The 72,089-nt window shown below is 29.9% G+C and overlaps 1 protein-coding gene across 1 annotated transcript; it reads right to left on the bottom strand.

The window, feature by feature from the left end:
- Nucleotides 1-16,083: 16,083 nt before the first annotated feature.
- Nucleotides 16,084-61,314, bottom strand: LOC107447088 (lysosomal alpha-glucosidase). The gene is made up of 19 exons (XM_016061902.4): nucleotides 60,589-61,314; nucleotides 59,479-59,621; nucleotides 57,004-57,169; nucleotides 50,798-50,894; nucleotides 48,201-48,439; nucleotides 45,879-46,010; nucleotides 44,152-44,262; nucleotides 40,712-40,828; nucleotides 38,565-38,764; nucleotides 36,747-36,880; nucleotides 34,080-34,231; nucleotides 32,601-32,749; nucleotides 31,670-31,754; nucleotides 30,437-30,621; nucleotides 24,611-24,699; nucleotides 22,736-22,785; nucleotides 20,669-20,797; nucleotides 17,744-17,851; nucleotides 16,084-16,493 (listed from the first exon to the last, which is right to left on the bottom strand). The coding sequence occupies exons 1-19, from the start codon at nucleotides 61,141-61,143 to the stop codon at nucleotides 16,425-16,427; spliced, it is 2,910 nt and encodes a 969-aa protein (XP_015917388.3). The 5' UTR covers nucleotides 61,144-61,314; the 3' UTR covers nucleotides 16,084-16,424.
- Nucleotides 61,315-72,089: the final 10,775 nt, after the last annotated feature.

Below are 72,089 nucleotides of genomic sequence, written 5' to 3'. Positions count from 1 at the left end.
TCCGATTAAAACGAAAATTAGTGGATAGGAAGACAATGTAGAGAATAGTAAATGATTAGAATTTCAGAACAATTGAATAATTTATTGCAGAGTTACAGTAACAAGTTCAATGAGGTGTTGACTCGCCTCTTGCCTGGATACAAGCTGCCACTCGTCGTGGCATAGACCGATAAAGTTCCCGGATGGTCTCTTGCGGTATTTCCTGCCAAATTCGATCCAATTGTCGAACGAGGTCATCAATTTCCTAGCCAGATGCAATCGCCCTCCCATCATATCCCAGACATGCTCGATGGGAGAGAGATCTGGTGATCTGGCAGGTCAAGGGAAAGTTTTACAAGCTTGCAGACAGTTCATAGCAGCACCTGCCGTATGTGGTCTGGCAATGTCCTGCTGAAAAACCAGACCAGGGTGCTGCAAAAGGAGCGGTAGCAAAACAGGTCTTAGGATGTCGTCGACTTACCGCTGTGCAGTAACTGTACCTCTAATCACGACCAAAGGGGTCCGGCTGTCAAAGGAAATGGCATCCCTGTCCGTAATGCCTTGTTGAGGGCCGGTGTTACGTGCAATAGTGAAGGCAGGATCCCCCTCTGCCCTGTGCGTCTCCAAACAAGTCTTCGATGATCGTCAGGACACAGTTGAAAGCGGGATTCGTCGCTTAAGACTATACTTCCCCAGTCGGCATCATTCCAGCCTGATCTGTTCAAAACATTCATGCATACGAAATTTCAAAGCAATCGGATGATTGCTTCTTGGTGCGTTTTTTTGTTATAGAGTGTAACTGGAAAGCAATGGAGAGGAACGCCTATAAGCGAAGTAGACAATAGTATACATTAAATGCAGGCTATACAGAATTTTTTAACCCGCCTCATGTCGTATTTTGCAACATCATCGATTTTAGCGACAGCTGTGTAACTATTATATATAGAGCAGGGGTTTCCAACTTTTGGCCCGATGACGGCATCCGGCCCTCGAAGCTTTTTTTATGGCCCGTGAACTAAAATACATTAATTGTCATTTTTTTCCGAACAATTTTCGTGCAAAATCTATATGTGTTTAAAATGCTTTTATTTCGTTAAAAAGCCTAATCTCTTTGTTTCTGTGATATTTAGCATACCAGCGGTGAAAAAAAAAATATTTCTCAGGTTTTGATTCAAAAAAAATATTTATTCAAATACAAAAATAATCATGTATGTTGCTCTTTTTTTTTTTTTTTTTTTTTTTTTTTTTTTTTTTTTTTTTTTTGTATTTTGTGAATATAATTTAGCATGTGCGTATCAGAAATCTTTAGAATAAATTCTCCGATTTATCTTTTAGAAACCACTAACTTTGGGCGAAATTATTTACATTTGTATATTTTAAAACGCATAAAGGAGGTAATGAATATTATATTTATTTAAATTAATTGAATCGAGTACTGCGTGAGCGGAAAAGAAAAAATATTAATTTCAGATTCTCGAGAAGCTTTTTTTTTTTCTGCTATAAATCCTAATAGGTCTGGAAAAAAATTTTAATTTATCGCAGAATTAAATTTAAAAGATGAAAAATCTTGTCATTAAGTTTCTGATTAAGAGAAGATTTAAAATGATAGGTAACAAAATTATTTGTAATGCTTGTTATTTTGCTTTTTAATATTAAAGAAACTTTATATTTAAAAGCAAAATATAATCCTTATTTTATTACGTTTCTATTCGAATGCAAGTACAGCAGACAACCCTCAATTCTCTCATTGAACATTTTGTGTACTACTATGTTAGTTTTAATACCAACCTTTTTAAAATTTTATATCTTAACAATTTGATATCTGTTGCACATTAATTGTTTAATACATAGGTACACATTAAAATTATTGTAACCAGAATTTTTTAATATGCAATTAAATACTTTTAAAAATATACTTGTTATTTTAATTTGTAATTCAATAATTTTGTTTTGTACAACTTGATAAAAATGTGACATTAATATTTAATGTTCCTTCTAACTTAAAAAGAGTCCCATATAAAATTTTCATAAAGTTGCGGCCCGCCATTTGACTGATGCTGTTAATTGTGACCCCCGGGGGTCACAATTAAAAAATGGAACTATTTAGGGAGGTTGCTGCCCCTGTTAGAGAAATGAGTTTCCTAGATAAGAGCTAAATCAAAACTATTATCCAGGATGTATTCCCAAAATTATGGGAATTTTGCGCTCAAGCCCGCTACGTTCTAGAACAAAATCGCAAGGGAACCAGTCATAAGGGTTAAGGAGTGGGGACGGCAGTGGCCGCTTTAATTATGAAGAAGTTGATGTATGTTAGATATGCTCTATCGGTATATGCATGTTGGGGGTGACAGAGAGGAAGCTGAGGAGGTTTTCATCATTCCCAAACTCTTTTCTAAGTTCCATGAGTACCCTGAACTCATTAATGTTGGAATTCGGATTGGTTTTATTAGTGGGAGAAGGGATCGGCTTAGTGCCCTTCAACATAGCTGATGTTGGGTTGAAAGCTTTGCGCACCCTGTGAAAAATTCTTTTGTTTCGCCCGGGGTTTAGTGGCATTTTTATTTTTGTTTTTATTGCTTTTACTTTTATTTTGAATAATATTTCCATTTTTTGGAATATTGGGTTTCCCGTTTTCGGGAAATGATATTGATATAACCGGAATGATATTGACATATAACTGACATTGACTTCAGTTACTGGCGTGTTCCCCGCCACAGTTAGCGCACAAAAGTCGTGCGCTTAAGGGATGTGTGCACACCTTAACTTGATGTGGCTGAGCAAAACGAAGGCGTTTAGTTGTCACATTTCCGAGGAATGGTTAAAGCCCTGGTAACGATGCTTTGGGGCTTTCCTTCCTCGAAATACTCCACCTAAATTTCAGTTCCTAGGAGTTCTGTCAATTCGAAGGTTTTCTCCGAATTTTCTGATGGGGCGATTTGGAGTTGAAATAGGGGCATGGGGGTTTTCTTAGCTCCCTGTCTGGTCAATTGAGTGAGCACCTCGAAGCCCTGAACTTCTACCTGGGATTTGATATCTTCGACGAGAGAGGGTAGTCCCCATATGTCGATTTTAACTAATCGCTCCTCCTGTAGGGCGAAACCGTTAAACTCCGGTGAATAAAAAATCGAAAACATTCCGATACTTATGAGGAGCCGATACGTTTAATTTAATGAATTGTCTAGAGAGGGGCTGGGGTAGCCTGGTTGGTAGGGCAATAGTCACATGTCTAAGAGTTCGTGGGTTCGACCCTCGCCGGTGACTGATGCACGTTAAACCTGTCGATTTACAGTCCATGTTCCCCTAACAAATCATACCTCTGGGGGTACTGATTCAGGAGCTTTCTTGTCTTCTGGATTGGATCAAAATTACAAGGCTACGGGGTTGTTGAATATTAAAAGTCGTAAAGCCAAAATTTTGTCGTCTATTCAACGACGGTTATAAAATATAAAATAAAATTGTCCGGCGAGTTTTTCTCGCACGGACGATGCTTCTCTCTTTTAGAGAGTAAAGGCCAATCCTGCCTCGGTTTGATCAAAAAGGGAGGTGGAACCCCTGACCGGGAGAATTTTCCCCATGAGATGTCTCCATCCTTTGATTTTCATTTTCCGACTACGGAGGGGAGAAGTTCGGGGTGGGGGGAATGCTTCACTAGCATAACTAACCGTAATAACGGTATTACGTTTTTTCTTTAGTTAAATTTTGAATCCATAGTCATCGGCCTCAGTTGAATTGTAAATAAAAGCTTTCGACCGATTGAGTAGGGTTCTTTTCCTTAAGTTGACTGGGATCATGAATAATTTTATGTAGTTTACGTTAGCGAAGGTGTTAAGGCTATCCCTCTCACTTAATTTGATAAAAGAGGGGCTCTCAAAGAATAAGTCGAAGGATGCCTTATACCTTTGAGTGTCTAAATTGGAGTACTATTTTTTTAAGGGAGTATAGAATTATATAAACCTCCCTTTGGTTATTAATTTCTTCTAATTCGAGGTAGACTGGGTTTTCAATGGAGTTAAAATTAATGGAGTGCGTATCCATATAGACACCCCCTGCATACCTGCCAAGTCTCCTGTTTTTTTAACGAAGACTCCTGCATTTTACGAATATCTCCTGTTTACGTATATTTTCTCAAATTTCTCTGTATTTGTTGAAGTAATTTTTTTTAAAAAGTTGGTGATAAAATAGCCACTGATGGCAAAAATATTTCTCTCATTCGTGATCTGATGGTGCTATTTGCCAGAACTGTAGTATGTTGAGTGTTAATTGAATAAGTGGTTCAGGGTGTTCGCCTTCCAATGAGGTGAAACCAGGTTTGAATCTCAGAAATGACTGGTCGATATGAATTCGGCACCTGTGTTGCACAGACCACGGTGCTGACGTGAAATATCCTCAATGGTAGGCGGAGCACGGGTTAGAGTCCCCTTATCGTCAGACTAACCGTGAGAGGTTTTCCTCTCCATGTAACTCAAATGCTATTTAGTTCCATAAAAATCCTCTACGAAGTAAATTTCTCCCAATGTCGGCAGGTATGCACACCCTGTTCCTGCTGTGGCTGTAAGGGCAAGAGGTGCTTAAGGTCCCCAGTTGCACCGCTGCCTACGTCTGATCTGCCCAGAGCCCCTGTAGATGCATCACACTCTAGAGCGAAGCACGGACGTTCTTAAAAGGACGCCACAGGTATTGGCTAGAGAAAAAAAAACAGTTCATCTTAATATTTTATTTTCATTAAACGCTGCAGTTGCCACATTAAATATGAAATCACTCGAAAACTTATTTTCTCTAGAGGAGGGGTTCCAATTTTTTCTCCTGGGATTTCAATTTTCCTCCTTTCTTCAAAGGAACTCCTGGATCAAGTATTGGGAGAAATTTGCCTTCGTGGAGGACTTTTTGATGGAACTAACCCACATTTGCGTTACATGGAGAGAGAAACCTCCCACGGTTTGCCTGGCAGGAGACTCTAACTTGTAATTCGCATACCACTGAGGATATGAGGATTACGTCAGCACTATGGTCGGTGCAAGCGGAATTCGTATCAACCAGCCATCGCTGGGATTCGAACCTGGTTCACCTCATAAAAGGCAAACGTTCTATTTCCTGAGCCACCATGGCTCTCACACATACATTTTATTTTATATCCGTCGTTGCACAGCCACCCAATTTCGGGTTTACGGCTACTAATGTTCATCTCCGTAGCCTTGTAATTTTGAACCAATCCAGAAGTTTTCATTTATTTTACTTTTTCTAAAAAAAAAATAATTTTAGGAATTTTTACTTGTCTCCACATACCCAGTTAAATCCGTGTGTATATATACCATTCCGTGATAAAAGGCCGAGTAAAAAATATTTTCTTATAATAATGACAGACCCTTAGCAATTATTTTCAGTTACGAAATTAGACGAGAAAATTCTCCGAGTAAGCAATACCACTTTTTTCGACGCATTCGGATTCCTGACACTCAAATATAGCTGCAATCTAATAAATTTAATTTAATTCCTCATTTCAAATAGTTTCAAAAGTGTCGTTTTACTACAAAGATATTTGCGGAAACAATAATTAGATATTTGAAGGACTCAAACAGGAGTTCATATTTTTGTTTAAATTGTGATAATTAAAATGTTAATACTCTATGGTTCGTCTTCACGATGAATTCCTTGTGCTTTCAGTTAAATGAGGAATTTTTGCCAGAGAACCGCTTTCAAGAAAATATTCAACCGATTTCTTTGTTTTGAGAGAATCTGTAAGACAGTTCTTTGTTTAACCCAATATTTGACTAGAAAGTTCGGAACTTTTAATTTATTTTTTATAATTCATAATTCTTCATGTGAACGACTGGTTTCGTATAAATTTTCTATTTCAATATTTGCTAACTTTTTATCATAATTTTCATTTATTTCCTTGTTAATACTCATTTTGGGCAATCGCCCCCCCACCCCCCAGTTTATGAAACACTGCCTCAACTTATGCACAGTGTTGCGCTGACCGTTACAAGGAGAATGAAAGCTATTGTTCGATTTACACTTGTCGGCTACAACCTACACTCCGTTGCATGCTAAACCGGGGGGAAGGGGGGTACAGACGTACTCTCTGAAATGTAAGTGAGCAGGAGAAGAATGTTTCGCCCCTCCTGAAATTTAAACATTCTCTAAAATAAAGTCAAGTAAAATTCGTAATTTTAGAAAATAAAAAGTTTCTATTTCAATTTTAAAGCTATTTTTCTAAAAACAAAAATTATTTATTTATTTTGAAACTCAATTAAAGGGCCAATAGTGCGTTTCGCCACTTCTGAAATTTAGAAATTCACAAAAATAAAATAAAGTTAAATTAGTAACGTTCTAACGTTACTAATAAGTAATAATAAAGTTATAGAGGAAAAAAAAAGGCTTTTTTCAACTTTAAAGCGATTTCTCAAGTACATAACTTTATTTTACCCCGAAATTGAAGTTAGGAAGAGAATAGCGCCCCTTTTGAAATTTAGACATTTATGAAAACAATGTCAAGTTAAATTGATCATTTTAAAAAAAAAATCAGCTTTGAAGTTAATTTCAAAACGTTATTTTACTGTGCATTTTAATTGAGAGGGTGAATAACGTGCTTCGCCCCTTCTCAAGCTATCATTTTTAGAAGTCATATCAATTTTATAAAACACTCAATGAATGCTTAAGAAAAGATTTGTTTGAAATAATCGATGTAGACATAGAAAAGGAAGTTTCAGTTATTCTTTCTGTAACTGTCAACCAAACAGGATCGTTTATTGGAATTACAAACATTTGCTGGCTCGTGTGCTCAATCTAGCCTTACAAAACTTTTTCAAATAGAAGAACAAATAGCACAGACAAAGAGAAAGACAGCGAGAAGATATATCGTGGGTAAAAGTGAGATTCGAACCTGCTACCTCCAAGCATTGCACAATGTTTGGTGAGCGATGCCGCTTGACCATGGACGCCCAACCCAAAAGGATAAACCTAAGACCTAGATACTTCAATTCAACAATAAATCTAGCTACTTCTGACTGAGTGGTATTGCCCGTAAACGCTGTGTGTTGCGTGGAGGTAGCGGGTTCGAATTCCGCTTGATGCATCTTCGTGTTGTTCCCTTCACAGTATTGTTCTATCTGTCCTTCAACTTGACAAAGGCTTATAAGACTTCATCGAGCAAACTAGTCAGCAAATGTATGTTGCCCTAATAAATAAATAAAATAAATAATCTAACAATCGTTCCGAAAGGAGTGGGCATGGAAGACTTTGTGACTCCACAGATTTAACGTGCACCAGTCACTATTTACTACACGGGGAATCTTCGGCCATCTGGATTCGAACCCATGACCTCTTGGACGTGGGCCCAGTTACCAACCAACCAGGCTATCTCGGCAGCTCAGACGCCTGAATGAAGAAAGGTCATTCTCCAGATGGGCATTGCAAAAAAAAGTTTTCCAAAATTTGGTTTAGGGCGCTGTTTTCACAATGCCCTAAACTTAATTTTGGAAAAAGAAGCTGAATTTACAACAAAAAAAATTTTTTTTTTCTTCTTTGAATTGTCTTACTTGTATTCACGATCTTAACGCTCGACAATGCTATCTGGGAAGAAGATCGGTTCCATGTATTGACCCTCCTCCTTTCTCTTTCTTCTAAGTTGTATAAGAATGAACAACAATACTTTTCTTAACATTTTTCGTATTTGATTGTCACAAATATTTTTCAAAATTTCCACGATGCTTTCTTTTAGAACAATGTTTAATTTAATTTTCATTTCCATATGGCATCCTAACATTTAAAGTTTCTAATTTATTCGAAAATCAAGGGAAAAACTGATGTACAGTACGCAAAAAAAAAAAAAAAAATTTCACCCTGAATAACTTTCGTTCTATGATAAATTTCTAAATAATATTATAAATTTCTAAATGATAAAGTTCTATGATAAATTCGTTCCTGAATAAATTTCTGCGAACTAAGTTAAGTGTCAATCTTAATGGTTCCTGGGGGTGACCTAAAATAGGCTAATTAATTAGTGCTAACTATTAATTAAGTTACGAAATCAAAGACAAAAACATACTTTCTCTGAATAAACATATATATTTTCTTTTACACATTTGGAATCTAGACACTTGAATTAAGGGGGGGGGGGGGGTAAACAAAATTTAAAAAAAATTGGGACGCAATAAAGGTTTATATATTTGACGATAGTCCAGAAAACCGCCAAAAAAATTCGCCTGAGCAAATGAATATTTTAAGATAACCCATTGACTAATTCAAAAGAGGAATACTTAATTTTACTAGGTTGCTAGGCAACCAAGCTCTGACTGCAGAAAATTGAAATAATGTTCTGTGATTGCTCGGAGAGGTTTAATAAATTGTTAATATAAAATAGCGCGAAATTTCTAGGCAATAGACAATTTTTTAGCCCATTTCTGTCCAAAAAGCAAAAAATGTTTTATTCTAATCTCCTTTGAAAAGAAAATTTGAATCGATTTATAAATTATTTATGATTTTCTAAGTTTTTAGAATTTAAATACCAGAACTTTTTATCTGATATTATTTAGATTATGCTGTTTTTGCTATATTTATTTAAGGATTTCACCCTAAAATCAAATTAACATAACTTTATTATAGCTATATACAAAATTTTAGGGATAATCATTTTTACAGCTTTAATCGAGTCTTCTAGGCAAGGAAGTTTGAAGGGAAAAAAAGTGCTTGAAAAATAAAATGTAGATTGTATAGTAATTCCAATGCACATTCACAAGGTTTTCTATAATTTACGATATTTCTTTTTTCTATAACTCAAGGAATTGTTGAATGTTTAGTGGCATTTTAAAAACATTGAAATATATCATGATTAAGAATAAGATATTGAAATAATATATTGCATATTGTATGATTCATTGTTTAAAAAATCGCTTCATTCAGCTAGATATTTAGGTTGGCGTACAGTATATTCTTCAATTACGATAAGCTACATTTACCACCAAATACTGCTACTATGATTATTTTTGTTTTCTTTTATATATGTGATTCTCTCTTTTTAAAATGGGCTCGTAAGATCCTTAATATACTGAAATGGGGGCACAAAAACTTAAAAGATAAAATATTTAATTTCATTAACTCAAAATATCTGGTCTCAAAATTTTAATTTTTAAATTAAATATAACTTTTACAATATTGATGTTCTTACGTTTTTAAAGAGCACATGAATCCTGTTAAAATATTAAAATGCATATGTTTACTTTACCGAGTGTAAAATCCTTATCAAAATAATGATCAAGACCCAAATGTAAAACAGTATAATTGACGATAAAAACTCACCTGGCTTCAAAACATATGAAGAGGGAAGTAAAGGTCGACATGTTTCGAGCGTTCAAATATAATCGCCCATTCTCAAGACTTGCCAGGCTTGAATAACTTGTGAATTTTATTATTGGACGCTCAAAGCATGTCTATTTTTACTATCATCTATTATTTTTTTTAAATCAATGAAGTTTTTATACTTTCAATTCAGTTTCTTGGGAGTTCATTTAGTTTCCATTTAGTTACACAACATATTAAATTATTTCACTCGATATTAAAATAAATTTTACATAGGTTATAGGCACAGGTTCTTAAATAGAAAAAAATAATAATTCACTACTTTGTAAGAAATCAATGCAGTAATTTTTTTTTTTTTTTTTTTTTTTTTTTTTTTTTTTTGCTGCAAGCCTTAACATTTTAATTTAAGGACATAAAAAAATTCTGCTTACAATTGAAATTTCAAAAGTCGAATGTGAAAATGGAATGTCCCCTAGCACCAAGAATCGAAATTAAATAGTTACAAGAACAATTATTTCAAACAAGTTAGCGCTTCCGTCCTACACGAAGTTGTTTGAAAAGGTATTTTTTATATATCGATTCCAAAGTTTATTCTACATATGTTTTAGGGCAGAGGTCGCCAAAGTGGTCTATATAGACCCCCAGGGGTCTATTTAACATAAGCGGGGGTCGATCTGAGCCAGGGGGTCGAATGGGGGTCGATCCGAACCGGAAGGGTCGATTGGTCGAAGGATAATCAGTATTTTTCAGATATGTGACAATAAGAAATAAAAGAAGACTTGGAAATGTATACAGGTAATCTTCAAAAATTGAGCGACAATTTTAAACTGCGTCTTGTTGATTTGGAAAACATTGACGTCCCTGATTGGATTATTGTGCCATTTTCTACTCAAATTGAAGACGTGCACATCAGCCTACAAGATGAGCTTGCTGAATTATTATGGGGATTTGAAGCAAAGACGCTTTTTAAAAAATTAACAATAAGCAAATTTTGGACAAATTTAAATATAATGCAAAAATATGTAAGACTTTACGAAATAGCTCAGCCATTTATGATAGCATTTCCAAGTTCCTATATGGTTGAAGTCGGTTTCAGTCACGTAAATTCAATCTTAATTAAGAACAGAAATAAATTAAATGTGGAGTTTCGAGGGCATTTAAGATTAAAATTGACCAATTTTGAACCCAATATAACGAACCTTGCTGAAAAAAACACCAGGCACACCCATGTCATTAATTAAGAAGCAATAAGTCCGTTGTTACTTTACTTTTTATTTCTGCTTACTTATAATTACTTATTATTTCATAAATATTAAGGTATTTATATTTCAACATTAATATATTTTTCATAAAACTATTGTTACACTATGTACTATTACTTTAATATATGTTCAAAATCATAAAATAAATATACAAACACAGTATCTAATAGAGTTTTATTTTAATTAACAGAAAATTACTTTTATGGGGGTCGATGGAGATTTCGAAAAATTATGTAGGGGTCGATGATCAAAAAAGTTTGGCAACCCCTGTTTTAGGGCATACTTTCGGAGTATTTCGATCGAGTTTATTTTTACACCCTTATTTGCTTAAAATTATTAAATAATTTGCTTAAAATCAATTATTCAAGCTACATAATTTAATGCATTTATAGTATAATAGTAAACGGGGCTTCCATCGCATATCCTTAACCTTAATACCGATATCATTAAATAAATGGAATAAGCTTAGATAAATAATAAAAGTCAATTTTTCCCCATTTTAATTTTCAAGGAATAATATGTTTCGATCAAACAGATTTCATAGCGAAATTATTCAGTAGGTCCCTTGGAGCAATATCATTCTTATCCTCTTTTGACGAAATATAGGAAAAATTTGTTTCATAGTTTCCGTAAAAAGCATGTTAGCCTTCTTGCCACGTTCTTTTAATTTTTTTTTTATTAAAACAAGTTTGGATATTGCGTATTTTTTATAGCATTTTTCTTTAAATCAGATGACTCTAAAATTGACACGGCTTCATTATCTTCTTACAAATTTTAATTTTTAGTATTTCCTGCTTAACAAAATAAGGCATTTTCCTGATAACAAATCATACTACAATATCTTGAGAATCGTGCTAAAGTAAAAAATTAAACAAAATAGTTTAGTTAATTATCAGGAAAAAAATCTACTTGGTATCATAAAGAAAGAGTAGAAGATATAATGAAATAATTAGTGAATCACACGAGGTCAGATAATTAAAAATTTAATTTCACAACTAAGATGTTAGGACGACATTTAAGATACTGAGATATTTTAAGACGCTTAAAAATTTTGGCTACGTATTCGACAGTTTTTTATGTTCGGTATCTTTAGACTCTTTGTAGTGACTTATAAAACATCAACACTATTTTAGATAATCTATGTTGAAGTCACAAGAAACAAAACAAAAAAAAAGACTATCAATAATTTATATTCTTTTTTCAAAAAAATAGTATGCTTATTAAATAATCAGCTGTTTTGCATTAAATAATTTTAAACAGCAGAATGTTTTTAATTTCTTAACAAGGTTTTATTCTTAGCTAGCAGACAATAATTCTTCTAAAAAAAACTTGACTATAATTTAAAAAGGAACTTTACTTTAAAGAAAACCTAAATTAAAGTACTAAAAAACTTGATTAGTATATTAATGAAGAAATAATAAACGTAAAAGGGTAAAGAATAAGATTTTTAAAAATGTTAAAATTTATTTAAATAGTTGGTAAAATAGTTCTGCGAAACACTATCGGAAATTTCTTTTAAGATTAAGACGGTATAGGGTAAACCAACCAGTGAAGAAACATTTCATAGATATTTATTAAAAATAAGATTTTGAAAGCTTTAATTTAGATTGATTGGTAACAGTAGCTTACTACCTAACAATAGGAAGTCATCTAACAATGCATTGAGTTACCTGGTCTTTGAGTCTTCTCTGGAAAAAGTTTTGAATTTGTTAGTATCTGTTCAACGCCTTGTTTCTTTGACAAAATTATAAGGTCAGTGTTTGTTGTTATCCGTTTAAAGTACAATTAATTGCATATAATAATGCTTTTTTTTTCTCATTGTGAAAAAAAGAATTCAAAATATGGCTATTGAAGTTACGTTTTATTTATTATAAGCATCATAACATAAGCAAGTACTGAGATTAGGGGGTGTTTATTAACTGGATAATCAAACGATGAAAAAACAAGTGTTCCTTTACTGGGATTTTTTCAAGTTATTGAAAATAAAATAAAAAATTTTATTTTCTTGTACCTTTTGTCATGTTATACATCAAAATTATGTTAAAAATACAAAAAACAACTTCTAACCAGTGAAGGAACAGGCATGTTCCTTCACTGGGAATAGATTTCTCAGTGAATTAACAGTATGTGTGAAATGTGATTTTACATGGATAATTAATAGTTCTGCGACATAGAGCACTCCTAAAATTGAATTCAGTTAAATGTTGTGTGAATAGTTTCTATAACAATTTCATTTCAAAATGCAAATTTAATTGCTAAATTTATTTAAAGAATTATACTAATAATTTAGTTATTATTTATCTTTATAAATGTAGTGATTTGTTATTACATCATTCCTTAGACAACTTAATAAACTATGTTTACTGACTAACTATAACAACTAAATATAATAATAAAAGCTTGAATGGAAAATTTCTTTGCAGGCTTTTGTGCCAATAATTAGCTAAATTATTATCTTATTGTGGTCTTAAATGTACTGACGGGAACTGATAGGTAAAATCCATTTAAAGACAATCATCCAGGTGAAAAATGGGTGAAATTTTTTTTAAGGCGACATCGACCGATAACTCAGTGCAATACGAAAATAATTTCAAAAGGCAAAACTTCCATTAGAGAATAATATTCGAAATGCTGGTTTTAAGAACTTTAGAAGAATCTTTAGGAGGGAAGTAGCCCTGGCATCCTTTCAGAAAGTGATTGCATTTACAATGCGAGCAAAACAAGAGTTGAATACTGCCCTTAAACGGGAAAAATCTTTGGCCCTAAAAATTATAAGGATTTATATTCTAAAGTACCTAGAAAAGAAAAAGTGCCTCCATTGGTAGTTTTTCCTTACTGAAGAATTCTTTGAGATATAACAGAATCAGTCCCTGCTATATATTTCATTGGAAAAAGCAATTCATGAAATGAAACAATGACCGCAGCAACATTTTACAAATATATTGCAAATGTTTCTAATAATGGCTAATTAAAAATGCTATCAAATTCCCCATTTTGCCTCTTCTGGATAGGTATAAATCTCATATCGATTTGAAGCTGAGCAGGTTTTGTTCATCAAAACAAATTTTCTGGTTTAGTTTTTTACCTAATTCATGGAAATCTCCCTTTAGATCCTGAAAATAAAAGAATTGTAAAACAATATGTCGAGAAAATTTTATATCCATTTTTAAATAAGATTTTGAGGCATCAACTGATGAAGTTAAAATGCTTTTGTAAAATGCGAAATTTTTCCATTCGATGTAGAAAACGTTGACTTTAACAAATGCATGCAAAACAGAAACCAAGAGTTAATGAGCAACAGCTTATCAACAAAACCCATGATTCGAAAGTAACGATGCACTATTTCTTCAGAAGCTTGAGAAGGAAATCTCACAAGTTATATTGCACATTTTTAAAAGAATATTGAAAGAAAAGTTTAATCTCCCAAATATCCAATAGCCTGTGCTTTTCTCAATATTGAAGAATTTATTTCAAGAAGAATATTTGGTTAATCAAATTTTGGCACTGAAGCTGATACAACTCACATTGATAATGAAAGTATCTTGAAAAATGATTTTGAGATAAGTCCTCTTAAAGCATTGTTAGTTGCAAAAACAATTGGTTCCATTAGTAAATGGTAAGTACTGCTGAAGACCCACTAGATATAAGTCAATGAGAGATGGATTTTACTCAAACTTCGAAACTCCTTTTTCTCATTTATTAGTGAAGAATTCTAGAAATGTTACTGCAAAATCAAAAGAAATTTCGAAGATACATTTACATTGGCCAAAAATTTGGAAAAAAGTGGAAGGTTAAATCAAAAGAAAAAGAAATAAATTACTTTTTTGCATTAACTTCAGAAAAAGAATGAAAATTTAAAGAGATTGAAAGAGCTGGAAAAAAAAGTTAAAGCTGAAAGTATGACGAAGAGAAAAAAAATACTTAAAAAGATTTAAAAAAAAGCTCCAAAAAATATAGGGAAAAGAGTAAAGAAAAAAGTGATCTAATTATAATAATAATAAAAATATCATCGGATTACACAATGATAAACATTCATAATTTAGAACAGATTATTAAACTGTGAGAAAAAAAATGAAAAACATTTTTTTAAAATTATGTATTCAAACATATTTTACTTTCCATTCCATGACTGGAAAAAAAAGTAACATTTTCCACGTTAACTGTGGTTATATGTTGTAATTCCAAGAAAAATCTTGTTTTTAGACATTTGTGTGGCCTATGGATTCCTAACGAGCATCAAACATTCTCAAAATCAAGTGTTCATTCACTGGAAAATTTTGTGTTTATTCACTGGAAAGAACTGTTCCTTCACTTGGTTATCTTACTACTTATTATTTAAACCACCAAAAGCTTAAAACAATATTATGCAAGTTATCTAAAGTTTTTTTACATAATTTGCATTTAATAACAAATATGTTGACACCATCATTTAACTAAAATTACAAATTTTGAAATTTTTATGATTTTTTTTAAGGGCAAGCTAAGCTTAAGTGTTCCTTCATCGGTTAGTTTAGCCTATAAGATGTTGAGAAATCACTTGAAAACAAATCGCAATGCTTGAATTTTAAATAACATGAATATGAATCACAATGTGAAATTTTTAAATTGAATCGAGTACAAATCTTAATGTTAAAATCGTGAGAATAAGAATCTCAATCCTTGATTTTTAAATCCTGTGAAAAAAAATAACAAAGTGTTTGAGCATAAAATGCAGTTGATATGAGGACTGGAAGATCACATGTGTGACTCGCAAATCGAAATTAAATTGCTATTGTAGTTTGCAAATCAGGTCAATATGAATAAAGCAAAATTAGATTAGAAAAACATAGAATGAGTAATAAATCACGCGAATATTAATCCTAAATCACTTTAATACAAATAGTGATTAGAAATTCGTAATTCAAGAAAAATATAAGTGAAACTAAAAGAATTGAATTTTGCCTGTTAGAGATATAATAACATAGAAAATCAAGCAGAAATTATAAAAAAAATTTAATTATTCCTATTAATATAATTAGAATAACAATTAATAAGAGATAACAAATTTAGAGCAGCAAACTAATTTCAAAGTCGAAGAAAACAAACAAAACTGTCAACAAAATCTATGAACAAAAATGAAGATTATTATGATGAAATTCTGACAGCAAAGATCATCATCATCAACTGAAAACTTTCCAAGAGGAAACAGATAGTATTTTATCAACCCTAAGGAGAAAAGTAACTCCCTTCTCCGTTGCCATTTTTTAAATCAATTAGGGCCATCTAGAAAATCCCTTTGCTGAAAAAGCGCAACTTTTTCCATGAAGCTAATTGAATTTTTCTTAAAAATGAACAAAAATTTCTGCAAATTTTAGGTATTGGAAAAGAAAAAATACTGGAATTTTGGTGTTATACCAGGACACAATCATTCCTGTTTTAAACATAAAATTATATTAAATGTAGTATTTTAAATTTTTGATAGGTGCATTGATTTATACTACTTTATTGCAACAATAAAATTAAAAATCACAGAAGTAATAAGGAGGAACAAAATATATCAAGTCTATTGAATATTCAACATAAATTTTATTCATTTATAATATTCATTAATAATGTTACACATAACACAGATTTACATGCTTTGGATAAAATTAGCATTGAATATATCAATAGTCCATGAGTTTCACACCATCGTTAAAAATACTATTTAGTGTGTGCTAAAACTAGAAAAATGAGATACTTATTAAAAACATTTAAAATAATAATCAATCACTTTTCATAATGGGTACAGAAATGTAGTTAATTAAAAAATTCATAAAACAAGTAGAATGGAAATGTAAAAAAAATTCTTTTTCTCTAGGCACTTCATTTTTCTCTTAAAAGATAACTACATGCACTGCAAGCTGTTTAATGCCACGTCAGGTTGAAAGGTTGTAAGAGATTAGCAACAGGATTTAAACCAACAGATATGCCATTCTGAAAATAATAAATTGAACAATAAGAACAAATATAGAAATTATTTTTAGATTTCTAAGAGTTTTAGATTTAAAAATGTCACTTAAAATAAGTCTTTTTACTATCTTAAAAAAACATAATATAGGCACACACTAAAAAAATAAATATGTTACCAGCAAAGTATAAAACACTAACATTCTATAGAATGCGTAGGCATTTTATATAATGCCGAATGTTTTTAGGCAAGGTATGAAATATGAGAAGTACCATACTTTCCCTAAATATTGTATATAATACCTAGGCATTCTATAGAATGACAAATTCTATTTAGGCAAAGTATGAAAAAAAACATCCTGATGAGGTTATTATGTAAATGATGTGCACTTCTCTAAAATAAAAATGTTATTCTGAAAAAATAATGAGAGTACCATTAAATTTTTTTTTATTCAAAATGGGTAAAGAAAAATGAAAGTTGTACAAAACATAATTTACGCCTTTCTTATTAAGGGAAACAAAATTTTCAAATAAGAGATTAACCAACTTGTTGGAACATGACAGGCTTGAATGACATTTTGAATTACATTTCATTACATTACGAAACAAATCAGAGATGTATCGTATACTTTGCCGGTTTCTCATTTGGCATTCTATAGAATGTCTAGGAAATGTGTGAAATATTAATCGTTTTATACATTGCCGGCCAGCTTTAGGCATTACATACAATGCCTAGTCATTATACAGAATGCCGGATTTCAAACTTTGCAGGTACCATATATATAAAATAAAAATATATAAATATTTAAACATTGCAATTCTACAGTACAGTTCTCAAAAATATCCCTGCATAGCTTTTTATGTATCAAACCTAATGATATATCAAACTTTTTAAATACTATCAAGGAAGTGTCAAAATAATCAAAAAAGGTAGTAAAATCAAGTGAAAGATAATTTTGATACCTAATCTGATTTTATTAAATCTGAAACATAATTCTGATGTCTAACAGAAAAGATAAAAGCATGACATGTTTTAATTTTTTTCTTTATCTGCCTCTTAGATAAAGCATAATTATGCTCCAAGCTTATCTGAATAAATACTATAAATTATTTTATTTCGTGAAAACAATTTGGACTCTCTTTTTAATTAATATTTTCACATCAATCTTTTGGACTATATGATAAAAAAATGAAAATCATTCATCCAGTTAAATTGTTTTTAAAATGCTGAATATTTAACAGAACCTACCAGAATGGTGCATTCCTAATATACTTACGGGAAACATAGGAGAATAGACACATTCTGCATCCTTTGGAAGAGAATGCTTAGTCAGCCAAAAAAGTTTTCTATGAGCAGACTCATTTGGTACATCTTCAGACAGGCTCTAATAAAATCAAGACTTCAATTCAATTAAATGTCAAAATCAAAGATAAATTCAATAATAAATTCAGAAATAACAAGATTTAGAAAGATTTTTAAAAAAAATGTTAAACTATTGTTAATAATTTTCAAATCAATGCATTTTTTCAAATGGTATATTTATGAAAATTGAATTTTATAACAATACAAATTAGTGGAGAATATTAGGAAGGCCTGTAAATACTATTCAAAAATAGAGGAAGCAAATTTTTAAAAAAACTTTTAAAATTTTACTAAAAACGTTATTTTAGCAACAAAAAAAAGTGAGTTTTTTAAAAATATTGTCAAACGTGTGCTTATTATGAGTGTTGTCAAAAGTTATAGCACACCTTAAAAAAACTTGATATTTTTGCCCATCCCCTATTTTGCCTGATTAACCACATCAAAGCATATTTTAAGATATTTTCAATAAATGGCCACTAAGGCCAAACCAGTTAAGACATGTATACATATTTTACTCTTCTCGCGTAAAACGCAATATCATTTCATTAGTTGTTTATCTAATCCAATCAATGCAGTAAAAAAGAAAGAATAATAATTGCATTTCATTTTGTAAGTAAATATAATATTAACAAAATACATAATGGAAGCTAGTTGACATGTGTAATGAGATTTAGTCCCCATCACACTCTCCTATTATATACTCATTGAAAGGCAACAAAACACAGTAATTAGTGAAATAGATGTAAAAACCATGTTGGAATAACATTGTCTCTAAATTTGACGTGAACATATCATTTTAAATAGTGATGTCCGAATTCAGGCGTGCCTAGTTGAGATGGTAGACAAAAATTAAGGTGGTGAGCAGGGCACGACTTAGCCTAATTGTAGCCAGGGGCAATAACTTCTTTGGGGATCCCCTCTGCTGCACTATTTCAGTAATAAAAAACCAAACTTTATGGAGGTATTTAAAATTTTACACCTCATTATAGATAACAGGAAAATTGATTAGAACCTAAAATAACTATAAATCCCCCCCTCCGATGGTCAAATAAAAAATCGCTCTGTCCAATTTATTGATTTTCTGACAATTCTTTGTCCATCATGCTGAATTTAGTTTACTGATTGTTAACTTCGTCATCTAGCCCCAAAAAAATCAGATCCTGGCTGACATTAGGGCGGAATTCAGCTAAATTTTTGCAATTACAATGGCTCCGTAAAGCCAATCAGAAGCCTGTACTTTTGTAAACATATCGCATTTTGCGATATGTAAAAATACAGACTGTTGATTGGCCAAATTTGTTCATCGTAATTGCAGAAATTTAGCTTAATTCCGCACAGGAAAGCCATGGTTTTACGAAATATAGATTTTTTGCGTCTATACGATAGATTAATGAAGAAGCTAACATAAAGCTGATGCATTTTACACACCACTGAAATTTTGCTTAAAAAAAGTTCTACTCGAAACTTTTTATTCGATTTGGGGGGCCCCTCTGTGGGGGAACGGGACAAATGCCCCATACGCCCCTGCCTTAGTCAGGCTCTGGTGGTGAGTGGAAAAAGACTCGCTTATCATTTTAATTTGGTGCGGTGATTTCATATTTGATGATACAAATTAGTTTGGTTTCCAAATAAGTAACTAAATATATTTTATAAGCCAAATATAAAACAAAATAGTAATTTATATTAAATATTCCTTTAATTTTTGGCAGCTGAGAAAGGTTTTATTTATTTAAAAAAAATTTCTCCCTAAAATAGGATATACAGTTGAAGATATAATACTTTAACACACTTAATGTAAAATATCTTTTAAGGTGAACTCAAATACTTACTTTCTATAAGGCATTTAACAAGAGAAAATAAAGGAAACCAACTTTAACAATGTTGACAAATTAGTTGTTCTTTTGGCTTAAATGCTAGGAAAATGACATTTTTCCATGCCGGGGATTTAGCATTTTTTAAAAATACTATTTCTGCCACAAAGTTCTAGAGACAGAATTAGGATTAAGAAATTTCCTTTATTAGAATCACACTATTCCACATAACAATAATTTTTTTAAAATAAAGATGCTTTTCTGTATAATAGAAATGTTGTACAGAAAAGTGACAGCAGAAACTGTTACACATCTCAGTTGAGAACTTCAAATCAATGATGTGAACGTTGGGTAAATCTGATGTTAAAAGCATTTTATATATGCAACAAAAAGAAAAAAATGCACATGGTTGCAATGTGCAAGATTGAAAAATTTTCTCTCCTCCCGTCAAATTATAGAAAATTTCCCGCGCCAAGAGAATGGACAAACTTCTGAATGATACAACTTGGTGAACTTAATAATTAAACAGTTTAAAAAAATATTATTTTATACTTTTATGTAAACGTAGTTTATACTTTAAATGTAGAAATGCTGGCATAAAAATTTTAAATAAATTAAATTAGTTTAAGAAAAAGTTTCTGACAAGCTATGAGAGTGACATTTAGGTAGTATTAAAATTTTTCTTAGAAATTGAAAACCCTTTTTATATGTATGGACATATATATATACACTACCCTTTTTATATATATGTACACTCGGAGGAAGAGAAATAGTAAATAAAAACTTTTAATTTCAAGCCAATTTTGCGATATTTTGTTTGTTTGTTTGTTATGTTTGTGGAGAATTACCCAGGTTCAAAACCGTCTCATACTTAACGAATTTCTACATGCTAATTTCCCTGAGATCCATGATACCAGTGAGAGGGATGCAATAAGTTTATGCAATAAGTTCAGTTTAATTTAGAGACGAGACTAGTGGTCAATATAACAACAATACAAGATAATTGCATCACAAATAAGATATATTACCCTCTTCATGCAGTCAGTACCATTGAAAGACACTTTTGTAGGCGGTGAGTTCATTCCCACTATTTGAATATTGTAAAGCATCATATTATCTTCATATTTGTCCCTAATTATTTCATTTCGTAGAACATTCTAAAGAAAGAACAATACTTAATAAAATATAAAAAAATTTAAAATAAGATTATAAAACCGTAAGAAGTTTAATAATAAAAATCAAACAAAATAAAAACAACAATCAGAACAGGCAAGTAGAATTTCAAATGATATTTTAATAGAGTAAAAGAAAGAAAATTCAATACCATCTTTGACAGTCTGCAAACAACAAGGGAAAGAAAATAATATTACAAACAATGTGCCATCATTGTCTTTACACCAGATCATATATATATATTTTTTTTAAATTTAAAATACTATGGTCAAAACTTTTAAATTAAGATGTTCATTTACACTGAGGCACTAAAATGATGGAAATTTCTGCCGAAATTTAAAATGATTGAAAAGTTTAATTTTTTCAAAAAAATGACATTTTCACTTTAACTAAAGCAATATTTCACAAACAGAAAAGTAAAAGAAAGAGACTGAAAGTAAGATAATATCACAAGATGTGTCCATTAATTTCAGGAAATTATTAGCAACAATAAAACTGCTGTTTTAACAAATAAAAACAAAACTTATACTTTTTAAATATTTGCCATGATAGAAAACAATTAAACAAAATTAATTTAAAAGTATTTTTCAAAAAGTTATATATTGCAAAAAAAAATAAAAATATTAATTGAAAATCGTTGAAAGAAATAAATTCTGACAAGAAAAATTCAAAAAATAGAAAGTCATAAAGTAATAACTCACTCTTGTATTACTTAAGCAAAAACTTAATTTGTCAGTATAACTTGTTTTATCTCTGAGTGCTCCAAATCTCTTTAAAAAGATAAATTAGTTTTGTTTTTGTGTTTACCTTAAAATTTTAATAAACTTAAACAAAAAATTGTGATTTAATGCCTGCACATTCATTTCAGTTCTTTTTAATTGTTTGATTAAGAATGAGATCATAGCTGTAATGCACAGAAAAATCTAAATCTGATCTCAATCATTGACTGCCTGCACATTCATTTCAGTTCTTTTTAATTGTTTGATTAAAAATGAGATCATAGAGGTAATGCACAGCAATCTAAATCATCTAAGCAATCATTTTATAAAATAGTTATAAGTATATGACAATAAAAATATATTTAAAATAAATTTTACACTTTACTTTTAAAAGCATTTTATCATTTTTAACATTAGAAAATATACATATAAAAAGAAATAGCTTGATAGAAAAAAATTCTTTGATTATCGAGTTAATCAATTTTGATGGTTATCACACGGTTAATCTTATAAATAAAATTTTTCCTTAATTCTCGACATGTTTCAAGAAAAATATAAAAATTCCAGATCACATCTTTTCTTATACATGACAATATTTTGAAAAAGGCAATGAAACATAGATTGATAAAAAATTTCACAATAAGTTACATTTTGTCAGAAACAAATTTCCACTAAGCGAAGACTTAAAATATAGATTCTACAATACATAAGTATATAAATAAATATAAAAGTGACATTTTCTTCAAGAATTGGTCGTACAGCCATCATACATATAACTTGCAAATTGAGAACCAAATTTAATGTATACAAAAAGCTTAATTTTTAAAACTAATTAGAACTATTTTAGTAAATAGTATTGATAAACTGCAAATATGTTGTGATTTAAAAATTTTAAACAAAAAACAATTAAAACGTATTTAATATTAATATTCTAATTTTAATAAATTATAGAAAATTCAACCTCACAGTAACAAAATTTTAACAAGAAGTAACGTGAATAAATGTTAGACTTATTTACTTCATCCTCACGAGTTACTTATTGTAGCTGAGAATTTTTATGATTGGTTGTTTTCCTGCAAAAATGCATCAGTTTTTTTTTTTTTTACTTTTTCACCAAAAAAAATTTTTTTGACAATTCAAGGTTGCCATGGAATACAATAAGCATTCTCTACAATCAATATTAAATGAAAAACTATTACTGACCTTGGAAGCTGAAAAATGGAGGAGATTGTATTCCCCATTCTCAAAAGTTTCTAAAATAGAAGGAAAATATAAGAGTTGATGCAAATAAAATATTGATAAATGCATAAAAATAAATATTCAAAATGTTACATATTTAGAATCCTCAAAAAGAAAAAAAAAACTATCAGGGGCAGAAAATTACTATTTACTATGTATATAGTGTAAAAATATTTCTGTTGAACATATTAAAAAATTTCAAAATATTCAACTCAAGCGCTTTTATAAAATATACAATTACAACTTATTATGTATCATCTGAAACCATTAAAAGTATAACATTATATTATTATTAGAATATATTATTATTAGAATCTATTATTATTAGAATATATTATTATTAGAATCTATTATTATTAGAATATATTATTATAAGAATATATTATTATTATATATATTATTAGTAGTATATTATAAGTATGCTGCCAGTATTCCAAAATGATTTTAATCAACTTTTAACTTTAATAATTTTGAGATTTATAAATTAGAATTTATTAAAAAACTTAGCCATCGTTTTAAAAATACTACACTTCAGTTATATTTAACCTACTCCCTCTGCTATTTTGCCTAAAGGGAAACACTCTCCGCTTTGAAGCTCTGACATGCATGAAACATTTTATGTACCTTAGATTATGGAAGGAATATTCTAGTCATGGGTTAACCTCGTGCCCCAGGTCCTTTTATTATGCCTAGGGATTATGTGTCACTAAGACATGCTTCTCATATGCCTTTTAAGATAAATTTTCCTTCTACAGATGAATGGCTAAAACCTCCTCGGTAGCTTGGGGGAAATCGTCTCGTATGGTAAACTGATGGATCAACAGTAAATCAGGTGCAGGTATTTACAGATTCTCGGAGGGTCAGAGACAAGCAATAAAATTAAATTGTAACTACCCCAGTGTGTGTCAAAAAGAGCTTCTCAAGTTCAAAAGGAATGGCTTGAGGAAGATTATTAGGGTTCTCTGTACCCTCAAATAACACCTCTACATTATGGGTATAGTTATATGGGTTTTATAGCTGTAACTTCGTTACAGCTATAAAACTTTTTTGCTCGTCATTATCTAAGGTTTGGGTACAATAGACGTCTGTTTGATGTGTCTTGCTCTCCAGAGCAGCCCAACCTCCAAGTCTAGGAGTCTGATTTGAATTTCCCATGTTACAATAATATCAGGATTTTAAAAAATCATGTGAAAATCAGCAGCAATAACTGCCAGAAAAAAAATTTGAAACACAGCATGAATTTAGCATAAATCAAGCAGGTCAAAGTGGATTTCAAACTTTGATTCTTAATTATATCATGTGAAAATATCAGGATTTAAAAATAACAGATATCAGGAACGATAACTATAAAAAAGTATATTGAAAAAAAAGTGGTATTGTTGCAACAAAAGCGACTAATAAATGCACAAATTAAATTTAGCTTGTCGGAATAATAATGTATAAAGGAATTCGTAGAGTAGGAATTTTAAAAAAAAATATTAGAGAATTCATAGTTATAAAAACTAATAAAACGATTGAAATGCTGCATGGATTTAAAATGGTATTGACTTAAATAGAGAGCATCAAATATGATTACTCAAATGCATGATATTGGAATAATAATAACTAATAATAAAAGAATTGTAAAAAATGTGAGCATATCAATAAATAGCATTAACTTCAAATTATGATTACCAACCAGGCTATCTCAGCGCCATTTAACATTAATTACACATTCGATAAGTCCAAAAAATGGGTAGGTTATTTGAAGCAAATAATAAATAAAACTTAGCAGAGAAATTTTTGTATGTATATCAATAGTAAAAGTGTTTAAATATATCTCAATAATATTTTGAATACCTAAAGAATCACCATCATCCCAGTATAGTTCTCCCTCAGATTCTCCATTTTGATTCAAAGCAACACATAAAACAAAGGGATTTTGACGACTGAAAATAACAATCAAAATTAGGAGAATTCATAATTTTTAGTAAAACATATTAAAAACAACCCTAGCAACAATTTTAAATTGGCCCCAGTTTAGCTTAAAATTGGCTCAATATAGCTTCTAAAAGAACATGCATCAAAGGACCAATAATGGGATGTCTAGATTTTATAATGGTGGTCCTAGAATGACCTATATAGGGCCAGTATAGGTTGAATAAGTAATATGAAATATCAGGTGAATCTGACAATTTTATATAGGGTCGATACTTGTTGTAAAGTGGCTGTAAAATATAGGGTGAATTGGACGATTCTACCTAGGGTCAATATTGGAAAAATAACAACCCTTTGAACTCTTATTGAGCCAAAATTCCTGAATATTGATCCAATGAGGGTTGAAGTTGCTAGGGAAACAATACAACATTAGATAATAAAAATTACTAAAATTTTTCAAAAAATAACCCATTTCAGAGATCACAGATTCATAATATATAATTTCACAGTTAAAATATTTTATTATCTTATGTTGTAAAATGATAAGAAAATGAAAAAAATATTTTAAAAAATGTAACAAAAAACAAATAGTTAAAGAGCATGTTTTAATACACATTTGAACTTTATAAAACCAAATATATAGACTATTTTATTTCAAAAGATGTTAATAATTCTCTAAAATCTCAGATGTTGAAAAAAAAAATAATATGCAGCTAGGAGAAAAAACAAATACATTTGAAGTTGTAATAACCTCGTAAGTATTTTTATTAATTTTTTTTTGGCCAGCACTGTTTATTTTTGAAAAAATTTTAAATAACATGTTCAAAATCCTACGTGAAATAAAATTTAATTTTTTTTTTAAAAAAAACTGTAGCATATACACAAGAATTACCGACTGAAGTCTGTAAAGCACTACTCCAAAACATTTCTTTTTACATACTCAATATAATAAAATTTGATTTGCGTTATAAACTAAGATAAATGAAAAAATAAAAAGGGCCAGTATGAAAAGGAAGATCACAGGGGTACTTTAGGATTACAGGGACTATATTGCTGTGCCAAAGGTGGTGGATACAGAGGAATAATGTGATTATAAAATGTTGAAAAGTTTAGCAAGTAGAGTGAAACCTCTCGGGGGGGCAACCACTCTCCGTTCCACATTAAAATAGTTGTTGATGGAGGTTGGTCGTTGTTAGAGGTTACCTCCACAGACTTCAAAATTTTTATTAAAGGTACACAATTTTTAGAAAACGCTTTTAATTTTAATCAGTGTTATTTTCTTGATCCAGAAAAGCCACTTCTGGCGGCGGCACGAAAAGACGTATCGAAGAACAAACTTTAACATCTATAGAAATGATCCCAACTGATATAATTATGTTTTAAAAACAAATTTATCAATTATGAATGATAAAGATATTTTAAATAAATAAACAATTATGTTTTTTGCTTAAAGTTTGCATTTAATTTTATATCATAAAAATAAGTTAGCTTTAAAAGATGAGAAGAGGTGCGTTTGATTTTTTGAAAATAACTTTCTTTTCTAATTTAACTTTCAACTCTATAAGTAAATCATTGATAGCCTCGTCTTTGGTGCAATCTGATTGAAACATGTGGTTTTATCATCCAAAAGAGCTCTCTAAATAAGAGCCTCACAGAAATATGTTGAATACTGTCACAGTGATGTGTGACGATTTTTTTAATTATATTAATTTAATCCTAAATCGAACTATTTTTACACGCCCATACAAATCCTCTAGAGGATTTGTATAGGCATGTAAAAATTGTTCGATGAAGGATTAAATTAATATAATTAAAAAAATCGTCGACCATATTTTATCTCTTGTATGAGAAATGAGTTATTGACCTTGGACCTTTAAATTGAGTAATTTGTTGGTCAGCACCAATGCTTTGTTCTGATACCACTTTTGATCCTTTGGCCATTAGAATGTTTTGTTTGATTACTCTAATTTAATTGGTGTTGTCAAGTTAACATTGCATTGACTAACTTCTCGACTGAACACCCCTGTCCTATATATATTTTTTTGTCTAGACACATATACGTACTTTTTCTATTGGATCGATAAAATTGAAGGAATGGTTTATGATTGAATGATTATGAAGGAATGGTTATGAAGGAATGGTTGGGGATTGTACCACTCTATCCTTTAAGTTATTCTCCATTGGCATATGAGTAAATCACTCATTGGTAATTTAATGTTTTTATCACCTTTAATACACACGAATGTCATAATAAGTAAAATCTCAACTTTCTCATTGGTAGAAATACTATTTAATATCTGTTTTGTTAAATTTGTTTTAAATATTTTTTTTTTGTGTTTCCTTATTTGACCTTTTCTGCATTTGGTGGAGATATTTTCTCGGTCGCTGGGAGAGGTTTTAATGGTTTCTTCTAGAGGTTTTTTCTTCAACACAAAGTCTACGAAAAAAATTCTGTGCCTCCTAAAAGTAGTTGTAATTACAGGTGGTCGTTACATAGAGCTGGTTTTTCTTGGAGGTTTCACTGTAATGTTTAATAAAATAACAATTGCGTTTATTTCCATCAGGTTTTTATACCATTAACAAAATAGTAGAAATCTTTCATATACTGTGATGAAGGTGTAGATAAAATATAACTTTAAGTTTAAGCACAAATTTAAATAAGGGGAAAAGTTGCACAGTTCTTGTTCTGGCTATTATAAATCTAAAAATATGTACACACTATTTTTTCTTTCACTATTGCTGTCAAACAACAAAATATTTATGACATAAAACATTGATGCTTAACATAATGTGATACTTTTTAAATATTGCTGATCACTACAGAAATTTCTTCTAGAACACAGGGTTAAAAAAATAACAGAATAAAAATAAATAAATACGAAAAATAGAACAGACTGGAGAAATAGAAAAAACTAAAAGTTATCAACGCAATTATTTAGCAATAAATATTATAAGAAGAGTGTTGATTTTAAATTGACAAAATTTAACGTAGTGTAAGAAATTTAACAGTTTTTCAACCTAAACTGGAAAAGTTTAAATATTAATAAAAAGTATTATCTTACTTTTTTAAGCTATATACAGAATCTATATAAGATGTTATAATGATTTATTTTTAATTTGAATTTATTTTATACTAATTTACCTAAAAAAAAATATCATAAATAGATTGAAATTGTGTGAACATATAATATTTTTAGTTCACTGAATATTTTGTCATTAGAAAGAATTTTATATTGAAAAAAAAATTACTACTTTGTTAAGAGTTTTCTCAACTGGTCATATTTTTTTAGCTTTTTTTAATCAAATTAAATTATTTTAAAATTAAGTTTGTTTCAAGCATCCTTCTATTATTATTATTATTATTATTTAATTTAGACGAATTAACGAACAAAATTTGATCTTTGCATTTCTTTTTGTCTTGAAAAGAAAAAAAAAACAGGCTTTTAAAGACAGAAATTACACTTATTAAGAAATTACACCAACTAGGATTGAATTCTTAAACTCGTAGCCTTTCAAAATTCATTCATAGTCAAATAATCCAAAATGTAATTTTTATTTTCTCTGGTAAACATTTTTTTTTTTTTTTGTGAAAAACGTTGAAGATGAACCTAGAAAAAATAACTTTTCTCTGCTATCATTTAAAATTTATACAGTTTTCTTCAATATTTTATTTATTCATTAAATTCAAAACATTAAAATATCTGATGATGATTTATTTAAAATTTAATAGTAAAAATTTTATTTGCTGCACCCTTTAACAATTTTTACGAGGTTAGTAAAACAGAATCCTGTAAAATTTAAAAGCAGCAGCACTATTGTGGGGAAAAAACATTCTACCGAATCTGTTACTTGATTACTAATGAAAAAGGTTGTATGTATACCCTAGAACTAAAACACATAATTTAAAGAAAAAGATGGATATCAAATTTTAAAAAATATGATTACCAGTTTTTTACCTACAAAATTCTTAAAATTAAGGCGTTTCTTAGTTTCCTGGGCATAAATGATTAAAGAACGGATAAATACTTTCATTTATACGCTAACTCATATGATGTAGAATATGAAGTACTGCAACTTGGCAACGCAATTTCAAAATAGGGTGTAATTTCAATACCATGGTAGTTTATCTTTTGAATTAGTTTTTAAGCACTTTTTTATCGATCAAATGACATGAAAATTTTACTTAGGCTTAAAAAATTCTAAATACTTAAAAAATTTTATACCTTACAATTCCCAGCTTTTTTCATCATTAACAAATTAATTAATAAAAATTATTTAATTAATTTAAATTCCCTATTATATTACATCTTTGAGTTGAGGACTTGTAATTTTCTGTGAAAGGATTATTGTAGTTTAGCAAATCATTTAAAACATATGATGAGAAATGTGACACATTAAAATAAAATTGAGTTTAGTAATTTAACATAACATAATTGGACATAATTTTGCATACTTTAACATAATTTTTGAACCATTATAGTGGTTAAACTATAAAAGCCAGCTTTTCAAGACTTTGTCTATTACCCCTATTTTAAGGGTGAATCTGAATTCAATGAAAAAAAAGGTATGTTTCTACAGAAGAGTATACTTTCTGTCAAAATACATATTCCGCTACAGTTACAGTTAACATATTTTAAGAGATTTCTTTGAGATATTAACAAAGCACTTTACAGAATGAAAATCCAACCAACCGTTCAAAAGTTATGTGTGTGATTAGCTTCTTTTGTACATATATATTTACATGCATATACATAGATATACATTTTACTTTTTACATTAGGTAGAAACTTTTTCTAAAAAAAGTTGGTCATTCGCAGTTTAATAATCATTGTGGGGGTTGTGAGATATAGACAATGTCAACCTTTATCTATGAAAAGGTACCCCACCATGGAATCGAGTTAACATGTCTTATATACTAGTGAATTGGAATTATAATTTTTGCAGAGGAATTATAGTTTTGCTAAGGTACTCTATCACCAGAATTATTTCTGTGATAGAATTTGATGAACGGATACCACTAGTTAATTCATTTCTGTTTTGTGAGAAACCAGGAGAGCTGTATTAAGATCACCTTACTTTTTGACTGCTGTTTGTGAGAGCTGTATTAAGTTCACAGTCGTGTCACTCCTGTGTTGCCTTTAGCAGTCGATTGTATAGGTTGTGTCTGATCGAGACCGAGAAGCAACAGCGTGAGGATAACCTCCTCACGCTGTCATATCATGTAGCAATCACAATAGTAATTCAACTGTTCAATAAGGACCATCCATCGAAGCACGCTTGTTCAAATCATAGTGAGCGTTTCTACCTAGGTAGGCGTGTTCACATCACATCCAAAGGTCACCAATGTGGGAAGTGGTGTTGTCGTGAATGTCAACCTTCATTTATGAAAAGGACCCCACTGCAGAATCAAGTTAACATGTCTTATATACTAGTGAATTGGAATTATATTTTTGTAGTAGAATTATAGTTTTGCTGCAATCAATATTACATTTTTTTCTTTAAAAATTCCTTCTCCTTTTTTCACTTGAGTTGAAACCTATTACTTATGAGTTAGTTTTCTCCATAGTTCATTGTGGAAGAGAGAAGGTCAAAGTGGTGGTTCATAGTGGAAAAAGTGGATAGTGGAATAGTTCATAGTGGAAAAGATAGTTCATTGTGGAATTGCGGCAACTTGGGTGTTAATGAGTAAAATGTTAGCTAAAAAAAAACATTTAAAATAGCAAAAAATCAAACTGTTCAAAAGGTTACCTTTTAGTAGTCGTAGAAGAATCAAACTGAGCAGGAAAAATGTAACCACCCCTCACACCCATTATAATAGTAACATTATCAATTCTGAAAGTGTGGTTTTCACCTTTACTCAGAATCATTTCAGGAGTTGGCCCACCTGTATACCACACACTTTCAGGTAAGTATGCTGTAACATTAGTAACCTCCTTAAAAAAAGAAAAAGTAGTTTAGTAAAGACTAGTAACTAGTCAAATTAACACATCACATATTTCAAGTCAATAATTTAACACAATCAATGCACACGTCATTATTAAAATCACTATTTGTCAAATGAGACATTTTGAATCAAATGAGACATTTGAGAAATCTAGTTAATCAGAAAGTAATCAGAATTTTGATTGACAATAAATTCTTCTTACAGAAGTCAGGAAACATTAGGAGCTTGTATTGCAATTAGGCATAGATTTTCAAAAGTAATTCAAATACTCCACTAAGAAAGAAAGAGTTAGGAATTTACGATGGCAGTAAACTCTACTTAGCAAAACATTTTGTTTGTAATGGTCAGAAAATTATTGAAATTTGCATAGTGATAAGGCACAGAGCTTTTGTAGAGATTTTTTAAGCGAGTTAAAAGGTCATCAAAATTTTGATTGCAAGATTACACGCTCATAGAAACAAAAATAAGTTAATAAAGATGTAGTAAAATGCATACCTCACATGTTTTTTTTTTAAATAGCCTTATGAAAAGAACTTAGCAGAATAAATTAATTCTCTAAATTATAACTTATCTTAAAATGTTCTTAATCCTAGAAAATTACGTAGAGGACGTCAGGCCCCGGAAGAAAAATTTCGTTGCAAATTCTTTTTTTTCATTATTACTAATTTAAAATAAAATAAAAATAAGTTCATGCAAATCTAGAGTAAGACATGAAGTTTAAATTGCTGAAAAAAATATTTTAAAATATTAAAATGCAAACAAATTATTAGAAGAGAGCTTCACCGTTGCGTAATCTGAAGTAATCATCTCATAATTTATTTTCATTTGTTTATTTTCAGATTTTCTTTTCAGTATTTGAACCTTCATAACTTATCTAGGTTTTTCTAAACTCACTTTTTCTTCACTTTACATTTTAAATTAGTAATGAAAGGAAAAGAGAATTTGAGAGGAAAATTTTCTTCCTTGACATGGCGTCCTTTTAAAATATCATTCAACAATTATATATATTAGAAACATATATAAAAAATACACATTACAGGATAAAGGGCTGGTATAATCATTAAACCTGGACCCCATAAAAACACTTCATCTTGATTGTAAGTATTTATATCATCAGGAAATCTAGAATAAAAATTCAATAATTATTTTATATAAGGTACACAAAATGAATAAAATACTTGTAAGCGTCAGGAATAGCACAACCAATTTTTGGAAGTTCTTATCCGTGAAACTATTTCCAGACTAATTTTATCGAATTTCCTTGATTTTTGCAACCTGTGGTGTAAATTTTGTTATTAATTCTTAAGTTATGTATATTACATAATAGTTACACTTGCTATTAGAGTTCAAACAGAAAGAAAAAAAACTTATAAAATGAATGCAAAACAATTATTTTAAGAAAGATATTGTATGTTTAGGTATCTTTAACTGAAACTAATTAATTTTCCCTGATTTTTTTTAGAACTTTAATTCCCTGCATTACCCTTATTTTTCTCAGATTGATAAAATTCCCTGACATTTATCATTTATCTCTGATTTTCTTGTTCTGTGGCTACACTGAATCAGTATTAGTTGTTAGCTAAGTCACAGAACAGATACAAAAATGAAATCTTGAATATATGCCATTATAATAGCTAAGTCAAAACAGAAACTTGACATTATAATAAGTTTTTGCCTTTTTCATCATCTCTGTTGAGCTGATTGAATTATTAAAACAAAATTAAAAATAAAAATGAGTGAATTACTCCTCTGTAAGTTACAACAGTTCATTATTTATAGAATTGTCAAATTGATTCAGTTTTTAACTAATTCATTAAATTATTAATTCTTTTCAGGGTGATCTAATCAAAGAGTTTGCCCCAAGCACACCCCTGACTTGCAGTCTACTAATCGGAAACTGCAAGAGAAATATTTAGTTAAATATGAATACATAAATTAATGGGTCATATATATAATTGAAAATATTACTCAAAAAAGGTGGGTCTCACAACAGTCTCTCCATAAGCATGGCTGCGGTAGAATAAAGTATACAAATAAGGCAATATAAAGTATCGCTGAGTTAATGCATTTCTTGTTGCTTCTATAACTGTGGGACCAAGTGCTGCCGGATCTTGTTCCTGCATAAATATGCATTTTCTTAAATACATTTTTTTTAAAAGGCATTTGTAATTCCTTTAAATTAACAAAAAAATTTTAAATATCTTAAGATTTTACTATATAAAACAGGTAGAGGGCAAAATAGGAGAAACAAAAATATTTTAAATTGTATTTTTTAACATTGTATTTTTTTTAATAGAAAAATATAATATTGCTAGAAAAAAAAAGATAAGAAAACACTTGTAAGATAAGAAGAACTAAACAAAATATTAATTAAGAAGATTATTTTGTGTACACCATAAAATATCATAGAATAAAAAATATCAAATTTAATAAAAATAATTTAATAAAAACAATAATTTACAATAATGATAATTTTTAATAAGAGGATTTGTACATAGCTAATAAATCAACAGGTCAGGAGACAGCAGTTAGGTCAAATTACCAACACCTAACCTTAATCTCTAATTAGTTGACGTTCTATTCAAATTAGTTTTTATATATTTTTAAAAACATATGACTGAAAATTTCCTTTGGCAAAGTTATTTCTTAGCAGTCTCAGATGAAATATAAAAAGTAAAACTTGTAGAATAAGTATAATTAGGCCCACTCTTTAAAAGAGTTACCACAAAAAAGCTGCAATAAAGTTGTACTTCATATAGTACTTTGAATTTTTTATTGTAGTGATAGAAAAATTACTTGAAATGAGAAATACTAAACTACAAATAGCTTAAAATTTGTTACCAGTAAAAAATATTGCTTTACAAAGCGGAGCAAGTTGGAAACTGCTACAATGCTATCAAAATCTTAAAATCTTGTAGAATTATGGGTTGTTTTGACAACATCTTAAAGTCTCCCCATTAAAGAACTAGAACATAGTGGTTTCTTACATGAACTTTTCAATCATTCATATATAGTGGTACAGAGGATAATTTACAATACACTTAAATAAAGTTACTAAACAAAGAATAATTCATCAAAAACTTTGCTACCACTAGAAGAATTGTTTCTACAAAATGTAGAAAGTTAGCAGTTAACTACCTTAGTCATATCTCACATGTTTGACCACTAAAATTCATTTTTTTAAAATTTAGGATACCGAATAATTATTAACTAGCAAGGCTTCAAAACTACTTTAAGATCTTTTGAAAAGCAAAATAAGGTAACAAATGAAAAAAATTTTTGGTGAGTTTTACAGAATCTAAAACTTTATTTTTGAACAAGACATACTGAATAATGTAACTTACTTTGTCACAAGAGGTATTTTTTTAATTTTTTTTTAGTGTTATAGCGTAATTTTAAAAACCATAATAAAAATAGAAACATTGTTAAAAAAGAGCAACTACTTACAATGGTCACCCTCTCATTGTGGTTTCTGGAGAATGGATAAAATGCACCCAAAGCTTGCCACCTAGCACACAATTCAGCGGTAGTGTTTCCATTGAATCCACAAATGTCAGAGCCAATCATTGACATTCCATAAAGATTGAAGTTTATAGTAGCTATAAAAATAATTAAAACACCTCATTTTAATTACAGAAACTTGCTAGTTAGAGTAAATAGGATTATTTTCAAAACATAAAAATAATTAAAAATTGAAAAAATAAAAGAATCATGATTTTAATTACTGAATTGAATATTACACAGAGAAACGAATTACATCATAAATTATATCTATCTTTAAAATTTAAGTAAAGAAGAAAATAATTTCAATATCAAATTAGCTACATAGTTGACATGATGTTCTCTCCAAGTATTTTTAGAAGGGCTGATCGTCCTACCTGCCCTTTGATCCCTATACATGCACTATCCATGCCCTTTTTGTAAAAATAAGCGACCATCCCTTAAAAATACTGTCTTTTTATTTTATTTCTTTTCAAGAAAAGGTTGTCTTCTTAACCTTCCCCTTTCACTTCACATGAAACCTAATCTGTGGTGTTCACCCATAAATCTTATCCAAGATAAGCAACCCCTTCTACTTCCTGGAAAAAGCAGTTTCAAACAGCTACTTTCTTTTTTGAGAATACCAATTGCTGCCTTTATGAAATTTCAAGCCTATTGATGCACAAAATTAAGGATTACACTAGGTGTTATACCATACTTGCTTCCATACAATCAAAATCATTTTTATAATAGAGAAGGTTCCTTGTTTTACTGTTCTAAATTTGAATATCGTTTCAAACCTTAGTTTTTTCTGTGCTTTATCGAGACCAAAATATTAATAATGATAAAAAATAATGAAGAAGGAAACAAAATCATAAAAAAGATGAATTAGAAAAAAGCAACTTAAGCTGTAATTTTAAAGTAAGGTAAGTGTCCAAGATAGAACATGCTTATTTTAATTATTACATGGAGAATTACTTTTGTCTTCAAAAGACAATTTTCAAGTTCACTGTTTTGCTCCTTTCTTTTTTTCCCTTTCAGTATACTCAAAATAAATTTAAATTGATTTCATTAATTAAGCATATTTTCATGTATTACAACTAAGATAATTATTCCCAACATAAATGTTTACAGTTTTCTTTTTTGCATAATTCTGAAATTAACTTAAATCTTTTGAGAAATTACCTGTTGGCAATTTAAAAGATAAAAGCATTTAATATTCGTTCTGATTAATACACATTGTTTATTTTAGCACTTCACTTTAAGTGAAATATTTTTTCTTTATTTAACAGCTCTAGTTATCAAAGATTTTATATTTATTAATATATTTTATTTATTTTTTCAAGACTATGTTTAAAAATTTTTCTTTGAGAGGTGCAGTTTTGCAATTAATTGGCAATTCAACTTTTTTTTTTTGATTTTTACATTATACAGTGTCCATTTTGCTAACACTATAGCTTAATTGACTTCCATTTTCATTGTTACTCATTATTTTCGAATGCAACAAATATTTTTTTCACTACTTCATGCCTTTGTTTTAAAATTTGTTATTAGTTAAAATAAACAATTAATTGTTACACAGGAACTCTGGTCAAGCATGTTTCGAAAATTGAAATCTAGATCCATCTATCCAAGTAATTGATTATTCTCAGTTCAATTTAATTTCACTTTTTTCCGTTTAGTAATTATTTTGCTTCTGATTACTTGGTTTAGTTTAGAGTATAGTCTTGAGACAAGAGGGTACTGAATAGAGTGAATCTTTATTTAGAAGGAATGAGCTTCCAAAAGGCTGTTTTGCTTGATTTAAAAAAAAAAAAAAAAAAAAAAAAAAAAAACTATTTTGGAATTACGTTAGCTTCAGTTATTGTGGTGGGGTGCACCTTCTAGTATTGGGCATGATTTCCTAGGGTGGATTGAAACTGATTCATTCATCACTTACCTTCTTTTACCCAGCACAAAGTATGGGTATTTAGGTAACAAATTAAAAAATCTAAACCTTTATCAATCTATTTATTTTTTAACAAGAATTTTACTTATTTATTTATTACTTTTGTAAACTTTTATGGGATTCTCATCAATGACACAGGGTGCGTAACAAAGTCTTTCAACAAAAAATAAACACATTTTAAGTATATTTTAAGCACTTAAAAATATTTTTAAGCACTATATACATTATCAAAATACAAAATAATTTTCAAAGACTTTACATGATCATGATAAAATAACTATTTTCTGCCAAAGAACTCTTTTCTTGATTATATTAGTGACCACAAAAAGATCGAGAGATTTTTTGCTTCGATCTTAGAGGCTATAATGAAGTCTGAAATTGAGACTAAATTGCAAAATGCAGCAGAGTGCAAGAATCTCACCAAAACCAGCTCAGTATATGCACATGCGGACATGCAAGTATTTCATTAAACATGTTAGAAACGACGGTATGCCGAAAAGAACAATGTGGATACCACTCTTTTGCAAGTGAAAATCGACAAGATAAAGGAAAAAAATGCACTTTTTAAAAACACAAAAAGAGCACCTTCAAGGGCTTTTAAAAACGAAAATAAGCACCTTTAAGCATTTTTTAAAAATGCTACGCACCATGTGACATTATTAAAAAATGAAGAATAAAAGACTAACAAGGAATGGTGTATCTCATATCTTCCCAAGTTGATGCAATGTCTCCACTCCAGTGTCCACTGTGGACGCCCTGTCCAGCAAAGGTAGCTCTGGATATTATGAAAGGTCTCTTCTTGCGTACACTTCTCAAAGCTCTATTATAAATAACAAAAGAAACAAATAATCATTTATTTAATAAAATAAACAAAAATCAACAATAATCATAACAAACAAATAATCATTCACATTAGTTTAGGCATAAAGACATTACATTATACACTAAGTTAAGATCACCAATGGGATTATGAGGTTTGTGATTCGTTTATTTTTGTAGACAAGATAGGAAGAGGGATATAAGCAATGCTTACTACATAAGATATTAAAACCTCTTTATTTTCTATTTTTTAAATATAAAAATTTAAAAAAATACAAAAAAAAATTATTATAAAAAAATTTCAAATTGGGAATTAAATTTAGGGAAAAAAAATTTCATTCAATTCTAGGGAGAAAAAAATTTTATTCAATTCTTCATTTCAAAGAATTTCATAGGTCAAAAGATTTGACTGCAAAAGGAAAACGTGAAAGATTCCTAAAGAATATTTTACTCAAACTTTTATAAAATCAATTAAAATGCACATTTTTTCACAATATGTTTGATTTGAAATTACAGTAGAAGATCTATATAACACAATTCTATAAACTACGATTCACCATCATAAGACAAATTAGCTTTGCAGGGGACATAAACAATAAAAATTTACTTCTGTAACTAAGCAAAAACTGCTAACTGCTCACAAACTGCAAGGAAAAGTATTTGCTAAAACATTACTATCTCAAAAACAAACCAAAATTTATAAATTTGTCCATTGATAGTTTGAATGTAATTCAATTATTTTTCTGCAATAATAAATAATTTCAAAAGTAGGTAAGTTTGATGATACATGATATATATTACACAAAATTCTACATAAAATATGGTCTCATGGTTCAAGGTTTACATCATAAAGCTTTTCTACTATAACAGGGTGCGTAACCAAATCTTTCAACAAAAAATAAGCACCTTATAAGTACTTCTTAAGCATTCAAAAAATAATTTTAAGTACTATATACATCAACAAAATTTTCAGAAACTGTACATGATCATGATAAAATAACTAGTTTCTGACAAAGAACTCTTTTCTTGATTATATTAGACACAATAAAACGATCAAGATATTTTTCTGTTCAATATCAGAGGGTGGAAAATGAAGCCTGAAATTGAGAATATCTTGCAAATTGCAGCAGAGTTGCACATGAGAGTGCAAGAATCTCACCAAACCCAGCTCACATGCAGACTCGCAGGTATTTCATCAAACCTGTAAAATGATTGGCGTTTTCTTACGCTATGGACCGACGATGGGCCGAAATAGATTGTGGTTGAAAGATTGTGAAAATGCTGAATAGAACAATGTGAAAAGCACGCTTTTGCATAATACATGGCAAAAATTGACATTCCCTTTTTGAAAAGAGAAAATTGGCACTTTTTAAAAACACCAGATGAAAAATGCACCTTAAAGGACTTTAAAAAAACTAAAATCGAAAATAAGCACCTTTAAGCACTTTTTAAAAACACTTCGCATCATGTATAATCCGAAAATTAGATTACTACAATAAAAATTAATGTTAAAGCTAAAAACAAAGGAGCATTGTGACTCTCTTACGTAGACATAAGGGAAGATTGTGATTTGCTTTTTTTAGGGGAAAAGAGGAGTCCAAAATCGACAGAAACATACTTATGTAATAATTGAAAAAAAAAAATTTTAAGAAAAATGATAGTATGACAATAATGTGCATTCTTACTGATTAGTAGCCATGGCTTCTCTATAGCCTAGTAAGTTGTGTTCATTGTAATGAATTGTTTTGTAATGTTTAGCAGTCATGCAGGCAGTTTTGTGACGAAGCTTCTCACCAGTTCCAGGCAAATAAGGAGGATCTTCAAAAGTTGACTCCATACAGCCATCTATACCTCCATCTACAAAGTTTGAAGGCTCATTCATGTCCTAATGTGGTAAAAAAAATCGAACACTATATACTTAAAATTAGAATTCCAGTAATTTTTAGTCCATGCTACAAGCAAACTATAAAATCCAACACTGTAGGCAATGCCTATGATTGATCAGCTAAGTTCGAATCGATTAAAACTTTCCCATGTAGCCTAGGCATTGTATATAAGCCCAAATTATGAACCGGCAAAGTATGAACATGATTATTTCATATTTTTATTTAGTATAATTAAATTATATTATCTGAAAATAAATTTCTTGGTGTAACATGCAGGTTCAAATTTACTTTCTTTTTCTTAAAGGATAAATGGATAAAGAAAAGGGATAAATGTTTAGTAAATAGCATGTATTATTAATAAAAACCGGATTTTTATGGGTTTTTTTCTCCCTTTTTACTGTTATGCTGTGTAAGGACAATCTTTTTTTGAGAATATAGGATATTTATTTTCATTTCAAGGCATCATTCAATTTAAGGATGTTTATTTTCATTTTAGACCACTTTAGGTACTTTTCATAATTTTAGGATTTTTTAAAAAATCCTCAGAAATGCAAGCTCATTCTTACAATTTCCACACATTTTAACTGATTTTCCCACATTTTCACCAGATAATCACTCAGCAATTAGCTAGTCACATGATAAATCGTTAATATTTTCACAACACAACGATGTACTTCTGTTTCACTTCAACTTTGATCGATTTTATGAAACTTTAACGAAAATTAAATTTTAATTTCATCATAATTATACACATCTTAATGCAATTGTTTGTTACATGAGGAAAGAAATGATGTTTTAGATTGAAAATCGTGTTTAATTACAGAGAAATTTCCTTTTGTTTTAAAATTTTTGGATTTTTTAAGGTAATAAAATTCTGACCAGTAACTATTAATAAAGACGAGATTAATTTGATTAATAATCTAGGAGGAGTTTATGAGTCATTGCCTAATATGGCCTACACTGATCTTTTCTTTCGGTAAAGGACCATTGTCTGGTATTCCTTACAGACTACACTGATGTTACTTCCAATGGGATAATATTAATATAAACCAAAAAAGCAAATAACAGCCGGGAAAGTAAAATCCTATGGATAATCAGATAATTCATTGACTTTAACAGCCAGCTTCTAAAAACCATCAAATTAATTCCTGCAACTTAGACTTAGCCTTTACTTAAAAACACTACACAGTTATCACAAGCTACAATTCTTTGATTACCTTTATTTACAATTGAATGTCCTAGATATTACACACTATAAACAGCAGTCATTAAAAAGCAAATGTCAACATTACTCGCCTTCTGCAACTAATAATCATACTAATTGCTGTTCTGGATGCTTCCATCAATTATGTTAAACACGACTTTACATTCACTTTGAATGCTCTAATGAAAAGTGGTTAATTAGTTATCAGTAATGCTAACTGTTCCAATTTAAGTTAAAAAAATTATGATGTAGTAAAGAATTAAAGATAAAAATTTATATAAATTTCCTTAATTTGCATATACTTTAAAAGAATCACCTCAAGATACAATAGCTGAAATAAAGTGGCACTTCATATGAGCTTCTAAGATTCATATTCATATAAGAATTCATAAATTTTTGCTACCATTTGACAAACTTTTCCTTCAAAGTGGAGCAAAATTGCATCCCTGAGTTATAAACAGTCTGTAAACTTCTCTTACTTTCTACTATGTGTTTGAATTATGATATATCTTCTACATTACTAACACCATTAGAAGTGTTCTTTTTTCATTTGGACAAACATTTTAAGTTTTAACAACATCCCTCATGCATGAAAAATGGGACATTTTACTAGATATTTCAATTAATTAATAAAAGAAATCCTGACAGCATTTGGCATTTTATCTTGACAACTTACAACTTTTACCACATCCTATTCATAGAAAAACACTGTAAAATATAAAAATAATTTAATATTACTTACTATCCACACACCATCAAACTTGACTTTTCCATAAAAATTTTGGAACTGCCTTGTCCAATATGCTGTAGCACTAGGATGACTAAAATCAGGGAAAACTGTATTACCATCATTCCAAACCTGTATGGGTTAGAATTTTAACAAATTAACAAAAATTAAATTAAAATGAAAGAATTATAAAATATATGAATTTCAACAATTGAAAATTTAACACATAAAAACAGTACTTGTTATAAATAAACGAAAGAATGGTAGTGATGTTAAACAAAGCTTAGAATTGATTTATAATAGTATGTGATAATATTTATGATTATGATAATATTGGAGCTGTTAATGCATTCAGGTGTTTTCCAAGAAAAGATAAAAGAAAACAGACAAGAAAAGAAAAGATAGTTTACAGCATAACTCAATATATGATGTCAGTATCTCAATTTCAAAGATTATTGAAAGTTATTAAACTTCATCATAAAACTAAATTTACTATTATGACGGTTGTTTTTAAAGTTCTTGTTATTACCAGCTACCTAGACTGCAAGAAGAGAATATGCAATGCCTGGCTATAAATCTAAAAGCTAAGAATAATCTATTACTAAAGATTTAGGTGGTGAGAAAGTCATAATAGATACTAAATAGAAATTTCTCAAAAATTTTATTGCCAGATTTGTGAATAGTTTCAAAGATATTTATATCAGATAAACTTAGTACAGATATGTAAATGATGTGTATTAATAATGTTATGTATATAAGTCTAGCATTTATTTGATATGGAATGACTTTTTAAGGTTATTTTACATAATTATCTTATGTATATTGAATATTTTACTGAGGTATTAACTATTGTACTAATATTTTACAGGTATTTATTTGATTTACAATGAATGTTTATCAGATATGCAAGGTGTGATTGAAAATTAATTCAGCCTAATCAAGAAATGCAGGAGCCAAAGACACAAAACAGTTAGAGCAAATTAAATGGTAGCAAATTTAAACCAAATTTACTTGTAGTTTATTAACAAAATGCTTTAAAGCTATTTATTAACATAAGAAACAAATTTAGTAAATTTGAACTTTTATTTTTTTCAATTTTTGCTAACTTATAATTCTATTAACAGTAATTCATAAGAAAAAGCAAAAACAAAAATTGTTTCAAAGATTAATGAGGGGGAAGGCAGAGATGACAGGGTCTAGCTAAAGGCTTCTCTGAGCTTCTGCAGGAAAAAATATGTCTCATTATTCCTTCAAAGTAGTTTTGTCACACACTGGATTAATTCAAAAGACAGTGATCTAATTTTTTGTAAATATTTCATACGGTAATAATTTTGTTATCAGTCATTTTTGGTTTAGGTAGCACGTTTCACACCTGACAAATAATTCAATATAAATCGCATAAATATTAATAAAATATTTGTTTTATACAATCATTAGACATAATGGTAAAATATTTGATATACTTTAAATAAATATATGTAAATATTATGTGCATTGAATGTCAAAAACACATTAGTAGAATATGTTTGATTTATGACTATATAATGTATAAAAAAGATGTTACAGTTTTTCCAATATTAAAATAATATTATGGACGATATCTGTTGAATCTTACTTCAGGATATTTATACAATGTTTCAAGACATTTGACTTTTGACACTACATAATTAACCAAAAAAGTCATTGGAATGAATAGTTTTTTCGGAAAAATTTCCGATTTTGTGCTATTTTGGGCCTTTGAAAGGAATGAGAAAATTGCTTAATTGTGGCAAATTTGGACTATTATGAGTTGGTAAGGACAAAATACAATATTAAATTTAAAAAATTTTAATTTTAGTTTTATTTATTGTGTTTTTATGTCTTTCAGTTTTGTGCCTGATTTCGTGGTGTTCAGCATCGCAGTTGGGGCAAAGAGGACTGGGCTTGCATAATTCTCAGAAGACAATAGGTTCAGTCTATCATCTGATTGTTGATCCCAACGGTGTGATATTGCTACAGTGTATAATCATATATACAGGAAAGCATACAAAACAAACATAGAGGAACAAACATAGATATCCTACATGGAGTGTCATGGAATGGACTGGCATTATGTTTAATGGCTTAATGTCCTTCTATGTGTTTCCATCTAAAACAATGCTACATTAGTGATGTTCTGCTGTCTCACGTTCGCTTGTTCCATGGTGCTGTCGGTGATAAATTTATTTTTATGGATGATAACATAACATGTGTACAGAGTGAGGATATTCAATCCTCATATGGCCATCATGTTCTACAGATCTAAATCCCATTAAAAATGTGTGGGATGCTTTGGGGAGGAGTGTTGCTTTTCAATAATATCTCTGCAATAAACAAGGACACCCTCTTTTGTGCACAGACAGAGGAAAAAAACGAATTGTCCAAATAACTGCTGAATTCTGTAATGCAAAGCATGCCAAGACATCTGGAAACTTTGCCCTTCATGATGGTCATACCCCCTATTGACATCTTAATCCAGGATGCCTACAAATGGTATTTGCATTTCTTTTTAACATTCATGTCTTCAGCACAAAATGACCATTTTGTTCCTTGAACACATTAATCCATCAGAGTTCTCTCTGAGTTTTTTTCTTTTTCAGAGCACATAAATTACCTTTTTTTTATATCGTAACATTCTGGCATTCTTTTATTTCACTTGGCATTTAACCACACTTAATTTTTAATGCACTATGCAGCCATTTGTGGCAGAGTATTTACCTTTAATAAAAATTTTATTCCCTACATGCATTAAATTAAAACTTTATAAAAATAAAACTCTATAAAAATTGTATTTTAAAAAATTAACTTAAAGAAGCACAAATAAATAAGAAAGCTTTTACAATTTAATTCGCATTACATATTTATACTGAAGAACAAACTACTCTTCATAATATAAGGAAAAAAAATAATGATTCTTAAAAAAAAGTTATATGATTTTTTATATTTTATTTCCTAAGTAGTCATAAGTTTTTAGCATATTAATTTATATTTCCTACTTTTGACCAGATTTTGGTTCTAGCTTTTAATGTGTACAGACCTGCATTTTATTTTATTTACCTGCATTTTACTTATGCTCCTTTTCTGTCTTAAAAAAAATGAGACTAGAGCATTTTAGACCACAACATTTTAGAAGATAATTTTAAAAATTAATGCGAAAAATTTCTGCATTTTGTAAAATAAGACAATTAGTGAAAAGAAGACTTTTGACTAATTAGAAGACTTTTGTTTAGAAGACTTTTTGTATTAGAGACTTTTTGTATTAGAAGACTTTTGCCGATGATTAATTTCTCAAAGAAAAGAACTTTCTATACCAACTTAATTCCTTGTTTAAATTTATTCATTCTTTGAGAGCAGATGATTTCTTACACCAGACAATTATATTTAGTTCTTCAATGTTACAAATACAAAATTGTTTAAAGAAAAGTAATGTCACCTACCTTTCCAACAAATATACTGCCATTAGGGTTTTTAATGAAAATATCATCCTTAACACCTTCATCATATGGAGCATAGGTTCCGGGTTGTTCAGAATTGCTTATGCCAGGATCCTGTAAATACATCCTTCTTAAGTAAAAAAAACATTTAAAGTTATAATAAAAATTAAGTAATATTTCCTTTGATGAAACCAAGCAAAAAGCTGTTTCAAATAAAAACATTTTTTCTGGTTTTATTTCATATATTTATTAATAATTTGGATTAAAAAAAATGAATAATATACAATTACATCACACTATTAAGAAGTTTAAAATTATTACGAGCTTAAGGGATTAACACAATATTTAATTTTTTTCTTCTTCAAAATAGATCTAATGCAGTTCGACCACTGCAAAATAACGTTTTTTATTTGTTCTCATAAAATTTATTGGAATTAAACGTCAAGTCAGAGTTTGAAATAAAGGGTGGTCCGAGACCAATAAAATTGACTCGTACCTCCAAAGAATAATTATCACTGGTTCCTTGGACTGGCAATTAATATAAAGTAATGGTGTGCTGATTTTTTTAAATTTAAGTTTCATGATTTGGTTTGTATTTTAATAGCTATTATTAAACTTTTTATTTATCTTTAATATTATATTTTTATAGGAAGCACATCTAATAAATTTTTGGGTTTTTTTTATCAACATTTTAATGATGTTTAAAATTATAAAGAGCTTTAAGGTTGACACAATATTTAAATTTTTTTTCGTCTTCATAGATCTAATGCAGTTCAACCACTGCAAAATATTTATTAAAAAATTTTATTTGAATTGAACACTAAGCCAGAGTTCAAAATAAAGGGTTGTCGGAAACCATTAAATTTGACTCAGACCACCAAAGAATAAAATTATTAGTGGTTCCTTGGACTAACAATTAATATAAAGGGATGGTGTGCTGATTTTTTTTTTCTTATTTTATTTTAGGTTCCATGATTTGGTTTGTATTTATATAACTATTATTCATTTATTATTTATCTTTAATATTATATTTTTATAGAAGGCACTTCTAATAAATTTCTGGGCATTTTATCAGCATTTATTTTTTGTAGTACAGAACTTATTTTTGAAATATGGAAAACTAAGAATTTAAGTGTGCAACTATGCATCCACTGTGAAAGAATCCGCATTCTCTACAGATCAGGGTTTCCGCTACGGTAGCTTTTTTCGCAAAATGCGAAAAGACCCCTAAAAAATGCTAAAATTCAACAAAGCATTTTCGCATTTTTGCTAAAGGATTTTACTAAATTCCATTAAAAAAAAAGCTTCCACGAAAAACCATGACGCTAACATCCATGAAAAAAACTTGATCAAACAAGAAGGAGAAAAAATCTAAATATCTTTCGCAAGAAGAACCATGACGCTAGCGTTCACGAAAACCAAAATGTTTTGATAAATAATAAATGTGTTTTTTTTTTGTTATAGGTATTCTTTTTGATATTCTTGTACATTAAGCTATTCTTTGTCAGATAACTTACAGTACTTGTTTGATATAAAGTAATTTTATAAGCCTAATGGCATTTTAGCATTTTGCTAAAACTTTTTTTCAGATTTTAGCTTTTTTGCTAATGAATTTTTAGACTCAGCTTAAACCCTGCTACAGATGTATACAAAATTAATGTATACAAACAAAATTAATGTATACACTCCTTAATGTATACAAAATTAAATTAGAAATTATCATAACTTACTGTCATTATCACATAATGCATTCCATTCTTATGGAGTTCATCAACAAATTCAGGCAATCCAGCAAACTGTACTTTATCATAAGTGAAGTCTTTATACCTTTCCATATAGTCAATGTCATTCCACTGAACATCCTACATATAAAAGAAATTTGTAAAAATTTCATTTATAAAAAAAAAATAACAAAGCCTCGAAACCAATACACAAAAAAAATTGCTGCAATTTTATTCAAATATTTGGGATGAGCAAAGCGATTATTCAATAAAATATTGTAATTTTATTAAATATTTGCTCCCCTCACCAATACCCATGACTGCTTTACTATCATATTTCTTAATGACATTCAAGATATAACTACATTATAAATAAATTATTCACTAAAGGATTTCAAAACTTTTTACCGTATCAACATAGATTTAGTTTTACCAATTTAAACTTATACCATCGCAACATCATTTACAAACTTGTTTTAAAAAATCTTGTCTAGTTTTTATTCTCTCGTCAAGGAGATTCTATAGACTTAATGTGAAATAAGTTTAACATATGCTGTTTCATCAGGACTAATTGTAGCACAAAGTGTAAAAAACCTGACATTTTAATGTGCTAAAATCCGATATAAATTTTTATACCATACATGTTTCACATTTAACATGATTTTTTGAACTAGGATTTATAATTAAATTACCTTTCAATGAAGAATGTCACAAATTTAATGTAACTAATTTAAGAAAAAAAATTTATTACAAGTTCTTACAAGAATCGCAATTTTGGATTTTAAAATCGCGTAAATATGAATCGTGATAGTGGATTTCAAAACCACGTAAATATGGATCACGACATTAGATTTGAAAAAAGGTAAAATACAAATTGCAATATTGGATTTTTAAATCCAATATTGCAATTTGTATATTGCGAATTTGTATATTGCGAATCGCAAGGCGTAGCTTTTAAATCACATATAAATACGGAAATCGATGTTTGATATTACAAGCGCATGCACACGAATCGTGACGCTGAATTTTAAATTCGTGTGAATACGAATCACAATACTGATTTTTAAAACGTGTAAATACAAGTCACAACATCGGATTTTTAAATTGCGTGAATATGAATCAGAACGTACAACTTTTAAATCTGGTAAATACGAAAAATCGATGCATGATATTAAAATTGATTATGATATTAAATATTTTTAAATCAAGTACTTTAAAGTCAGTATATTTAACTTAATTTTGTTACATATTTATATTGTTGTTATTGAATTAACTTTTTCTAACCGTACATTACTTTCAATACGAAATTTCAAGAAAAATTTCATTCGATCAAAGCAACAACAAAAAAACTTTGCAAAAAGTGGCTATTAAATGTAAAAGGAACTATCGATATTGGACATTCGACTCATTAGGTTTGTGGAAAAAGTGGCTACTAGCTGAAAATTTAAAATTTCAGGTTTATCTTTAACCACAGGTTTTGTGAATAAGTTCACTGTCTGCAGAAAGACTCTGGAAAACAGAATTTTCATTAAAATGTTCTACAAAGATTTGTCATAACATATTGTCTAACAAAATGCCAAGATACATCAACATGTTTGCTTTAAAAGTTCTCAACTTCAGATTTAGAAAAATGAATAGCAGCACTGTTATCAAAAACAATTCACAGCTTGGTATGTTCATGAGTTTTTTATCACTTAACACATTTTTTAATCCCATCAACTCCTTGGCTGACTCAGATAAAGAGATATGCTCAGCCCCAATGGTAGAAATTGAAACACTTTTCTGTTTAAAGGTTTTCCAAACAATAAGAATACCATCGATATATACATTAGTCCCTCGTACTGACACTTTGTCACCTCTGTTTGATGATAGGTCGGTCTGCAGTGGGGAACATAAACTTAGGTGTCCCCCCCCCCTGCAAGATTTATAAATCTATCTCATGCAGAACTTAAATATTTTAAGATTTTAATATGAAATATTTATATTTATTTCAATTTATATACTTTAATTTAAATTATTCTAATTTTAATTAACAAATAATTAATAATTACGATGGAAAAGCGGAATTTAGAAAAGTACTAAATTGGAACATTGTATGCACTTAACTGCTACATTCAAATAAAATTCATCTCAATAATAGGAGAAAATTATTCACTTTATTATAATAATATATTCAAAGTTTAATTAAGGGTTAGTATTATTCGAAAAGTGAAGAAATTTGCAAAGTTTTAACAAATAGTATAACCAAAAAAGCTGAGCGCTTATGCGCTTACAGATTAAACTGGAAAAAATGAGGTATAGAAAAAGAATTGATACAGGAACTGAACTTACAATAGGAATTCCATAGTCTATATTTCGTTGAAGTGTTTCTTTCGTTTTATTCAGTGAGTTATACCCATAGCGACAAAGATGAAAACCTAAACTCCAATAGGGAGGCAAGAAAGTTCTACCAATAACATTGGTATATTGTTGCACAACATTATCTGGAGAAGGACCAAGGAAAATAAAGAAATCCAAAACTCCTCCAATTGGACGGAATGTAATAGCAGGTGTTGGTTGAAGAATAACGTCTGAAATAGTAAATATAACTTCTTATCTTTAAGTTACATATTTAAAATAAAACTCTTAGTTTCCTTCAATGCAACATATGTGATAAAAAAATTCTTCTCAGTTGAATTTTAAAAAATATTTATTATACTTAGGATTTTATTTCACTGATCAACTTTAAGACAAAATTCCTTTCATTAAATGTTTTTATGAATTACAGTAGAAAATCTGTATAATGCATTTCTGTAAATCACATTGACTTTGTAGGTGTAAACAATACAAATTGCAGTTAAGAGATTTCTGTAACTGTATATGAGCTATACTTAATTTTTACATTATTTGTTTAATTATTTGTTACATAATAACAATTTCATAGCCTAAGATGATCAAAATTGTGGTTCATATTTTCAAGCATTCATATCTAAAAGTTATTTTAGAGCATTTTAAGATTGATTTGTTCCAGAATAATATTGTTGACATGTTTAATAGGTAATTTTAAAGATGCGATCCATATAACACGAAACTCCATATAGTCCAGAATATAAAAATTAAGGATTAAATTGCCTCCAAATTTAAGGACATTTTAAGGATGCTAATTCTCTAATGGGAGTGATTTCTAGGATACCAACATGGATTCGCAGATATACAATTGGTAATAGTTTCAGTAGTTCCAGCAATTAAGCAAAAAAAGAAACATTTATAAGAAAAATCAGATTTTTTTTTTAAATTACACAATTTCTTTCAATACATATATACATGTAATTCTTGTTGTAGTTCATTTACATAGCACTAGAGCTGCACAATTGGCTATTGGTGACGGTCTGGGAAACATCCCTGAGGATGATCCAAAGACATGCCATCACAATTTTGATCCTCTGCAGTGGGGATGGCACCCCCGCTTTGGTAGCCCGATGACCTGCAAGCGAGATCTATCACTTTACGGTAGAACAGTTTAAAGAGGATCAATAACGCACACTCTCAGTCCCTACGCAGACTAATCCAAGTGATCACCCACCACACTGACAGCAGTCAGTGAAAATAGCATAAATACAGAAAATTGTTAAGTTGTAACAAAATATGAGGATTCTCTCCTGAAAAAAAATAGAGAATAATATAGTGATGGATCAAGAAAAGAGAGATATGTGGTTTTTATACATTTCTCTCACATGGAATGTTCTATACCATCAAGTAAAGGGTAATTGTCTCTAACTATGGAAGTAAACTAATACCATACTTGACAGGCTATGAAGACTTAGGCGTTCATTTTGTTATATACTATATGTTTCTAGGCATATAACAAAATTTCTGAATTTGGAATTTCTTCAATTTTTTTTAGATAAATAATATTTATTCTATCTGTTTACGTAAAAAAAATGTGAAGAACACAGAAATTTCAGGAAATTTTTAATAATTAAGAAAATTTAAGAACACTATCTTTTTTAAGAAAATTAAGGAATTTTAGGACAACTATGAGCCCTGCATAAAGCCCAATGCTTTGCATTTCAAAATTTATATTATAAAGCTCTTATACTGTATCTATAAGTTATTTTTATAAAAATTGCCCGTTCGATAAAACTTTAGTAATTTTTAGAAATTGTTTTATGAGTTTGATACTAATTGTTATCATACATAAATCATATTTCCCTCATTCATTACACTAAGAAACTCTTTCCAATATCGCTGCATATACCCTGCAAACAATAATTACTTAAAATATTTAAAGTAATACATTAAGAAATAATTTCTTTTATATGGGTAAATTTATGATATTAAAAACTCATTTATGATTCAAAATCATTTCGTTACGTAATCACATTTTGGTGTTCAAAAAATACAATGGAACCTTAGTCATTTGAACTCAAAAGGGAAAACTACATAACAAAATGATTTTTAAAAAGTTTGAATTACTCAAAATTCAAATGAACCAAAGCATGATTTCATCAAAAATTAATAACTGGTTCGTATTTAACAAATATATTTAACCCCTATGTGGTCCTAAACCCATAACATATTATTTGTAAAAATGCTATTTACAAACGTTTTCTTAAATTGGTTTAACTTTACTCATTTCATTTTTTGATTTTAAAATTAATTAATTTATGAAAAACTATTTAATAGAGATAAAAAAAGCAGTAAAATTTTCTGATTTCCAGTAGATCAGATTTTGAATGGGAAAATTTTTTTGAATTACATATCTAATTTTAACATTAACATGAAAAGGAAATCCTAGGGAATCACTTCAAATAAGAATGATAATGTTATTTGAAGTCACTTCAAATAACCCAACTTCGGGAATTATCCTATTTTAAATTAAAGAGCGTCTACTGTAAATTTCATTTTAAAAAAAATTTTTAAAGACATTTATGAACAAAAATAGTCACCCATTGCATTGCTATTGAGAAGGAACACTCCATTAGCATATCCCTTTGGCTCCAAGGATAAATAAAATGGTTGACTTCCATACAGTGGATAATTTGGCTAATTTTACAAAAATAAATAAATAAATAAAATAAAATTTATACAACAAATAAGCAATTTTAAAATAAAATTCTTCTGACTAGTCACACTATTGCTAATGCTAAACAAATTGCAAATTTATATGCATAAACATAAAAAAAAGAAGATACAACGCTGTCAATTTGAAAAGAAAAAAATAATAATACAAATTTCATGCTAATATCTAAGGTATTTTGGAGACAGAAAATTTCAGGGAATTTTACAGTCAATAACACATTTAGTATTAGTGTGTCAACACTAATATTAAAAATTTTATTCATTGTAATATTTTTTATACACGATTAACACGAAATGAAAACAAATATAAAATGCTTTTATTGTATTTCTAATATTTTTTACTTTACATTTTTGGATAATAACTGATATTGAATTCATTTTAGATAAATATAAAATACTCTTTATTTAATTTAAGAAACAGAGAGTTCTGAACTAAAAAACTGAAAATGTTAAAATACTGGGGGGAAAAAGAAAAGCTTCCTGACTACCATTAATGAAGGTTACATTATCATTTAGAAATAACACTAATTAAAATACTTAAGCAAGCAATAAACAAAATAAAGATTTATTTTGGTAGAAATTTTCTAATTTGAGTTATTTTTCTGAAATATATAAAACTTATGAGAATTTTTGAACACACAAAAAGGAACTTGCAGTCCTGTAGCAGCTATGGACAGAAATTATAAACTAAAGACAATATCTTTAATAATAATCAATATATCAAAGTAGAACTTTTATGATCAATTTCAGTTTGTTGCTAATATATTTTGGTGCTAATATATTTGAGATGGATAGATGGCAAAGAAAAAGACCTTTTAGTCTTAAAAACAAGAAATTGGAAGGCACTAGCAAAAAAAAAGGTTAGCCTGGAAAAAAACTTCTTGAAAAGGCCAAGGCCCACCATGGGCTGTCAAGCAAGTTGTGATGATGATGATCTAGATTACCAAATCATTCACTGGAATTGTTCAAAATGTTTTTCAAACAAGTTGTGAACAATTGAGGCCCGATGACATGAAACATAGTCATCCATAAAAATTCCATCGTTGTTTGAGGATGTGAAGTTCAAGAATGACTGCAAGAGCTTTTCAAGTTTTGAACACAACCATTAGTCAATGCAATCAGACCGTAGAACCCAATCCATAAAAAAACAGCCCACAACATTATAGAACCACCACCAGATTGCACAATCAGGGTTGCCACTCAAATCTAGAAAAAAATTCCCTGTGTTTTCCCTGTACATATTATACACAATATATTGAGAGGAAACAATTACTGTGCTCATGTGAGAGCTATATTGGGCTAACTATATTTATTAGTTTTAATTGATGCAAAAACAGCTGAACATACTTAAATAATGCTTTAGTAAATGAAATAGTTTTATAGCTGAAATATCCCATAGATTACTCTTTGAGTGGTCACCATTTTTTAAAAAACAAAAATAAGAAACAAAATTCATTGTATTTTTCCAGTTTGTAGAGAAAAAATCAAAAATCACTGCTTTTTCCCTGTTATTTTAGGTGATTTTTAAATTCCCTGTGGAGTGGCAACCTGGACAGTGCCTTGTAGACAGCTTGGATCCTTGGTTTTGTAGAGCCTGTGTCATACTCTCCCACCAGCTCTGACCAACTGAAATCATGACTCAACAGACCAAGATACAGTTTTCCAGTCATCTAGAGTCCAACCAATATGGTAAAAAGCTATGGAGAGGTTATGACAAGCTGTTAGCAAAAGCACTTGAGTCCGTCTTCTGTTGCCATATCCCATTACAGAATGGTCAATCGGAATGAGCATGTTAAGAAATCCCCTGGTCCCGATAATATACATGCTCATATGATTCTGCATCTTGGACCAAATGGCAAACTCAAATTATTGGATATAATTAATCAGTCATGGAAAAGAGGTCGTATACCACTTGACTGGAAAAAGGCGATTGTCATCCCAATAAGGAAGATGGACAAAGATGCTGGATCTCCTGAGAGTTATCGTCCCATCTCCTTGACTAGTATCCCGTGTAAAATAATGGAGAAAATGGTATTAAATAGGCTTATTTTTTATCTCGAAACAAACGACTTGCTCCCAAAAGAGCAGTACGGTTTTAGAAAAGGCCATAGTACGATTGACCAAATCTTATATTTTTGCCAGAGTGTAAGAGACGCTCAGAACATGCGGCCCACTAATCATACTGTGGCTGCATTCTTGGATTTAACAAAGGCTTTTGACCGAGTGTGGCGAAATAAACTAATAATCAAGCTTTTTGATGACTTTAGAATTAGAGGTAACGCTCTCCCTTGGATTTCTGATTATTTAAGGGCCAGAACCATCAGAGTTAAATTTAATCAGACCCTCTCAAGAAATTTTAGACTCAGCCAGGGAGTCCCCCAGGGTTCCGTCTTGGGGCCTCTGCTCTTTTGCCTATTTTTTGCTGGCATCGAAGGGGTGATATCTAAGAGATGTAATGTTGGTATTTTCGCCGATGATGTCGTCCTCTGGCACTCTGGCGCTGACATTAAGACTATTGAAGACAATATCAACCTCACTCTAAAAGATGTGAGTGACTTTGCTCAAAAACACAAACTGGTTTTTAACTCATCTAAATCTGTTGTTAGTTTTTATACTACCAATAGGCACATATACAATTATAAACCTACTATTTGTTTTAACGGTCAAAATTTGCCTTACGAAAAGAATGCAAAATATTTGGGTTTTATTATGGACCAGGAGATTCTTGGCAATAAGCACATCGAACTGCTGGAATCGAGGTGTAGAAAGAGGTTAAATATCCTGAAATATATTTCTGGGCAAGACTGGGGAGCAGATGCTACAACTTTGAAATTAACATACACTGCACTTATTAGACCCATACTGGAATATGGGGCACCTATTTATTCCTGTGCTTCAGAGACAAACCTGAATAGATTGGAAAGAGTCCAAATTAGTGCTGCAAAAATTATTACAGGTTTGAGGCGTAGCTGTCCAGATAAAATTGTTCTGTTTGAATCTGACCTCCAACCGTTATACATGAGAAGGAACTGCAGTCTCAAGAAATACTACAATAAGCTCATCAGTTTTGGTGACCAGAACAGAACCTCTTACTATCTCAAAAATTGGAAAAATAACCATAGACTGAAGAGAAACAGTCCCTTCTCTTTGGCTGTTTCAAGTCATCTTGTAGACTTGCAATATCCCTGCCGAATTGAGCCTCACTCCTTGAGGTCACGTTTTAGCCCTGTTACTGATTTTTCAGGTATCCATTTCCATACGGAGCTGTTGTACCCGGCCTACAAAAGTAAAGACAACCCAGAATTTATGAAACAAATGGCTCTTGAAACTATTAGCCAAATACCATCAGATGCTTTACAACTATACACAGATGGCAGCAAGAGCGACGAAGGTCATTCAGGTAGTGGGGTTTTTATTAAAACACCCACGTACACATTGAGTCTCAAAATTAGAAATTCTGAATTTTGCTCAGTTTTCAGATCTGAGCTTATTGCGATTGAAAATGGCCTAAGACATGTTGAGAATATTGCTGAGCCTGACTTTAAGCATATATGGATACTGACGGATAGCAAATCTTCAATCCAACACCTTAGCAACTGGAGGAATGTTGGAGACAGGGCTGCGGCTTCAATTTTGGGGATGCTCTTCAGGCTCTCTGCGGACTTTGGAGTACACTTGCAATGGATTCCATCACACGTTGGAATCAAAGGTAACGAGATGGCGGACTCACTGGCTAAAGATGCTTCTTTGGGACCTTTACAGCCAGATCTACCTTCCACTTTCAACGAGGTCTTTTCAGAGTGCAAAAAAATTTTTATGGACCTCTGGAGGGTTCCTCCTCCGCATAGTTGGTATTTCAGAAAACGACCTGGAAGTGCCTTGCTTTTTGAGGGACCTAGAAGCCAGCAGACTTGTTTATCTCGCTTTGCAAGTGGACACTTGAGGTGTCTCTCGTATGTTCAGGGGCAAAAGACTTTTGGACTTTGCACTAAATGTAGGACTGCTCAGGCTTCGCCCGAGCATATTCTAAACTGTATCGATTTTAAGATCGACGAGGTTTTTTTTTTTTTTTTTTTCAAAACCTCATCTGTTTTTAGACTTCCTGGACATTTTTGGACTTATGGAATTGGTCTAATTGGGATGGACCTCTTGGGGATTAGAAACAACAACAACAACAACAACAGCATGTTGGTGATACCAGATTTGGATTGCGGTAAGCAAATGGTGTGATCAGCAGATAAAATTTCCCACCGTGTAGTAGGAAACGGCAATTGCTGTGATAAGTCATAAATGATGGCACTTCGGCGATTAACAATTTTGACATTTAGGACAACTTTGAATATATATTTTGGGGACAGTTTTTAAAATGTTAATAGAAATAACATTAAGAATTTTTTGGTTACAAAAACTATAAAAAGGTAAAAACTGTAAAAATAAAACATATTTACTGAAAAAAATTAATAACAACACCATCCAGACATAATTAAAGATAAATAAAATAAGAATATTTAAGAAAACTTAAATATCAGAAATGATGCTTTTAACACTTCATGTTGGCATGCAGATGAAACTACCGTGTGGCACTAAAATATAATTCGTCAATTGTAGCTCTATGGTTAAACTGTTAAGGAGAACAATTTATAAAAACTCAAACCAAATCAATCCTATAACCTCGAAGGTTACCAGAGTTTCAATCCACAGCAAGTCAACTCTAGAAAATGATGGTAATTTGATACTTAAAACATAACATTTTAAAAGACAAAACGTACTTGCCAGGCAAAGAAATTCCATCTCTAATGGCAAGTAAATTTCGCATCTCATTCATATTGATAATAATAATAATAATAGGAGGATTTATGCGATATTTTTTTTTTTTTTTTTGCTTGTAACTAAGCATTAAACAATTCATGCAGACTATAAAAAAAAATTCACAATAACACCCTCCAAATAGAAAAATTAACTTCTATATCAAATACAAAAAATTTTCAAATCTTCTAACCGAGGGATTTCCAACTTACATGAGGCCGGGGGCCAGAATTAAAAACACAAATCAAATGGCAGGCCGCAACTTTATCAAAATTTTATGTAGGCCTTTTTTATGTTTGAAGGGACATTAAATATTACTGTCAGATTTTTACAAAACAAAAGTATTGAATTACAAATCAAAATAAGAAGTAGATTTTTAAAAATATTTAATTGTTATTAATAATATTTTTAAAAATATTAAATAAATAATAAAAATTCAGGCTACAATAACTTTAATGTGCACCTATGTATTAAGCAATTAATGTAATAAGATATCTAATTGTTAAGATATAAAATTTTAAAAAGTTTAGTATTAAAACTTACATAGTAGCACTCAAAATATTCAATGAGAAAATTGAGATTTGTCTGCTGCAACCACCAGAGAATAGATATTTACATATTAAATGTAAAATTTACAAATGGGTGTGTAAATATTTTCTTCCAAAATGAGTGGTTTCAAAAAGTTAAATCGGAGAATTTCTTTGAGAAAAATTCTGATAAGAACATGCTAAATTATATTTACAAAAAACTGAAATAAAAAAGAGCAACATACACGATTATTTTTGTATTTTAATAAATATTTTCTTGGATGCAAAACCTGAGAAATAAATTTCTTTGCACCTTTGGTATGTTAAATTTCACAAAAACGGAGAAATTAGGTTTTAATTGACGAGAAAAGTATTTTAAACCCATATAGACTTTTTACGAAAATTGTCCGCAAAAAAATGACAACTAATATATTTTAGTTCGAGGGCCACAAAAAAAGGCTTCGCGGGCCGGATGCAGCCAGTTGGAAACCCCTGTTCTAACCTATCTGAATTCTTGTATATTTTAAGAAAAGTAAAATGTACAATAAAAGTAAATAATGCTAGACCTTATTAATATCAATCGCAACAGAAATTCTGCATTTTTAATTGAAATACCTCATGAAGAGCAACAACAATAATGAAAAGTACCGATATCAAATTTATGTAAAGATAAAAAATGAACTCTTTATACAGAAAGTCTTAAATAAAATTAAAAAAAGTAAGAAAGGCTATGTTCATACAATAGGTTCTTGGTCAGAATTAAATAAAGTGATTCTTGTCCAATTAACATCTCTCAGCATAGGTCCATACTTTTCTCCAATACCATACAAATTAGGAGAGGGCAGTCGACTAGACAGTTGTAAAAACTGATCAGAGTAAACCAGTTGTGGCAGCCTTGTTTTGAAACTAAAAAAAAATTAACATAACATCCAATTAAATCATGTGAAATGTAAAAAACTAAGAAACAAAAATGTATTCATCATCATCAATGACTCAACAGCCCAGGGTGGGCCTTGGCCTTCTCAAGAAGTTTTTTTCAGGCTAACCTGCTACTGCTAGTGCTTACTGCTAGTGTTTTCCAGTTTTTAGCTTTTAAGACCAAAATGTCTTTTTCTATTCCATGAACCAATTTTCAAGTCTTTAAAGCCTTTACCAAATCGTCTCCTTGCAGTCAGTTCATGGTTTATTTCTTCTTGAGATTTCGTAGCAATGGTTTTTTACAGTTTACCAACCTGGGGGGTCAGTCTCCTGATATAATTCCCAGAATCAGGGTGCCCAGCCATATCCCCAGACACTGAGTACCCATTTCAGTCACCTCTTACTACATGCGTGAGGTACAGTGGAACTATTTTTTCAAACATGGGGTTATTCATCCCATGGGGTTATTAGTTTCATAAAATTTATTAGTTTTATAAAATTAAGCTCTAACTGATAACCTTATCTCTTTTTTAGAGTATTATTCTCAGGGCCTTGATTAACAGTGACATGGAATGATTGATATATTTCAGGGTTTAAATTATGTTTTAAAGTTCTTTGGAAAAAAAAACTTTTAACAAATTATCTAGTTTTTTTTTAAAGTTATTTATGTATTCAAATAGATAGTTTGTTCACAAAGTTCACTTTTTTTTCCCTTGGTGGTATGTAAATTTCATTTTGTTAAACCACATAAATATATCTTTAAAAAACTGGTAAAAATGTTCTTACAAAGTTCCAGAAAATGATTACTTTTTTTCTTTTAACTTACATTTTAATTTTATAACATTGCTGTGAAACTTTTTACCAATCAATGTTTCGTTATGTATTTTTTTAAAATTTATCGAAAGATCAAAGGCAGGGCAGTGACATTTAGCTTTGATGATTGCAGTAGGCTCAAACTGGTGCTAGTATGAGAATATCCCTTCAAAATCATTTTTTACAGGTTACATGATTTATAATGTTCAACCTTACAACTAACTTTGGATGAGAAGAGTATTTCTAAATTTAAAAACAGTCAAATCTTGATATTACAAACTCAAATGGAGGCGTAAAAGTTTTGTGACTTCAAACATTAAATCTTGCATAGATATTTTTACTAAAAACGCTGATAACATTCCATGGAAAAATGCTATTTAAAAAGAATTTTTGCATTTAACATTTTTGGATTTCTATTTTCAGCTTTTTTGGTTTTTTACCAAAATTATTCCTACAGTATGAATCAATATTGAGTTTTAAAAAAATAAAATAAAAATTTCCAAATTAAAATGGCGACAAAATGGTTGAAACTAATTACAAGAGTTTATGATTTGCTTGCAGAGATTTTTTAATTTTATCAAAGTCTGTTTGTCTCCCAAAAGTAGTGAAATAGTAACATTTTAAAAGTAGTTTGTAATTACTACAATTCAAAAAAAGTTGTTACAATTAACTAAATTTGTAATGAAGTAATTGTAGTTAACGGATAATAAAATGTAGTTTTTCCAACCACAGGGAATTAATAATTCTGACAATTTCTTTACAAACATTCTTATTAAAATTTTAAGAAATGATTCATATAACTTTTCTGGAAGTGTATTTAAAAATTGAATTTAAAAAAGAATTTTAAATTCTTTAGTAATCAGGAAAAAAAATGTTTGTTGATCCAAAAATATTTGTAAAATTAAGGGTCACCGAAATACATATTTGGCTAAAAGAGGTTTTAATATCCTAGTTCAAGTATATTATGTTCTCTTTAAAATTAAGTCAATTTTAGGCTACTGCATTTCAGTTTATTAAACATTAAAAATAATTATTCTACACCCAGATGTTTAGTAAATATGTCTGTGTAGTATTTAATCTATTTTTTGAAACCATAAAAATAGTTTTATATTAAAATTTAAAAAAAAAAAAACTTTTAACAGTATGGTAAACTATAACTTCACACATTATATATAACACTATAACTTCACATATAACTTCACATATAATTTCATTTAAAAAATAACAATACTCAATAATAATTAAATAATCAGTAAACTAAAAGAACAATAATAAAGTTAGAAATAGTAACAGAATGAAAACATTAACATTATAACTTCACATATAATTTCCTTTAAAAAAATAATAATACCCAATAATAAGTAAATTAAGAAAGAAAAATAATAAAGTTAAAAATAGTACAAAAATGAAAATAATTAATAAAAATTGTCATGATTTTTCATAAATATTTAATTGAAGAAAAATATAAAGTAAAGTTTTCTTACATAACAGTGCCAGTGGATTTGCGTGTCACAAACAAGTTACTTTGTGAATCTATATCTATAGAATATAAAGGTTCTGTAATATCTTTTAAATCAGCATTTATGTAAATAGGAACTTCAAAACGAGTGGCACTAGAATCAGTTATCTGAAAATAAAATTTACAATAAATTTTTAAAAAAATTTAGTCAATCAAATTCATTTATTTCAATTTTAGCAATAGCAACAAAATTTTCAAGAGCAAAGATGAGTCAACAAGTCTTAATAAACGTAAATGAAAATTATAGACACATGATATACATCTTGTGAAGAATAATTAATGTTTTTAAAAATTAGACATAATAATAGGTCCAAACTGCCATAAAAATAACAGAACCTTCACAATTATGAAATTAAGAAACACCACAGATATTTTCTCAAGAGGTGGAACCATGGAAGATATATTCCAAACATTTTCTGAAACTTTCTCTTTTTTATTCTGTACTTCTCAAATAAATTTTCAAAATTTCCTCAAAAATTTCAACAAATAATTTAGTTACAACTGATAAATCAAATTTTAAAAAAAAATTAGAAACTATTTAAATTAAATTTACAAATAAAAAAAAGCAGTGAGTTCTAACACTTAAATTTTCTTTGGATATTTGTATCTAGATCTATAAATTAGGAAAATTATTAATTAATTATTATCATGTTAAAAAAAATGCAAATTTTGTCCTTAATCAAAGTAGATTCAATATGACACATAACAAGCGTCATTCGTAACTCTTTAAAATAAAACTTCTAGCACATGAATCATGTCTATTAATATTAATATTTTTCTTTCTTCATCATCACATAAGAATACAGTCTTCAAATTATCTTGATGATAACAACATATTAACTTTGTTTTTACAAAATTTAGCTTTTGTACGATGGCAACTTTAGTAAGCAGTGTTTTTGCTTTGTATTTTTAAAAGAAAACTGTTTTTGTTTTCGGGGAAGGGGGTAATCAATCTTCGTTTGTTGAATTAAATATACTCCAATCATTTTGTAATTTTATTTTAATAATATATCTCACGTATTTACGACAAGATAAAGCTCTACAGAAGCAGCCAACACTTATTTCAAATATGTACCTTAATTCTGAGTGAATTATTATCCAATAAAGTAATAAGTAAAAGTAAATCCGAGGCATCTTTAGGAAATCCAGATGGAGTGTTTCTTCTTAATCTCGCCCTTATGTGCCGCCCATCATGAGATGAACTGTAGATTGAATATCCATTATAATCGGATGGGTAATAGCAATAAGGAACATTCAGAGGATTTACAGAATCATTATGAGCAGAAACGGGATGATAACAGCAACCACGATTTAGACACTCTTTTTCGGAAACTGGATAATCAGGAAAACAATCAAATTTTTCGATATCTGGAATACCGGAACAAGTAGCGTTAACTTTCGTACCAGGATCAGAAACTCGGCAGAAAAGTAGAATATGATTCCTCTGATAGTAATAGGTAACACAAAATCCGAAGAAAAGTATGCTACTTATGGCTATTATATAATAAATAAGTCTAGATTTAATTCTTTGATTTATCTCTTCAGATTCATGAAGCACATGAATAACATTATTTTCTTGAGGTGGATCGACCGGGGTAAATTTTCCCCTTGGATAAGTAGCAGATACCATTGTTGCGAATGCAACGGGGTCACAAAGTAATCTGAAGCTTCAAGCAATTAATGTCACAGACAATAAAACTAAAAATATCATTTATCTATTTTCCGGCCAGATAACGAAAACATTTTATGACGGAACTATCATGTGCACTTGTTACTTGTGTCTGTGGGTACAACCGGCTGAGCAACTGCGCATGCGCAGGGCGAAATTTTTTGACGCCTCAGCCAGTTGTAAACAGCGAAAAGTTGCCAAATGTTGCAAACCTATCTCTTTACAACTGGCTGCGAGATTTTCGGCTTTGGATAGAAAGTTTATTAAATCATTGCCAGATGGCGCTGAATTTCAACGAACAAATGGTGATAAGAGGAATAAATTTTCATTTAATAATGATATTAAGTTATTAATGAATTTTTAGAAAATACATGAGTTTTTAAAATTGTCTTATAATATTCATGACAAGAAAAAATAAGTGTGAGAAGTAATTAACTTGTAATATACTATTATATAATTAATCTTATATAATAGTATCTTTGGCTATACCCATATCTTTAAAAGTATGCAAACTCATGATAATTTTTTATTTAAAAGAATTTTTCAAACATATGTATGTATATATATGCATTCCAAATTCATGCAAATAGTTAGATAAATAGCTATATATTAACAAAATCTATTATTTAAGTGATATTACATATTTTTCTCATTAAGAAATTGTATACAATTCAAAAACAGAGTATTTATTTGGTAATTCAGTTTCACTATCTTAACATTTCATTCTTTGTAAATATTAAAGATTGATACAAAACTTGGATAAAATTAATTTGATCCTATTCAGAACACTCATTTAAAGTCTACTTCATACAAATAGGTAAAATTATTGTTATGTGTCATTATATGTAAATTAATTTTACATGATTAAATATTGTAATTAATATGATTAAATAATATAATTTCAATATGATTATGACAATCTTACTGCTTTAATTATTATTTCTCACATGATTAGGCGAAGCATAATTTGCCTTAAAATATGTATTTGTAACACAGAAGATTAACTATTGCCAATAAATGTTTCATGGAAATTCAGCCACTTAAACCCTTTGCATTCTGAGTACTTTAAAATGATTCTTTTTTCCTTACAAGTTTATTTAAAATATACCACTTTCTAATAACTAACAATCATAAAATAATGTAATTAATATTAAAAAACATTTTTTAAGTGGTTACTTTTGATGTCACATCAGAATTAGAAAATTTCAAAATAATAGGTATATCCTTTCTTAAAATATAAGTTATCTTGCCATATTGTACTTAAGCCTATGCTGTTATTATGCCTTATACTTACTAAGTAATAAATATTTATCAAATAAGTAACACCAAGAGAAGCATATTTTATCTTAAAAACCATTTAACACACCACAAAATATTAAAATCATAAAACAAACATCAATTAACAAAATTAACTAACTCAAACTGTATATAAGCCCATGTACTAGTAAAAACTGAACAGTAGGCTTTATTATTTGGGAATTCATGTGAAAACCTTGAACAAGCTGTAAATAAAAAATTAGGCATGCTACGCTTGTAAATAAAAATGCACCCTCTTGCAATGATTGTTACACAGTACGTATAAGCACGAACATATTGATTCACGACTAGTAGATTAAATAATAAAAGTATTCCATTCAAATTGTCATTATTTTTCTTTATTTACCAACTGTCATTATTTCGCCACAAAAGGAGAGGCACTTTTGGTAATGTCCTAGTGTAAATTTTCAAAGCTAGTGAATCGGATAAGCTGACCTTTCCCCTTTAGCATTCATAAATGTTTTGCTCATGATTGGACATGTTAATTAAAACACATTGGACACCAATGAATACCTCACTAACTGTCCTACTTTGGCTAGTAAGATAATGCAACACTTAATATGCACTATAGAAAATTGTTAAACATCTAGGTATCCAAAATCCATAGGTTAAATGAACTTTTCATATTAGTTGCTAAAAGAACTTAAATATAATGCAGTACATGTCAATAAACATGGAATTCCACATACAACTTAATAATACAATATATATCCCTTTTTAAGAGGATGTAAACAAAAACTATATACATATAAGGTAATATACTCACCAATCACCATTATACTTACTAATACACCTATATTATCAGATTCCCAAAAAACTCCACATCGAGAAAATTGTTTGTGGAAATCAAAAGATGCGGCTTAGAAGGGGCAATAGAAAGAAAGACTTGATATCAAAATAATAAACAAGTTCCCTCACTAAAGCCCCACTGAGCCATTGTGCATCATAGATTATCGCTAAACTGCATCACTTCTCCACAGTTAAAGGTAATGCTTGCACAACCTCTGCATCTAGAAATCTTACAATACTTATATACATTCTGGTATATCATCAATTATTGATGGGAAATATATATAATTATAAAATAATCTTAACTTTACTGGAATTTTGCACAAGTAGATTCAGTAGAAAATATGTCGCTAAATACATCATTTAGTAAAAACTACCCCAATAATAAAACAATGAAAGACTCAGATTTGATAGATTTATTATGGTGCTCTTTTATATTAACTTAGTTAAATTTACTTCAATGTGATATACGAGTCTACAGTTACCACATTACTAGTAAGCTCAATCATAGTAGTCAAATTTTTTTTATCATAGAAATACAATAGGGATTATAAACACATCTAAAAATTTCAATAAATTCATCTTTATAAGTATCATAATTTAAGAATCTACATACGGTTAAATAATCTTAAAGAAAAGTAATTATAATGTCAATATACCATCATTTACAATTAATAACCTTTCAATTGTAAATGATGGTACATTGACACCTTTTAAAACCATATAATTACCACTTATTAGGTATATTTTCTACACACATAAAAGAATTAGAACTGTTCAGAAATTTTTTATTGATTACAGTTTAAATATGCAAAAGAATAAACTACCGAATATTTAAAATAATACTCTTTTATTAACAGACATTTTATATTATATTACATTTCCTATTTTATCAAAGATAAAATAGGAAAACAAATATGTAACTAAGCCTAACTCAGTAACGTGGAAATCTTTTACTACTTAATCACAGATAATTAGAATTATAAAATGTCGTAAACGCTTCTAAATACATTGATACAATATTATAAACAGAAAAAAATTATTTAAAACAATTAACTTACTTTATTTAATGAATCATAAATAAAGAGCTTAGTATTACACTCACTAGCAATCGAAGCTACACTTAATTACACCTGTAAGCAACAAACTATGTGTACCTCCGCGCAATCTCTTCAACAGGGTTACTTTTCGAAATTATTTGGTGAAAATTAAATTCTAGCCAAGCATTTCAAGCGCATGCGCAGTTGCTCAGCCGGTTGTACCCACAGACATAAGTACTTGTTTGGTGGAAATGTAGATTGTAGAATAGTGTGACAAGCTCTTTGAGTTAGCTTATAGCTTTCTATTTTGATTAATGAAATTTATGGTTGAGGCTAAATAGATAGCAGAAAGTTGCTATGAAAAGTCAGAAACAGAAACTGTATTTTGGCTTCAGAGGACGCAAAGAAAATTTTCGTCGAACATTCTCTTACTCCTCCATAACTAATTTAATATTTAAAGTGTAGAAAAAGTGAGTTCAGTCAAACCTAGAGAGAGCTATGAAGTTTCAAATACTGAAAGGAAAATTTTAAAATATGCAAATTGAAATAATTTATGAGATGATAACTTATGGATTACGCAACAGAGAAGTTCTCTTCTAATAATTTGTTTGCATTTTAATATTTTGAAGTAATTTTAACAGCAATTGAAACTTCATGACTTACTCTAGGTTTGCCTGAACTTACTTTTTCTTTCTTTTAAATTAGTGATAAAGGAGAAAGCAGGGCCGGATTAAGAACCTAAGAGGCCCTAAGCACTTAAAAATTTTTGATGTTCCTTAAATCTAATTAAAAACATCAATACGAATATAAAATCCTTTTCTTAAATAAGTAAATTGAAGAAAAAAAATAATAAATTTATATCACCGTCAAATTTAAAGCTTCTTGCCGAGGATCTGATGGAAATCAAAATTTTTAAATTAATTCTTTGAAGGGTTATTACTTGTGTTGGTCATTATTAGCAAAAGATAATTTAGAAGCGACGCAGTGATTTCGAATCGTAACATAAAAAATTGTACAACAAACGCTGCTTGAGAATCTGGACAGTTGCGTTGAAGTTGCCATTAGAGTATTGTTCTTTTGCCAAATGTTACGAAGTATCAGGCCCGGACTGGGATCTGAAATCGGCCCGGGCATTTCAGAGATATCGGCCCTCTGCTTCTTCAAAAGTCATTAAATTAAAATTTAATTTAACTTTTGACGAGGCTCACTATTTTCTGCCACTTTATCGATTATGTCGTCGCTATCTAATTTCATTAATAGATCTTTTTCTATTGCCATTACCATGAGAGCATTCAAATTATCCGAAGATAAAGTACTCCTCATTCGATTTTTAATTACTTTTAATGTGGAGAATGATCTTTCACAAGGCACCTGACTTTTTAACAATGTTAGTAAAAATTTTAATGCTAGACTAATTAAATTGTAAGAAATGTTTAATAAATTGAATCTGTGTAACGTCTTGTAGCAACACAATTTTTGCAAGCACTGCGTGTCTCTCATTTTAGACTTACTTCTTCTTTTGTTTCCAAAATAAAGTCGTTATTATCTTCATTTGAATGATCTTCTGTGATTATTTTATAATCTTCTAAGTCTGAATTTTTCAGTTTTTCCCAATATAAAGCTAAATTTCTTAGTTCAATCCGCAAATTTTCACCTATAGCTGTTTCGTCAAATTTTAGCAAGAGTTTGCTTAACTCATTTAGTTCGCCAGATTGAAGCTTGTTAAGACGTTTTTCAGGGAAACGTTTCGGATCTAGATAGGAAAAATCCGCGTGCAATTTTCCATTTGCCGGAAATCGGCGTTCCATTGACGCTACAACTGTGCTGAAAATAATGTTATGGACGTTTATCTTAAGTGCAGTGGTTTCATCATCAAAAACTGTTTCATTCGACGCTGTCTCACGCGGCATCAATTTTCTTTTCTTCAATCTTTTTTATGGAAACTTTGTTTGAATTTCAGTTTCTTCAAGTTCCTTATTTGCGCGAATAATGAAATCATCTGTAACTTTTTGTACACCTTCAAAATCTCTCACAATTTTTTTAGTTCTGAACACGTTTGTGGTACCATTCCAAAAGCTTTTAAGATGTCTAAACCAGAGGTTTGCAAATATTGGCAGAGCGGTGTAGTTAATTCAAATATTCTTGAGAATATTTTGGCGGAGATTACTGTTTCATATTTGCAAAATGATTCTAAAAATATTTTTGCCTTTGCACGGATATCTGGTTTGAAATTTGAATTTTGTTGTATAGTTTCTAAACTTGTAATCAATGTGACATATAACGGCTTAATAGTTGAATCTGAGCTTGAAAATTAACCAAAAATTTTCTTTAATGAAAAATCTTTGAACCACCAACGTGTTTCTCCAATAGTTGCTAGCCTTTTTTTTATTTCCGTGCTCGTTACTTTGTTCCCAGATGTCCATGCGTTGGTATGATTCACGAAAAAATACTGCGACGCTATTTAGTAGGCTGAAAAACGATGCACTTTCAATTAGTGCCTTCGTGTTATCTCCTAAAACTAAATTTAAGACATGTGCATAACATCAAACATGAATTTGATCTGAGGACTCTTTGGAAAGCCATGACGAAAATCCATTATATTCATCTTGCATATTTGCAGCCCCGTCAGTTGAATTACGGATGCACTTTGTTGTATCTATATTACAAGACTTTAAAACTGAATCCACTAAGGAAAGCATATTCTGTCCAGTTGAAGATTTACACTCTACAACAGCGAGAAGTCTTTCATATACACGATATTTCATATATTTTTTAAATAGAAACCTATATCTTATTTGACATCATTGGAGAGTTTTTGAAAAAAAATAACTTTTACTTAAAATATTTTCTAATATCTCCTACTATTTTCAAGATAATAGATGAGAAAAAATGCGTATTAAATAGATTTTGACGTATTCACTAAAAAAAAATTTTTTCGTCATAATGTCTTTTACCTTCATTAAAACACATTTGTGCTTTTCTTCCCATGTTTTATAAGAAACGAAGCGATTTTGATAATTTAAGTGAATTATTTTTGATAAAAATGATAAACTGAAGTAAATAATCAGAATTTTTTCTCATCTGTTATCTTGAGATATAGAAAATAAGATATAAAAAATAAGTAAGAGATATAAAAAAAATTAAAGTAAAAGTTTCTTTTTTTCGAAAACCCTCTCCAATGATGCAAAATAAGATATAGGTTTCCATTTAAAAAATCAAAACTGTGTACAAATTCCGGTACTTCCGGGAATTAACAATATCACTATTGAATTCCTTGGGATCGATTTAGTTATTAGATTTTTTATTTCAAATAAATTATTTGCTCCATTCTCAAAAAAATGGGTGGCACGCATGATCTGAATTACCCTGTATATTAAAACAATATTATTACTACATATATCATATATGTTATTTAATATTATTATTTGCGCAATATTATTTGAAATTCATGCAATGTATAAAAAAAAAATTCGCTGCTAGCTCGGTCCTACCGGCCCTCAGGCCAGACCGGCCCACCGGGCATTTGCCCGGTCTGCCTACTGGCCAGTCCGGGCCTGCGAAGTATAAAGTAAGCAAGTTTGATTTTCTTTTTTTTTCTTTCTGATCTCCTTCTTTAAATCGTCCAACCTGTATTTCTTTATTGTTTTATTAGAATTACATACATTTGCAGGCTTATTTGCTCAATTTAGGCGAATAAACCTTTGTCAAGTAGAAGAAGAGATAGAACAATTTAGAGAAGGGCATAACAAAGAATACATCCAGGGTTACGGTGGAATTCGAACTCGCCACCTCTACGCTTTGCACAACGTTTCATTGGAGATCGGCAAGGGAGGAGCCAACCTGTATTCCATTTTACAGAAGTAGCAAGAGGGTGTACGCTAGTTGTTTTAATCTTACCATCAAAACTAATTTTACAAGAAACAATAAACTTCTGAAAGTCATTCTTAATAATTTAGATTTATTGCTATACTAAGAAGTTAATGAAATCTTACAAATCTTACTTAAATTAAAATATTCGATGTGATTCTTCAAAGCAAATATATATATATATATATATATATATATATATATATATATATATATATATATATATATATATATATATATATATATGTATTCTTAGAATAACTATCCCACAGTGGACTGATCGTTAAGACCCGGTTCCCTGCAGATCACGGAAGTCAAGCATCACCGGCTGCGGCCAATGTGCGGGTGGGTGACCACTTGAATCAGTCTGCGTAAGGACAAAAGGGTGTGCGGTATTGGTCCTCGTTAAATTGTTCTACGGTAAAGTGCTAGACTTCACGTGTAGGTCGGCGGGCTACCGAAGGGGGGTATCATCCCCTCTGTAAAGGATCAAAATAGTGAAGGCATGTCTTCGGATCATCCTAGGGGATGTTTCTCAGACCGTCGCCGATAGCCCATTGCCCAGCTCTAGTGCGTTGTAAATGAACTACAACAGCAGCAACAAAATTATGATCATTAATTTAGATTTTAGGAAGAATTCCGTATTTTTGCTATCTCGATTTGTTTTTCTGTTTTCAACAAACACTTGATGATGGATTGCGATTTGATACCATGAAACTTTCAAATAAAAAAAGACGCTGATGGGGAGAAAAGGTAGTAGATAATTTTTAAAATTTGAGGACTTTTTTTCCTCAAAGTTTTTCAGCAATAAGGTTATAAGGTTAGTAATATTGGTTAGGCAACTTAATATTTGTCAGCTGTCCATTATTATTTATACTGACGAAAATCGATTTTTGGATTATGCTGATAATCCTTCTGACCTGTTTTAAGCAGAACCTTTATAGTTAATTTAGTCCTTGTAAGTACACTATTTTCGTTTTTTAGCGATCCCGCAGTTTACTGATCGCAAAGACATGGCTACCAGTAGAACACCTAAGTCAAGCATCACTGACTGCGGTCATTTAGAGGGTGGGTGACCACATTGATAAGCCGGGGGTGTGCGGTACTGGTCCTCGTTAAATTGTTCTATCGTGAAGTGCTCGAATTCACGAGCAGGTCGTCGGGCTACCAATGCAGGGAAGCCATCCCCTCTGCAGAGCATAAAAATTGCGAGGCATGTCTTCGGTTTATTCTCAGGGATGTTTCCCAGAACGTCGCCAATAGACATAGTGCAGCTCTAGTGTTGACGTAAATAAAATACCTACCTACCGTTTTTGAGTGTTGACATGATTTAGCAAGTCAGGGGTGCAAATCTACCAACGATTTCAGTTTGTCACCCAACAGCAAAGTCACTAAATTCTATGGCTAATAAAATAGTTATTCTAAAAAAAAAATTCTGCTTTGAATATATAAAAAATTCCAGCGAATATTTTAATATAAGTGAGACTTGAAACATTTCATTAACTTCTTAATACAGCAATACTAATGATGTCTTAGCACCTGGGCATTTTCCTTTTTTATGATACGAAGACAAATCAGACGCATTCGTAAACTACACTTTTTTGGTACTAAGCTCACAGTTGTCGAATTGATCTTGAGCCATAGTTCCTGCTGCATCACGGTGGAGAAGGTCGCAGGATCGAGCCCCGAAGTTTCAACCGAATTCTAGCACTTACAAATATGCAAGTAACCGAATGATCTGCATAAAAACTTTATTTTGAAATATAAAAAATTACACCGCAGTGTCATGTTGTGTTTCTATGTCTTATAATTAAACAGTCATGTACCACTTATAAATATTCGTTGTACTTATTGGGTGAATTTGGATTATAAACGTCCCGCAGTGGACTGATCGTTAAGACACGGTTCCCAGCAGATCACCGAAGTCAAGCATCACTGGCTGCGGTCAGTGTGCGGGTGGGTGACCACTTGGATCAGTCTGCATAGGGACCGAGGGTGTGCGGTATTGGTCCTCGTTAAACTGTGCTACCGTAAAGTGCTCGACTTCGCGCGCAGGTCGTCGGGCTACCGAAGCGGGGGTGCCATCCCCTCCGCAGAGGATCAAAATTGTGATGGCATGTCTTCGGATCATCCTCCGGGATGTTTCCCAGACCGTCGCCAATAGCCCATTGTGCAGCTCTAGTGCGACGTAAATTAACAACAACAACAACAACTGGATTATAAACGTGTGATCATCTTTATTGTAGTTTGGTGCTTCAGCTTCCAGACTTTTTCAGTCCCTGAATTTTCTGCGGTTAAACTTTAATGCGATACGACTTTTCATTATATAAATTTAAGTTATTAAGAATGACTTTAGGCAGTTTATTAATTCTTGTAAAATTACTTTTCATGTAAAGTAGTAACGAGAGTACATCTTCTTGCTACTTCTATAAATTGGAATACAGGTTGAACAATTTAAATAAGTAGATCAGAATAGAAAAGAAAATTGAACTTGCTCTCTTTATACTTCGGAGCAATTGGCAAAAGAACAATACTTTGATGGCAACTTCAATGCAAATATCCAAATTCTTAAGAAACGTTTGTTGTAAAATTTTTTATGTTACGATTCGAATTCTGAACGACTGCATAGCTTCTGAATTACCTTTTGCTAATAATGACCAACACAAGTAATATAACTGTGACCATAGGATGAAAATCTATTTAAGCTCTTCAGCCACCTCGTAGCGTGCTCTAGTTCAAAAGTTTATCTAACTGAGTATTGTCATCTCAATACGCTCTTACGAATTAACCTTCTAAATTTCCGGAATTTTAGCTACGGCAGCTTCAGCTATATTTGGTAAGTTTTATCTTTGAAGCTTTATAGAATTTTTAGTAGTGTAGAATAAAATTTGGATTGTTTTAAAATTTTCTTTTATTAAAAAATTAATATTTTTGAATTTTTAAAGAAATCGTGATATTTTAATTTTTAAAAATTAGATAGGAAATATTAAGTGATCTAAATTTATCTAAAATTTACTGTAATTTTTGTTCCATGAGTTAGTTTTAATAAAACTAGTGATTGATTACGTCTGCGTTAATAAAAGCCGTTACTTAGAAATTATAATATTTTCGACCATTTGATCACACACTGAATTTAATTAAATTCATATTCTGTTTTTCTCACGGAATGCCAAACTATATTTAATGAAGTTAGGTAAGCATTGCTTTTTAAATGTTCTAAAATAAATGGCCTAAACATTTCAAACCAACTTCATTTTTAATTCAATAACATAAGTAACGCTCATAAACAAAATATTTGAAATAAATGCTATTTTCCAGTGAACTTACACTCGTAAAAATAAATGCGTATTCACTGTCGAACACACATTGATTAATGCGATTGTGCGTAAAAAATGAAAAGAATGAAAAAAGTTAAAAATCAGTAAAAACTTCAACAGATCAAACAAGTATTTGAATCTACAAATTGTTAAACTACACTTGTGTAAAGTTTTCGTTTATCTTGTATTAATTTCTTAAGTTAAGCGCAAATTAATTTGTATAAAAACTTGTCGTATATGACATTGTATATTTTAAATGCGAAATTTTAGTTAAATTTTAAGTCTGAATAATTAGTTATTTTGCTTTACCGTAAATGAATATTTTTAGATTTATATGAAATTTAAAATTCTAAATGTTTCTGTGTCATTATAGGTTAATTGGCAATTGCATCTACAGTAACTAGAGCCACGCATTAAGGACTGGATATATTGACCACGCATTAAGGACTGGATATATTGACCACGCATTAAGGACTGGATATATTGACCACGCATTAAGGACTGGATATATTGACCACGCATTAAGGACCGGATATATTGACCACGCATTAAGGACCGGATATATTGACCACGCATT

The sequence above is a fragment of the Parasteatoda tepidariorum genome, chromosome 6 (genome assembly GCF_982258835.1).
Source record: "Parasteatoda tepidariorum strain Cologne lab strain chromosome 6, Ptep-v5.0, whole genome shotgun sequence".
Classification (NCBI taxonomy): Eukaryota; Metazoa; Arthropoda; class Arachnida; order Araneae; family Theridiidae; genus Parasteatoda; species Parasteatoda tepidariorum.
The sequence above is the reverse complement of the archived record's forward strand: the minus strand, read 5'-3'. Positions and strand labels throughout refer to the sequence as shown.

Excerpts from the sequence above, each read along its gene's own strand:
- LOC107447088 (XM_016061902.4), bottom strand. The coding sequence starts at position 61,143 with ATGGTATCTGCTACTTATCCAAGGGGAAAATTTACCCCGGTCGATCCA. Across the intron at positions 32,750-34,079 it reads ACAATGAGAGGGTGACCATT|GAACAAGATCCGGCAGCACT; the intron begins GTAAGTAGTTGC and ends ATATTTATGCAG. Across the intron at positions 24,700-30,436 it reads TCTTCTACGACTACTAAAAG|TCGTCAAAATCCCTTTGTTT; the intron begins GTAACCTTTTGA and ends TGTTATTTTCAG.